The 58,582-nt window shown below is 40.4% G+C and overlaps 2 protein-coding genes across 2 annotated transcripts; one reads left to right on the top strand and one right to left on the bottom strand.

Annotated features, from left to right (window-relative positions):
• The first annotated feature begins 3,122 nt into the window (after positions 1-3,122).
• Positions 3,123-32,973, top strand: LOC140264578 (atrial natriuretic peptide receptor 1-like). The gene is made up of 22 exons (XM_072360433.1): positions 3,123-3,165; positions 5,560-5,692; positions 9,539-9,662; positions 10,461-10,565; positions 11,176-11,278; positions 12,523-12,668; positions 14,514-14,586; positions 16,114-16,261; positions 17,044-17,130; positions 17,546-17,689; positions 18,495-18,616; positions 20,188-20,320; positions 23,703-23,751; positions 24,650-24,754; positions 25,697-25,816; positions 26,775-26,868; positions 27,652-27,739; positions 28,712-28,851; positions 29,659-29,811; positions 30,673-30,771; positions 31,960-32,051; positions 32,647-32,973. Exons 1-22 carry the CDS (start codon positions 3,150-3,152, stop codon positions 32,809-32,811), a joined length of 2,439 nt encoding a protein of 812 aa, XP_072216534.1. The 5' UTR covers positions 3,123-3,149; the 3' UTR covers positions 32,812-32,973.
• A 7,989-nt stretch (positions 32,974-40,962) lies between these two features.
• TMEM215 (transmembrane protein 215) lies at positions 40,963-43,447 on the bottom strand. The gene has a single exon (XM_072359846.1). The coding sequence runs from the start codon at positions 43,014-43,016 to the stop codon at positions 42,297-42,299; it is 720 nt and encodes a 239-aa protein (XP_072215947.1). The 5' UTR covers positions 43,017-43,447; the 3' UTR covers positions 40,963-42,296.
• Positions 43,448-58,582: the final 15,135 nt, after the last annotated feature.

The raw sequence follows: 58,582 nt of genomic DNA, 5'->3' as shown, positions 1-58,582 counted from the left end.
TATTTATTTATTTATTCAGTATGTTGCTGGAAAATAACATTTTCTAAAATACTTCAAAGCATACATTTAACAAGTTTTATTCAGCAGTACTTTAACCACTGTTATTTTCTACAAATGCTGCACATGTATGTTTAAGTTAAAGAAGTATTCTTCATTTTTACAAACATTAATGAAAATGTATGACTTCAGCAAAATCAAAGGTGTTATTTCTCACAGAACTTTGAAATATCCTTTTTGCCCCTCTCTTTGATATTAGAAATTGTAAGTTAAAGAATGAAATGAAAACCATGTTTCTGAAATGACCATCTGAGCATAACGAACAGAAATAAGTATGTAAAAAACTAACTAAATAAATAAAAATTAAAAACAAGTTTTAGATAAACTTTGTTTTAAGCAGCAGAAATTACTTTTGACTTTTGTTTTTAGTTGCAGAAATTCAAGGAAGGGAGGGACTTGAAGAGCTTTGTTATTGCACGCAGTGAGCCAATCAAGTGGCAATAGGTGGAATAATCTATATTTTAGTCAGACTGTGTCTGAAATAAAACTCATACTATAATGCAGTACTGAGAAACTGATACAAATTATATGCAGGTAATTTGCAAAGAGAAAAAGAAGGGAGTCGGAAAATTATTTAGCTTCAGATGACCATCTCGCTTTATTCAAACCTCTTTCTGACTTCCCTTGCATACACAGAGCTGTATAAAGACATGACTCATGTACTGCTTGGATAGACTGTTAAGTCAGATATTCACCAGCCACTGACTTCCACCCATCTTTAATTCAGATTCCTGGACCAGCTTCTTGTACATGGCCACCTTTCAGGACTTCTGAACTTAGTGACAGAAAAGTAGCTATAAAGGTAAGGTATTATTCTTGCAGGCCTTGAATCATGATAATAGTGTCCTGTGAATATTTGACAGCCCTTTTAAATAAAATAGGATAAGTTTGTTAATCTGTTGGCTGCGGTAGGATCTAGCAAACTGTAATCCATAGCTCTCCCACCAGCAAATTCCTCATTAAGCACAAAATAACCTGAAACAAATCACTAAGAAAACCTCTCCCAGTGCAAGGAGATGTAGAGTTCTTCTAACCAGATAAATCTAGCCAAAAATTGCATTCTTATTTCTTCTCCCTTTCTACCACTTAGCCAAGTTGAAATAGTCTGTGTTTCTGTATATTTAAACCTATGATTTGGGTGAAATGCTCACAGCAAAGTACAGGGAGATACATATTTTTAAATTGACCTACAACCACTTTCAAGATGAACAGGGCATATATTGCATTAAAACAACTTTTAATTCAATAGATTGTGAAGTCCAAGCCTTTTGACTATGATTCTTGGAGTCATTTTGGGTTGAGAGCCAGAATTCCAGACAAGTTACTCAAAAGAGCCAAATCACTACTGACATCCAGTGTTATCAGTGACTTCAGAAAACAGAAAGTCCTAGAAACATCTTTTCAGTATTACTAGGCAGAATTCTTTTTCACCCGTGTAGCAGATTACATATAGAAGTTGTCCTGCACTTCCAGGTTTGAGTAATTGGAGTCATGGGATCTAAAATAATTCAGATTGGAAGAAACACTGTCTTGACATGAAGTTTGTACATGTCTCTTCACCCAGGTCCAACTTGTCTCTGTGATTATTTCCACATTATCAATTTATCACCTGCCTGATAAGGGAGACCATCTAAGGGCCAGATGCTATCCAAACTTAACCAGGCAGTGAAATAAAATCCTCCCATTTCTCTTCAATCTTTGAGCTAACAGGAACTCAAATGGCACCAGTCTGAAAGTAGGGCTGCCCCTAAGACAAGTACTGGTTTTTCAGAGAGGTTTGGCCGAGGTGTGGCAGGGTGCTTCCAACATGCACCAAGAAGCAGGGTAGGGTGGAAGAGGGAAGGAGGAGGCAGAACATCTGCAGCAGCTGGAGTTGTCAGGATCAGCTTGCCTAGCAACCCCCCTTCTTAGACAGGGGCATCTAATTCAGCAGCAACAGCAGTGTCAGAAGCAGCCTCATCACTTGATGAGCTGGATGCACATTAGTGAACATGAGAGCTACCAAAACACTTGCCTTCAAGCTCCAAAACCTCCTCCTCAGTTTGTTGGTAGGTAAGCCTTGTAGATCCTCTTACTGTCACATATTTGTGTGGTCTGTGCACACCGAAGGAACAGTAGGTGGCTTATTGCAGGGAGATGGCTATTAATTTCAGGTAATTGTTGAATACTATTTTAGTAATGTAAAAAAACAAGAATGATAGCAGAATGCATTGTAAAAATCAATTATATAAATCTTACTCCTCGAATAATGGGATAAGTAATTGCATAAACCAGCAGATTATTAATCTCCAATAATATGTGCAGAAAAAAATAGATTGTATGAATAGAACTTAATAACCTTTACTAATTGTGGATTAAGACCAAAATGTATCATCATAATATTTTCTTTTCATCTACAGCCTACAATGTATATTCTATTACTTGATTAGTATAAATACATTTGTAGTGTATAACTTACATGTATATAGGTATATTATAAATTTTGCAACCCCGCAAATTCACTCTGTATGCTATTATATTGCTGTATTCTGCATGTAATAGGCATATGTAATGTTGTCTATAATTGCCTATTGTAATATTTATATAATTAATTACACTTTGCTATTAGAGCTTTAATGAAAAATAGTCACTGAAATAATTTAGGTGTAAAAGATTAAAAGAAATATAGTTTGGAGCACGAGTAAGTCATTTTAAACACAAAGAAAAATAGCCTTTAAATAGTATGTCTCTCTGCATATGGACCTAGAACTGCCCATTTTTTACACAGGAAAACTTCTGGAAGAGAAGTTTTGGTTAAGTCACCTAATGGTGTTATGACTAATTACTAGGTAGATCAAAATAATATACTGATCCCTAGGAAACAATCACTTTTGTCTCCAGAACTTGAAGAGACAAAATAAAATATGCCAGGTAATGTTTTTATCTTTGCTTTAGATAGAAAGATCAACTGCAGATGGAAAGCATCCTTCCATTGTTTCTATACAGTGTTTTATGAGGTCTGTTTCTGGCAGGTGATATTAGTGGAGGGATGGCATGATTTAGACAACAAAGACTATGACTGTTGGCCCCTGGAAAAACCAGATGAATATAACATGATGGACTGTGGAGGTGAGTTCTGAAGCTGCTCAAGGAATATAATTTCTTGCTCAGGGGATGGCTGAGGACCTAAAATTGAAGTGCTCAGACTGACACCTAACTCATAACAAATGCTTCACATGGTGGAAGGCATCAGAGTTGGTGATGACATTCTTTCTTGAGAAAAAGGTGAAAGAAAACAGACAAAAGATACTTCCAAGCAATTATTTGCTCAGTATTCACTGATTCCAGATGAAAAAGTAATCACAACAGCTGAACCCCTTCTCCTAAAATAAGAATTGAAAACATTTTATTTCTCATTAGAAAACTGAATGCAACATAATCCAAACAAATCAGATAGTCTGCTCAGTATTGTTGCAATTCTATTCCTGGAGTTCTGTGGCATCATTTCAAAAGTGAGTGATTTAAACCCTCTAGCCAGTAAGTAAAAGCAACTTTTCTACATTTCATGCTTTTCTCTCCTTGCTCAAAATTATGTTCCATGAGTACTTAAAATTTGAGATCTTTAACCACTTATTGCAGTTTGAAAACTGAATTTACATGATGACATAACAAAAAAAAACCAAAACAAAACAAAACAAATAAGTTTCTTTTTGTTTAATCTCACAAATTGATTGAGATGGAATAACAAAGTGGAACACTTCTTATTTTAGAAAAGACTGGACTGGAGATAGTTCTTTCTTGATGGGGTTTTTAGAGAAAAACAAGTACAGCTGAGAAACTGTAATACTGGTAAAAATACTCCAGGAAATAAACTGCAGCGTGATGCTCTGAACTCCATGCTGTAGTTAAATATTTTGTGAAGAGTTTGGATTGAACAAAGAAATTGAAATACTGTCTAGCTAACTGACAAGTAAATTGACAAGCTGTTAGAACTTACTATTGCTTTAACATTGAAACTACTATTTACCAGGAAAAAAAAAAAAAAAAAAAGAAAAGAAAAAAAAAAAAAAAGAAGAAAAAAAAAAGGCTTGTTTGAAGCACACTCTTAGTAATAAATCACTGTGAACTTAGGACAAGGGAAACTAATATGAGTAGGCAGCTTCATTTACATAAACCCTTCACAAACAGTTATAGAACAAACTCCAGTTTTTACCCTGCCTTTCTCTATGATTCTTTGGTGCACTGCTAAATGCAAAGCAATAGGCATCTGCTGTATTTCTGTGAATTTAACTTGTAATGCAAGATCTTCAAATCATTTAGATGTGGAAGTATTTATCACTGAAATAAGAGTTTTATTTGCTTTTGTGAGACCTTTAAGGAGAAGAATAAATACATTTTTCTGAAATTTATGCTGACCTTCTACCTTTGTTCTCTCACTTTTCCTGAAGCTTAGCTCTCATTCCTTTTAATGCAATTCACATTAGCATTTTATGTAAATCTTTGTTTTGTAGTTTCTCACATAATGCTGGCTCCCATAATGAGTGTTTACTTTCTAAGGGAGAGGTGATATCTTTAGGTTAGTTTTCAATTTGCTTCTTCATATCTGAAAGGGATTTGTGTTTAAAGGGAAAAATAGTGTTTTATTTCACTAACAGTGCAACTGTTTAATACACTTGTTAAAACAACTCTGGAGTGATGTGTGTGTGTCTATAACTGAACAACAACTGAACAGCAGGCTCACCCATCCTCTGGGGAAAGGATTTTATATTTCCTGACAAACTCAGGTCTATGTGTCTGCATAATGTTAGTAATTTGACATGTCAGAAATTAAAACCTTCATCTAACAACAGGGGAGAAGATTGGTGAAAGGAATGGAAAGATTTTGATAGTATTGTTTGAGAATAATCTCACTTCATTTCTAGGTTTAGAGTTGGTGATAAGGTGTCCCAAGAGTGATGGAAATGAGTGGGATTTTCCTTATAAGGGTATAGAAATTGAAAAAGACAAATGTCTGAGTAGCAGTACTCCCACTGTCCTCTGCTCTAGGCATCAAATGGTTTTACAAGAAGATAATACTTTCTTAAGTGTCTAATTAGTACACATAATTTACATCTTGTGAGGTTAGCAGTTATTACTGTATTTCATGGATGCTAGAGTTGTCTGTGCTTCCAGGAGGTAGGGCTCAGTGAAAGCAGCCAAGAATTGCAAACAATGATTATTACCTGATAAAGTGTAGCACTCCATTATACTGAGAGTAAATTTACTATAGATCAGATGATCAGATTTTCTGTCCTATTTCTCCAATTGTGTGGAGAATGTGCATGTCAGAATTGTTATATATATGTGCATTTGCACTTACCTGTGCAGCCACTAAGATGAATATTTGGGGTTTGTAAAAAGCAGTAGGAAAAATAGCTGAAAATCTACTAATGTTTCACTACACTGTGTTCCCTACTGCAGAAGAAACTTTTTTTTTTTTTACAATTGTCAAGTATAACAGGCTTAAAATGTTATTGTTTCTAGGTCTGGAGATGGCATGGGTACAAAAACCCCCAGAAATGGCAGTAAGTGGGGAATTCTTCAATGTGACCTATGCAGTCTTTGCTTCAGATGGCTTTTATCAGTATGCAGTACAAAACGGAATCCTTTCTCACAGGTATTACCTCCTGTCATATGTTTTCACGGTCATGAGTATGTGGTGATTCTGTAGATACACACATGTTTTGTAACACAGTCAGAAAACGGGATCTTGTGCTCCTTAGTAATTTCTTGCATCTCTCTAGTTCTCTTCCTGCAGCATTTACACTGTCATTGGCCCCTCAGAAATGGTTTTGCGATCATAACGACATACTTACCTGCATGCCAGTCACAATGCTTGTCATCCTGCATCTGTACTACTCTACACAAGGAACTTACAACTGAAATTCTAGTGTGATTCTCAAACTCACTGTGGTCTGAATCAGTTGTAATAATACGTGTTCAAAGTGCACAACATAAATGACAGAGATAGAATCTCCAGAACTCACTGAAGAGATTATTTTGATTTCTATAGAGTTGAAATCTGTCCAAAAGCTTATATATCTCCTCACAAACTGTAGACAGTGTAGGTTAGGTACAGCTTTATTACCTGTATAACTTTGTCAATAAAAGCCTAATATACTGTGATCTTACATCTATGAACTGTACACAGCATACTCCAACCACAGAAAAAAAAAAGTTAGTGCTAGAGACAGCAGCCATAATTTCCCACTCTCTATGCCTTTTTTGACTACTAAAAGAGATGCTTATGGAAAAAACCTCACATACTTTCTTTGTCAGTATGAGTGTTTCCTTTGCAAAGTTTAGATTGTAAAAGTTTTTGTAGAGAGTGATTTTATTTAAGATTGAAAGATTATTTATAATCCATTCGCAATATCAAAAAAGAAAAAAAAAAATGTATTGATGTATTTTGATGACCTGTATAATAGTTTTTCATCAATTTATTTGAGATTTCTGGCTAGTGATATTTCCAAGAACTTGACCAAAAACATTTATCTTCACTTTTCGAATTAATCTGTTTTTCTGGTCTTCCTAATGTGACCCATTCCCTTATATTAGTAAGAAATTTAGAAAATTTTTCTTTTTGAGTCCTTACACAAAGAGACAGGCTGTAAATGTTAAAAAGAGAATCATCAGTGCTGTGGTTTTACAGAGGCATCAAACTTGTACCTCAGTAACTATGAACTATCTGGTTGCCTCTCAGAATGCCTGACTCAAATATGACTGCAGATGGCAAGTCATTGTATGAGCTTCAAAAGGATTGGTTAAGGCACTGATGAACTACAGAATGCAGTATTGAATGCAGGGTAAATTCTAAAAAGCATTTACAAAGACCTAACAGCATCAGGGAGTAATTATCTTAAGGTTTTGGGTGTGGCTTTCTTTTCTTTTCTTTTCTTTTCTTTTCTTTTCTTTTCTTTTCTTTTCTTTTCTTTTCTTTTCTTTTCTTTTCTTTTCTTTTCTTTTCTTTTCTTTTCTTTTCTTTTCTTTTCTTTTCTTCTCTTCTCTTCTCTTCTCTTCTCTTCTCTTCTCTTCTCTTCTCTTCTCTTCTCTTCTCTTCTCTTCTCTTCTCTTCTCTTCTCTTCTCTTCTCTTCTCTTCTCTTCTCTTTTTTCATCTTGAGCTTTATATCTTTTATTTTTAAATATTTAAATATTTTAGTTATCTAGGTGTCAGATTGACAGATTTGCTTATTTCAGATATTGGGTATATATTTCAGATATTAGGTCTATACCTTTGTAAATCTGGTCCTTAGTATGACCTATGTTAATCTTTTCCCCTGTGTTTGCTTTTATTTCTTATAATACAGTCTTCTTTCTTAAATCTGCTATATTCTGGCTACTTGATCTTGGTGCTCTGAAGGTAATGCCTCCTTTTTTTAATTATGTTGGTCCACCATGTAAGAGGCAGATGTTGGTTGTATGGTAGCAGAGATTGAGCCACTGATATTCCATTCCATTTTGTTGCATGTGACAGATGGCAGCAGAGGGCCAGTCTGACAAAACAGCATCTGACGTGGAAGTACAGATGAAAAAAGAAAAGAAAGAAGTGTTTCACTGAAATCCTCTATGCAAAAAATATTGTACTCATTGACAGTCATTGATACGTGCTGAATATTTATGGAGACCGAGCAGTGAATGTGAGCACAGTGAGAGGTGGGTGGGTGGTGCATTTCAGCAGTGGTGGCAGTAACAGTCATTTCCACTGATGCCGACTGCTACAAGCATGACATGCAGGCTTTTATTCATTCCTGACAAAAAAATTGCATGGCTAATGATGGTGACTCCACTGAAAAATAGATTTTGTAGCTGAGAATTTGCTCTATCAAATAGTGTCGTTGTGTTCTTTGCATTTGCTGTAGTTTCCATGGAGATAAGTAGGAGGGATTACTTTCAGAGCAGCCTGTATATATACATATTTCCTGGAGTGCTGGCATTGCTTTCAATTTAGAGAACTATCATGTGTAACTTTCAAACTAAACCATAGAACTACTTCTGGCTATCTCCTGAGTCAACCATATTTGGAGAAATTTCTTCTCACAAAGAGTGGTGATGCACTGGAGTAGGCTGCCCAGGAGATGATGAATTCATCCACCATTCCTGGATGCGTTCAAGAAACATGTGGATGATGCTCTGAAGAAGGTGGCTCCGTGGGCCTGGTGGGGATGGGCTGATGCTTGGACTTGGTGATCTTAGTGGTCTTTTCCAAACTTAATGATTCTGTGATTCTAAAAAATTATTTTATTTCAAAGCAAAATAAGTTTATTAGGGCGATAACCAACTTCAAAGTAGTAGTTGTTTTTCTGAAAGTGTAACTCAGCAAATAGACTGAAAAAAGTGTGAAACGTTTCAAGAGAACTACATTCATCTTCCAGTGATGAACTGTCCAAAGCTCTACCTTATGTTTATTTCATATAATACTGTCTTCTCTTTTAAGCTTACTCTCTACCAGACAGTTTTTCTCAGTACTTGTCAGGCTGTCCATGGAGTACTGTGTCCAGTTCTGGTCCCCATAACTCAAAAAAGCAGCAGACAGACTCTACAGCATCCAAAGAAGAGCCACAAAGATGATCAAAAGGCAGAAAAACCTGCCCTGTGAAGACAAGCTTTAAAACTTTTCAGCATGCATAAGTGAAGGTTTATGGAGGACCACATCACAGTACTCCAAGTGTGGCTACTGAAAGGATGGGGGATGCTTCACAAGCAGCCACGTGTAGAAGGAACAGTGGGGGAAAAAAAGTTGCACTGGCAGAGGCCTCATCTTGATTCAAGAAAGACTTATTTTTACAAGAGAACCAGTAACCAGAACACCGGAACAATCTCCACAGGGTGTTGTGGTGAAGTCACTGGAAGTTTTAAGTTGTGACTGGACAGGGTGCTAGATAATCTCACAGAGGCTCCCTTTTCTCATGAGAGTTTGCATCTGATGATCATTTGAAGTCCATTCCACCCTGAGCTATTCTATGATTCTGTGGCTATTTTGAAGAATATTGTTGTCCAGTATGCTAGCTATCCTTGTCTGTTTGGATTGTGGAGAAAATACTAAAGTCAAATAGGAATCATGTGCAGAGATGCACGTATACAACTGACAATACTAAGAATGGAAGTAGCCAGGGACACAGATGTTTGATAGTGGAAGTATAGTAATGGTAATTCTTCTGAGCCATATGGTTATGCAGTCACTGTGGAGACATGAATGAAGGTTGGTAGCTGTTTAAGCTATACTGTCTGCCAGAATTCCCTACTAATTGACATAGATGGTGATCTAGTTGAAAGCACTCTTTGTTATAGGATTGCTTCAACTAGAAATAGAACAAGAGAGAAAGAAATGATATAACAATATTTCTACCACTGCATATGTTTATGCTAGTTATTTTTCTATGAAAGTTTTTCTGTTCTTTTTACAATATTTGAGGAAGAAAGAATTAATATAAAATTATCACTCTTTTTCTGCTCCTTGGCTAGCAATGCTAGTGCTGCAAAGGAATTTTGTGAGGAGCATGAGTGCCCTGCCAGCTGGAAAGATGCAAATGGCGAGAACTGCTGTGTCCATCATGCCAATATTCACTCCTGTCCTTTGGCCTTCATGGTTAGTATGACAGTATGAGTTAATGTGTTCTGCTGCTGATCATGGAAAAGACATTCATTGCAGTGATCATGTCTGTGAAGTTTTTTCTGTGATTACAATTAGACCAAATCAATAGATCGCTGAAGCAGTTGTGGGGATTAAAGTCAATTTCAGGAAGTTTTGTACTGTATTTGACGCTCCAAAGCAAATCCCTCTATTTTTGGACAAGGTAGTATTCAGAATTGCTCATTATGCTTAATGGAACCAGTTTCAACTCTTAAAAATTACTTGACTCATATTCACCCTTTCTGTACAGTCAGTAGGCAAAGAAAGAGTGAATTGTCATTTGCAGGTATCATTATCTCCCTTTACTTTTTGACAGCTTCAGTGAGATATGCTCTGCAAACTGGCATTGACTCATAAAAGATCCTTTCCCTTTTAAAGAAAATAAACTATAATATCAAAAGTCAAGTTGCAATAAAACTCCTTTAGAAAAATCTAAGATGTGGGATACAATTATTTTTCTTGTTCTTGTGCAGCAAAAACTGAAAAAAAGTATATTAGCTTCATAAAATTACTGCAGCTAAATATATGATCAGATTTTGGTTCATGTATTCAAACAGTAGCGAGATTTGTGAGATATTTTAACTCAGTGTATGATTATTATTTGAGTTTTGTCATTTTAAGATTTTGCAAGATTTGTCATTTAAGATTTGGTTATTTCTTGAGAAGAGCATAAGTAGTTCTAAAAAGGCAAAAGATGGAGACCTAGGATTTTTATTGTCATTGTTAGTGACACAACCAATTTCTCTGATAAAGGGAAGAGGAGGAATATGTGGTCCGTGGATTCCTGATGATGGCCAGATATTTACTCACACTTTGTCGACAGCTGGCAAAATGAGCCAGAGAAACTGGACTGCCAAGGTAAAGTTTGTTTTTGAATACAACAAATGGTTTGCTATTCTCGGAACTTACTTCCTAGTTGGTAGTTACGGATCACACACATGTTTCCTGTCTCTCATTTACTTATGTCAGGATTATGTATGTAAGTGGTACATATGGCTGAGTACCATCAATTCCCAGATGACCTGATTGGAAGCACCAGTTTTTTATACTACTACTTCCTATCCAGTCAGTAGAAAAAACGGGGATGGGAAAGAAGAACTCAGTCTAATTTGTCTGTTTAAAGCCTACACTAAGAAAATACTGCATTACTGACTGGACTGTGTTACAGGTTAGCACACTCTTTGTGAGTTTTCTTCTAAGCAGAAATAATGGGAAGGCAAATGTGACAGATGCATAGGTGAAAGCCATGCCTAGCTGGAAGAAAACATACCAGAATCAGAGCCTTTCCCAAAAAGCTTGTCTTTCTTGTTGCTGTTTACTTCACGAGCCAAGCACTCCTTTCCTTCCTGATAATGAAAAATGCACACCTTCTTTTTGAGAACTACACAACTGGATGATCCTTGTTAAAATTACTTATTGTATGCAAGTAAAGTTTTGATCCTTGCAGTTTTGTTCACTTGTTTGGCAGGTAGTTTTGGTTCATGTGGGTGTGACTTCTCTCATCGCACACATCAGAGTTGGGAGAATGCAAGTTGCTTTGGAAGCGAAGACCACAGTCCTTCCTGCAGTAGGTATGATACAGAGCGAAGATGTGAGGGAACTGCACATTGACTGCAAATCTCAGTGTTTTTAACATTCATGCATGGATACCAAGAGCAAGAGCTTGCCCTCTCTACCACTGAAGCCACTCTTGCCAAAGAGGTAAACTTAAAACAAGACCAACAGCTTCAGCTGAAAATACCTTGAAAACACTTTTCCAGTCATGACGTGGTGAGGATCTGGACATTCTTCATCTGAAGGGATGCAAACTAGCCCTAACACTGTCAGAAGGGTAGAAACCCAAACTGGTTCCATTGTTCACATTAAAATCCTGTTGCTTCCAAACGCTTCAGGCTCCTGTGCACATTAGTTTAGCTGTATGCAGGAAATAGTAATAAAATTATATTAGCAAAATGAAAAAAATAATTTAAAAAAAACCCTTATTTGACAAATTAAACAGGCAACTTGAAGAAAAATATTGGGTTAAGCAAACATCACAGTGTTCTTGTTAGCTACACTTCTGAAAGTCTGAGAATATATTTCTCAGTGTTATGAAAAAAGCAGAGCCAAAGCAATTCCAAAGTGGATGGAAGGAATGGATTTTGTTTTGCTGAGTATTTTTTTAAAATGTATTACACAGTGACTGAATAATATCTTTAGCTTGTCTCAGGAGGCTGGAGTGCAGAACTTTATTAGTTTAGGCACAGAGGTAAAACTGAAACAGAACTCAAGACACAGGAGACAGAGTTTTGTCCTCTAGGGCTTTTGTTTTTGCTTTCTGATAATTTTCTTAAAACCTGGGAGAAAAATAAATCCTTGAAGCATAAACGGCAGGGTTTCACTCTGAAGTACCTGGAATCATATACTTCTAGAGATGCCATGGGTTGGATTAAGTACAAAGAACACAAAAGACAGTGTCCACCCTGAGAAACTTACTGCCTCAGAAAAAAACAAAAACAAAACACAAAAAACCAAATAGATGGACAATGAGTTACAACTCCAAAAAAGTTGTAGATTCCCATCATTAGCAGTTTCATCTAATCCAGTAGAACCTGCATCACTTTCAAATATATAAAAAACAAACAAACAAGCAAATGAAAAAACAACACCAATTATTTCAGCTTCTTGGGTGTAATCTCTGGATTCCTCAGGATGTAATCTTTCAGGCACTCTGAGGTTTCCCCACCCAAGAACATGTGTTTAAATCTGAATTTAGCGATGTTGATTAATGAAACTACCTTGAAATAACCAAATTGTCATTTCTTTTTCTTATCAGTCTGTGGAGATGGCTCTTGCGAGGAAGAAGAAAGCTGCTCTATCTGTCCAGCAGATTGTGGAGAATGCCCTCTGTCTGCTTATGCTAGGGTAGCAATTGCCTTACCCATATGTTTAGTCTGCACTGGCTTCATTATGACAGTCATTGTACGTATTCTTTCTTTCATTACCCTTGCCTCTGTTATTTCATTATTTTGAATGGAGTGTTCTCCTAGTAGAGAGTAAGTTTTCTTCTGCATCCTGAAACTGTGTGGTAGAAAAGAAAGCATTAATGGCTTCTCTAGATGGAAGGCTGGTTGTGATTGGAAATATCATCCCCTGAGGCTTAAGACCGAAGGGGAATTTAACAGAAGGATATGTAATGGTGGAATAAGAACACCTTGTTACTAAGTCTTTCACAACATGAGATAGGGGTTGCCAGTGAGGTGAGAGTGCTTTTGACTCAATAAAATCCTATTATGAAATTAACTGCTCCAAAGCCCTGTGGAGGTGAGAGGTATGCATAAATTCTAAAACAAATTAGATAAATTCATAAAGGGATTAGATCCACCAGAGTTCATTAAGTCTGAATATCTGAATACATCTTATTATAGAATATATTCAACTTGGGATATTTTAAGATTATTGATCACTGGACATCCAAAGGAATAATTAGCAGATATTTCTTTTTTTTCTGTTGATCTTGTATGTGTGTGTATCTGTATGTGCTCTTTTTTTTAAAAAAAGCTTATTTTCTTAACATAGCAAGAAGTAATTTAGTGATTATCTGTGTTACTGATTATTATAAAAGACTTGTGAAGGAAAAGCAAAAGAATAACATGAGAGGAACATAGCGTGTCAATAATTTGGAATAAATTTCTGACTGATACAGAGCTCACTCAAAGTTGGCCCATTTATTTCAAGAATTTTCTGAGAAAAACAATCTATAGTTTGTTTTGTAAAAGTATGATTGAACAAGGGTAAATACACCTGAAGTGACCACTAGTCTTGTGCATTCATTTGATTGTAAATTTATTTTGCTATTTTATTATTATTTTATTTTTTACTCCTGCTAAATTCTGCAATAGCATCTTCTTTTCTTTATTATTTAGGTGATGAATAAACAAGTTAGGGAAGATCCTTTTATCCAATTCAGTAATTAATACTTTGTAGGAAGAACCATCTCAGAATATAATATCTTCTTAATGATTCAAGCTGAAGAGAGGGTCCTTCTGATCTCAGTGTCTGCAGCAAAACTAGTGGTCACTTCTAGCTAATATATCTTTGTTTGGTCATATCTTTACAAAATAAAATGCAAATACCTTTTTTCAGAAATCCTTTGAAATAAATGGGACGATATCATTTTGATTCAGCAACCTCTATGTCAGTCATAATTTTTTTCCAAAACACGGACACAGTTTCTACTTCTGTGTTTTGTAAATATCCTAAGACATCTATTTATGAGAGCATCTTTGTCTTCTTTATATAATAGCCACAAGATCTATATCTGACATTCTTTATACTAAAGTACTGGACTTAATGTGGTCTTGTTTGTAAATCTGGTTATAATTTTGGCACAATATGCAGTGCTCCTTTTCTTGGGGTTAGAGAGCAATATATTCTTGTCACACAATTAGGCAGCACTGGTGGGACATTTCCATATTATGAGGTGATGCAAACAACTGTTTGGATGTCCAGGCTGAGGTCTAATTATATTGTATTAAAATTACTGACAATAATGGAAAGAGTTCATAGCCAATGCAAAATATTACGTGTCAATAGATCCTAGAATATAAAATATACGGTTCCAAAGATCTTTGTTAGATTCTGTTTTCTTCTAGGTCTGTTCCTTCTAATGCTGCTGATATGACATAGACTGGATACTTAATCATCAGATTTTTGGGGGATACTTAAACATTTTCATATTAAAAAAAAAAAATAAAAAAAATCTGGATTTGTTCCTTCAAAGTTGCCAGAGTTCAATTCAAGAATGAATTTGATTTATTTTTGTAGTGGTTTCAGTATCAGAAACAAAAGATGCTTTGGGATGAAAGCTGGATTATAGAGTTCACCAGCATCAAACAAGGTTAGTAATATTTCATTTTGCTGCTGTTACCACTTTCATTAATAATTTTATGAAACAATCTCAATCATAAGTACATCTTGTTTTCTGGGTCTTGCAGAAGATGAGCCAGTTTGGGAAATATATATCTGGAGTTTATTCCTTGTATTCCCTGTGAGCTCATATTTGATATTATGATTTATTGAAACCTTAACTATTAAAGTTATTTAAATAGTTTCCTTCTTATTTAAGGAAATTTTTCAGTTCAGAAAGACAGATCTATCCCCAGATAAGCAGATAACTTCTAGACCTGGAAAAAATAAATTATATTTGCTTCAGTGGATGTATGGTTCTGTATAATTGGCCTCGCTCACTTACCCTGGCTTTACATAAATAAAATGAAAGATACAATGAGATCTTAATTTCTCTCAGTGTATACTGTCTTTGGCAGTTTTGCTGCAAAAATTAATCCATTGTGACCTGACTTCTCTTTCATTTTACCTTCAGGATATAGAATGTGATTTTAATTGGCTGTAACTAAATATGTTAAGAATAAAATCAGATGTTATTAAGTCCTGTACAGTGCTGCACTCGATTCACTTTCCTGTCCAGTGCTTTAGCACTCAGAAGCAAAAAAAAACCACACAGACTCTCAGAAAAGGCAAATTTGTAGAAACTGACTGAAGTTGATAAGCCTGTGCTGATATGAACTCTCTGATTTTCTATTTCCTCAAGGAATTGCTAGACAGATCTGTTTTAGCTATGTTATGTCATTGTGTTTCTAGTAGTGTAAAGATGTTCATGTGCTAAGGTTATGGTGATACTTTCATCTTTGGACATGAATGTTAATTTCTGTGTAGTTAGCTTTAGTATGCTAAGGATTTTAGCATGCAAGGATTTAGTATCCTTGTTGCAGTAAAGGACAGAAACTGGCATAGAAATTAATTTGAGTACAGAATGCAAACCTTGTCAGTTTTGCCAGTGCGCAGAGTAACTGGCCAAACCTGGTGGAGATGGTGAAACAATATGTAATTCATTAAGAATCTTCTTTGAAATCATTCTGTAACCTAAAGCTGATCAACATACATTAAAAAACATACATTGACATCACTTTTTTCCCCGTTTAACTTTATTATTGCTCTTCTTTGACTTTCCTCTGATGTCAGAGTCACATCCCACATCTCTGTACTCTGCAGTCTTCTAGGAGCTCCAAACAGACTTGTTAAAATATGATCCAGAGCTTGCTCTGCTTCCCTGAGTTCTGTCTTCTGCACTTCACTAGCAGCAAGGACCTGTCATCCTGGAATCAGGAAGACTTGCACTGAATCCTGAGGTTTAGTGGGAAAGATCTGTGGCAATTCATCACCTCTTGGATTGTTTTTATGCAGCATTCACACCCTAAAAAAAATAGCTCTCTGTCTTACATGTTAACAAGAGCAATCCTGCATGTAAAGATTTGGTGAATTTCTTAAATTTGCCTGCCTCCGGAGTACATACCTTTGTAATAATATGCGTTTTCAGGTGCTTTTTCTAATCCCACATCCCATTTAGATCACATGCTCTGGACAACAACAGGAAGCGTGATGAGTGCTCCCCCAGCACCAAGTGAATCCAATGCCAGCTGTACCACTGTTCTAAGCTCCTTCACTGCAGCTGCTAATGTGTCCAAGAAACAGCACTTCACCCTTACTGGGAGATAGTAAGTCAATATAGTACTAATTTTCTTCAGTATCCACTATCCTATACTTTCATTGTGCTTTATGTCTCTTGCAACTCTGCTGTTAATAGGTAGTCCAAAAGCTTGAAATTCTCTTGTTACACCCAATCTATTAAGTTAGCAGCATCATTTGACTTCTGTACCTCTTACTGGCTGTAGAATGTGAAACATGATGTCTTCTGTTTTGGTTATCATTTCTCCGTTTCTCTTTGGGACATCTTGCAAGGGTGACTGCATAATGTGACCTGGAGCTGTCAATGAATGACACCTAGTGATCAAATACATCCCCACTGGATTCTTTCATGGAAAACTGTTTTGCTGTCTGTCAAATCCAGCTGCTTCACCACTGAGAATGCTTCCATGGAAGCAGAAGGATGTTAAATAGCAGTGGTGGCTCTCTGTAACAGTAGACAGAGAAATAATGAATAGATACTGTTGTGTTTCACTACCTCTGATATTCCCATTGCTGCTACACAATCATCCAGCTGCCTAAATTTACTGTAACAATCTCATATTTCAAGTGGCATGCACACAGCAAGAATGCTTGACTCTAAGTACTAATACTTGCCTTATCATAGAAGCAGGATCTTGTCAAATACTCATGTTCAGCTTCACACCTAAATATGGACATGCTCAAACTTTATGCTTCATCTCTAAAGATATGAATGCTCTCATAGCAGAAAAAACATCTGTCCATTTTCCTATCCTTATGAAATTATATAGTTGGCCTAATATTCTCTGAACAGCATTTAATTCTGTTTCAGTGATGGTAGAACAGTGGCCATAAAAAAAATAATGAAGAAGGCATTTACCCTATCCAAATCCATACGTAAGGAAGTAAAGCAAGTAAGGTAAGAAGTGAAACCTGAAAAGTGCATGCTGTTCTATGTGTGCATTGGTTCTTTAAAGGCTATAACGTGTCCAAACATTACAATACACCTGCATTCTTCTTTTCTTCAAACTTTGTTTTGACACAAGATGAAAATCTTTTTACAGCTGCTTTACCTTTCTCTTCACTTTTTGAGACAGGACTTCTAGTTTTCCAGTATGTCGGGTAAAGGTCATTGTATTGCTAATGAGTGGTGAAGCTCAACAATAACTTGAGCCAGAAGTAAAGAGCTTCTGTTCTGCACCAGCAAAGGAGTCCACACCTCTTTTGCCACACCTGCTAGGGAGCTTGATGCCCTCCTGCAACAACTGTACAGAAAGTAGGAAGGAGATTCATGAAAATTATTCATGTGATGTGATTTCTGCTAATTTTTACAGGGAACTTGACCATCCAAATCTCTGCAAATTCATTGGTGGTTGTATAGAAATACCAAATGTTGCCATAGTGACCGAGTACTGCCCAAAAGGCAGCCTTCATGATGTTCTGCTCAATGAAGAAATCCCTTTGAACTGGGGATTCAGGTAAAGACAAGACAAAACAAAACAAAACAAAAACACCTAAAAGATGTAAAACTGCTGAGAGATGCTACGTGCCATTTGGGACAAAATAATAATTACAGATAGGTAGTTGGAATGAGGCTTATACTGTGATCTGGAGATAATGAAGAAGGAAGTGAATTGAAATATCCAGCCTGGATTTTTGATCAATCATACATTAAGCACTGGTTACACTAAGATTATGACTTTCCAACCCACCCTTGTTTATACTGCTAATGTTTTCAAACCTTTATTTCTATGTGATTTCGTCTATTTCTCAAATATCTTGGGCATCTTCATTTAATTAAAGTCGCAAAGATTAAATGATTAACATATCTACACATGCTTTGTTATATTTACTGATACAGAAAATGAGCTAATGGTCCCAATCCACAGAGGCACTTTCATTATTTTTTGAGACTAATCTTCTTGTCACGCTCTTTTTACTTCTGCCTGTTGTTTTCCCTCAACAAAGAAAAAGAGTGTAAGGAAGGAAAATGTTTCTCTTCTAAACATTTGAAAAGCACTTCAGATAATACAACCATACCGGGAAGTTTTAAAGGATCTGAACTGTCTTAATAGAAGCTAATGACCCCAACAACTGAATGAGAGTTAAGAATCTTTATCAACCTACTTTATGTGTTTTGGACAAATGAGTGAGTGGAATGACAGACTTCAAAGCTATTCCAATCACTAGAGCCTTTCTGTTAGCTCCAGTAGGTTTCAAACCCACTTTTGAGTGAAGGTCTGGTTTAGTGGACGTGCTAGCTTATTGATTTTTGTCTTTCAGGTTTTCTTTTGCTACTGATATTGCCCAAGGAATGGCCTATCTTCACCACCACAAAATGTACCATGGGCGGTTGAAGTCTAATAATTGTGTGATAGATGACCGATGGGTTTGTAAAATTGCAGGTAAAGAGAAGATAAATGAAAATTCAAAACTCTCAAGGTAGCCTACCAGTATGTGTAGGTTTCACACTTGACACTGCTCCAAAGCACCTTCATTTTGACATCTTTGGTGAAAACACTGGTGTTACTTTAAAATGGGTCACTGCTGCATGCATCAGATTCCGTAAGTGATGAAGTCTGTCAACATCAGGCTGAATATAAATTCTGTTGCATTCTCAGCTATGATGCAGAGAGAAAACCTTAGCAGTGGACACAGCTGTAAAGTCACGGAATAATGATGACTGGAAACAGAAGTTGGTTCATAGAGAAAAGCAGTCTCAAGTCAGTTTTTCAATCCTGTACACAAAACTGAATTATCTTCTACAGATGGAGCTATAGTCACCCTGCTTCTGCTACAGGAAGACTGTAAGTGGGGAGATGACCACCACTACAGAGCCTAGATTATTCTACAACTGCCAAAGGAACAGAAATATTTTTCATCTCTCCCCAGACTAGTTATTTCACCGTGTAATCTGCAGGCATCTCAAAAACAACTGCTACAGGTTTATCTTTTAAAGATAAAGATAAGGCCTCTACAAAGTGCTACGGCTGCTTCTCTACCAGCTTTAGTATCCTGCTTGCAAGAATATGCTTTGCTTAGAGCCTTTTCTAAGGAAAAACACACACACAAAAAATTGAAATGACTACATCAGCTACATCACATTTGCACAACACCTCTGCTTTAAATGAGGTTCCCATGAAATAACTGAGAATTTAAATGGGAAACACTGCAGGGACTTTGCATAATTTTGGTTTATGTGGTTTTTATAATCCCAAGATGCTCAAAGGTAACCAGTGTGGGACCTAATTGGAAAACTCCAGTGAGATTGAATATGGAGAATGAAATTTAAGGACTTCTTAATTAGAGGTCATTCCATAAAAAAGAAAAAAAAAAAAATCACACAGGGATCTACCTCCTGCCACCCCATACACTCAGCAGCTTGCTGTTTATATCTAACAAAACAGACATCTGTTGTTTTTTTCCTCCAATTCCTAGTCAGACACTGAGAGCCTCTTCTGTGTTAAGCTGAAAGTATAGCTGTAAAGATGTTTTACATTTATCTGCCTTTGTTGTCATGCTAGTGGTGTGCATGTAAAGCCCACTCTGATTTATAGCAGCTCTAGTCTGTCCAACTTGTAATTACTCTAACAATCTGTTAGAGATGAGGATCAGTGAGTAAGTAGAAATCTTCATTTGCATATTAATTCTTGCACTGAAGTGAACATACTGTCTCTGAATACAGTTATATGAAATCATGGAATAATTCCACTTAGAAGGGGCCATTTAGTTCAACTGGCCCTCTCAAAAGACTGTTACGCAATCTCACCCAAGTATTTATTCTTCAGATTCTAAATTTCCAGTATTTTTACAAGAGATAAGACTACCAGGCACACATCACGGTTGGACAGAGATTTGTATTTTGAAGAGAGAAAACTAATTCCCTTAGATGTGTTTTGTCACTATGTACTAATAATACCTGCGTTTCAGAGAAATACAGACTGAACGGTTTGTTTTCTATTTTCTTCCATGGTAGATTATGGCTTGCAGTTGTACAGAAAAGAAGATTCTGCTGAAGGGTACCAGCAGCACGTGATACAGATTGACACAGCTCCTGAAATCCATTCCCTTTCGGAATCTGAACCCAATTCCATGACAGATGTATACAGGTAACTTTCTGTCTCTTTGACTTAATAATTACATCTCAAGTCAAGTATCCTTTCTTCACTTTTTAGACTCAGAATATCATTGCCATCCCATGCATATGCTTGAATGCATTTAAAAAAAAATAAAAAAAAATCAATAATGGCAGTAACTTAGAGTTAATAGCATCAGTTTTCCAGGATAGGATATCTGTGCATCCCATGGTTCTGTAATTATTGTCAACACATCATTTTGACAGTGATAATATTCAGTTTGCAGATAACAATTAGAGCTAGGAAGACAGTGAATAATAATAAGCACTAGTGAATTGCTCTATCCCCTTTCTCCTGAAATCCATTATGGGAGATCATTGCAAGGGTTTATCTGGTTATTAAGGCTTGCATTGTCAGTGACGGACAGCTGGCAACACTAAACTTGATAGCTAAAGAAAGCCATTGCAAAGTGGTTTCCTATAAAGAAGTTCCAATTAATTTTCAAGTAAAGGGGATTACCATTGAATTTTTAGAGAATAACAATAACAAAATCATCAAACTGAGTTGAAAAATACTATGTCAATATTTGTTGAATTTCCCACCAATCTTCTATATTAAGTAGGAAATAACTGCTCTTGGTGTATCCTAGTTTATAATAATGATACTTCCTCTGTGCTTAAGTAATCAGTTAGTTAAAAGTAGTTGACAGAGAAAATTGCAGGATGGTAAAGCAAGAGTTTTGTGGCTTTTCTCTCTCTCTTTTTTTTTTTTTCCTTTTTCTCAGAACAGCAGAAGACTCCTGTTTTCTGAGGAATTTAGTATCTAGCAGAGCATAAAGTACTGGAATTTAAATGGAGCTTGAAATGCTGATTGTTGAGCAGATGAGGGCATTGTCATTAGCACTGTTTGTTGAAAACATTTATGTAGATCTTTTTTTTTACCAAAAGCTCTGAGTTTTACTCTGGGCTGTACTGGGCTATGATAATACACTGCCTCAAATGAGCCTTACAGGGCTTTCATTGAAAATTTAGCTGCAGAAACAGAACATGTTTAAATCTCTCCCTCTCTCTCTTTTTTCTCTCTCTTTTTTAATTCAGTTGGGAAATATTAAAGTCGGAAGGCAAGTCTGAGGCTTGATTTTGTAAATCACAAGATTTACTGGATTCATTCACATTATTCCCTTGTACGCTTATAAAATACCTGTACCTGCCAAACAAGTTGTTATTTTTAATTCATTCTATGAGGTCAGATTATGGAAATAAGAGTTTGAGGTCTCTGTAGTATTTTTATCTATGGGCCCAAATAGATGTTTTTAATTTGCTTCAGAATAGCTCATCTAAAAGCATCTTGTCATCATGTTGATGTCTCTGGCTATTGTAAATCTGTCCTGTCTCAATCTTGACATTGTGAGTATAGACTGGCTTTAATGTGCTTTAAGTAAGCAGTAATTTGGAGTTATGTTATACATTGCACTTTATAATTGCTCCACATTCAAAATTCATTCTCTTTTCCAGAAATGTTATTTCTTTACTGCCTGCTTGCTTTACATGTTGCCTTTATTCAGCCTAGATGCCAATACTTGTCTTTGCAGACGACCTGGCCTCCTGAAGCCATTTCTTGCCAAAAACTCCCCTTAAAATAGTGCTAACAGATGATTTTCTTATATTTTAAATGGCTACACAATGCAGTTTTGACAGATTTATTGAATGCTTGCTGAATTTATTTTGCTGTCAGTTCCTTTGTCTGCAAGATCCAGGTTTCCTTTTGTCATTCTGCAGATAATCCTTGCTTGATACAAAATAAAAAAAACAGTAAGAGCTGAAATGTCCAGTCATGGAAGAAAGATGGAGAAAAAGAGACATGTCCTGTAGTATTACCCAGCTTTTCTCTTTAAGAGAGTTAGTATTCAGAAACTGCATTTTAGCAAAGTTTGTGTTCAGTCATGTAAGCATGTATAAGCCTTCCTGATACCTATGGGGGCTCACTGGCCAGCAAGCAGTGGACTTGAACTGAAATCCTCAATTTTCAAAATTTCTGAGTAAAAAAAATACACTAATGGTCTTGAAGATCTGGCCCAAATAAAGAAAGAGTAGAGCCTACAGGAGAGGGACTTATAATTCTGTGTGCTTTTGCAGATGAATCATTCGCTTTTAAAGTTCTCTGGGGTGTGTGTTGGTCAGATGGGAAAGCTAAAATGAAAATGAGAATGGGAACATGAAAGCACCTCTTAATTGAGCTGAAGAGGCTGTTTCCCATTACAGTTTCTCCTAGATTGACTTCTCTTGATTTGTAACGGTTATGTGAATCTGACTTGCCACTCTACTAGGACTTCTCCTGTGCAGTGCTGCTAAAGCTGAATAAAATCAATCCTGCTTTCTAATTACTCGCCTTGAAAATCTGAGCTTTGCGCTCTCCCTAGGAATGCTAATCCTTTCTGCAACCAAATCACCACAAAATTAGCATTAAAGCTTCAACAGATTAGTTTCTATATTATTTAGTATTGTTGATGTGCATTATTCTGTTTGCTAGCGATATCACACCAGTAGTTCAAAAGACTGGTTGCCATGTCCCACTGTGTGGCCAGAGTGCCATACTTAGCAGGGCAATCATTACCAATACAACAGATTGTAAAGCTGGTTTACTTATTTAAAAAAAAAAAAAAAAAAAAAAAAAAAAGTTATCAATAAGAGATACCTGTTTTGAGGTGAGTATTACACAGTTTGAATATTTACAGAGGCAACTGTACTGCAGGAGTTGCTGGCTTCTCAGAGATCACAGTTTTGAAAGTGGTTTCTTGTGAGTTCAGTAAAGAGACTGAATATGAAGTTGTTAACACTTCTGTTCCATTCTTCACCCTTGATGAGTGTATTTAACCTTGGTTCAACTAAGGAGAATGATGATGATGATGGAGATATCGTGCAGAAAGAAGCAGCAAAAGTGCTTACTATGTAAGACCTACTCTGGATACTGTCTTATCATTAACTTCATGGAGATTTTCCAGAACAGTGACCTATAATGAAAAAAAGACTACTAATCCCTATTATGATTTTGGTTAATCTGAACCTACCTTTTTGATTACAGCACTGACCTGTCTTGTATGATAATTGATAGGTATCATGTAATCCTTGCACATATTCCCTATGGATTCCATTAAATTTCAGAGAAAATTGCTTTGCTGTCTATCAGACTCAAATGTTTGATCTCTGAGGCTAATCTGTGAGTAGACTGATGCTAAGTAGTCAGTGATAGGTCTCTAAAAACACAGAGAAGTAACAGATAACAGAAAAGTTGCTAGCCTTCCTTATGGGACATGGCTTTCTTTCTAGAAATAAGTAGAATGAGAAATCCTGGAAAGCTGAAATCACTGACTCCATTAACTATTACTCCATTAAGATCTGTTTTTTTTACCCCACAGTTATGCCATCATTTTACTAGAAATTGCCACAAGAAGTGACCCTATGCCAGTAAGTGAAGATGAACATTGAAGTTTGTTTGGTAATTTTGATTCTGTTTTGGTTGAAGATGTATTGCAAACTCTGAATAACTGTACTTTTTCTTTAAAGGAGGGGGGAGAGACACACATTTTCCTCTTTACTTTCTGGGTGCAAATTCAGTTCCAATGGAAAGTGCAACTACAGCTTCATAAACATTTCTGCCTACCCTCCAGGTCTTTTTAAAGCTTTAAAGAAGAGTGCCTGAAGAAAATAACTGTAGCTTTAAAACTGCTTTTGTGCTAGCTCTTTGACATTTAATGAGAGGGTGTATGCATACCCTAGCCATCTTTCTTCTGCTGCATAGTTTCTCCTCCTTCCTTATGTTCCCAGTCCTGTCAGTGGAGACTTGCACTAGTAAGAACACTCTAGAAGGGCAACTGAGCTGCTTACTGTAAGAAAAATGTCTTTGCATGGCCAGTGCTAAATGGCAAATGCAAGAACTGCTCCTTGAAATTGAAATGAGATGGTCTGAGTATATAATTATATAAGCACTGAAATTATTTACTAATTCTAACAACTAAAACCTGAAGCCAACATTCTTGCACTTCTTAGAGTTCATGATAATAGACTAATGTGGGCCTAGAGGTTTCTCAAAAGTCAGCAGATATCTTGCCAGATACTCATTTCAAAATTTGTTTACCTAGTATAAACACTGGGATTAAAGCCATAAATGAAAAGCCCTATTAAAAAGGCCACTCAAATTAGACTGATTTATATATATATATATATACTACATATATATATATAAATGTAAAAAAAGTAAAGGGAAGCTGTCATAAAAATAGTGATTGTCATAGTAATGTATTTTTCATAAGCTGTCTAAAAAAACATTCCACTATTTCAACACTATTATTCCCTTTTTCTCTAGAAAGATGATGTGCCTTCAGCAGAATGTTCCTGGTGTCTACCTTTAACAGAATTAATTTCAGGAAACGCAGAGGATTCCTGTCCATGTCCCACAGATTACACAGAGGTGAGATACAATATTGCATACAAAAATTCTTTATTGAAATGAATCTAAGGAACATAACAGAAGTTTCATGGCAATATTACTGACGGATGTAATGAACTGAGAAATTAAGATGCACATCTCAAACAAGGAACAACGAAATTGATTTCACATCTTTAGTAGAAGAGCAGTCATCCTCCCAAATAGAAATTTGAGTTATCCCCTCAAATTGTCAGTGTAATAAAATCTGTTTTTAAATTCAGTCATTGATTTTTGTGCATTTTCACTTTATTGGAAAGTGCTGAGTTCCATAAGTATTAGTAATATGTGTTTAGCTTAAAAACAAAATGCTTTCAAGTTACTGAAGTATATGTCTCAGGCAAAGCGTGAGTTCAATTTGATTCTCATGCAAAAGTTTGACTTGTTCAGTAGCCTCAAAGAAGAAGCTGCACACCCTGACTATTCAGTTAAATTAGAATGAGGTTTTATGGCATCCTTATTTCAGCTTAAGAGCTAAATAATTCACCTTTAATGACTTGTAGCAGCCTAGATGTGACAAGCTTCTCATAAACAGTATTGCATTTCAATGAGCAGTTAACATTATTGAGACACAATCGAGTTTTTAAGTATTTATGAATTTTTTTGGATGGTCATTTGATTCAGCAACATAACAATATCTTAAAGCACAAGATAAGATCGTATGCACAGTTTGGTAGGAGGATTGTGAGCATCTACTTGATTTTCCTCAGCTAAATTTCCCTGAACTAACACCCTTCTTTCAATTACACAGCACTGATCTGTATAAGACCAGAGGCCTTGATGTAGCCCTGCCATTTTTCACCACTGCAGATAAGGCTTCACCTTAACAGTGAGCACCAAGAAAACAACAGTACTAATTAGAAACATTACATGTGCTTGGAATGACAAAAGGCTGTTTGTGTCTCTCATTCTCTTTCCATACCACAGCTAATCAGAAAGTGCAGAAAAAATAATCCATTCCAAAGGCCTACATTTGAACAAATCAAGAAGATGTTGAACAAGATGAATCCTAATAAAGTTAACCCTGTTGACACAATGATGACTCTGGTAATTTTAGATTTTCAATCCAATCTAGATTTATCTGCTTGCAATAGCATCTACCTCTATACATCCAGGTGTTTGTGGGTGTTTATTTTATATTTTGTTTTATTTTATTCTATTTTATTTTATTTGTTTTTCAATCTTTCGTGTTCAGTGGGAATGCTCAGTCAATTATTCACTTCTGACAGATAAACTGTAACTTGAGCTACAAAAACAAAGCTGCAGTTCTCCTTGAGACCTGTTTTCCTTCTCATCCTCTTTCTGTCAGTTGTTCTTAACATTCTCAACTGCTTTACAGCTGAACACTTTGTTTTTTTTCAGTCAAGTACTGCTGTTGTTTTTTCTTCCCCTCCCCTATGGCTAGGTGGTGATTTTACAGTGCTGGAGATATAGAAACCCTGCATGACACAAATATGTTTACACACACATTTTGAGCAGTGTGTCTTAAGCCCATAAGCAGAAAGAAAAGAGTTCTGCCTTCACATCTTGTTCCCTCCTACAGAGCAAGGGCACAAAAAACATAGCATAGCAGGAAAGCTTATGAAACAGCAATGTGAGTTTTTGACAAAAAACAAAAAACAAACAAACAAAAAAAACCACCCACCCAACCAACCAACCGAACAAAAAATTTACACATCTCTTCAGTCTTGGTAATGTATTTTTAAAACATTGGAAACTTGGTCTCTGTTTTGGATTTGACCCCTACTGTTCATACAGGCCTTGAAAACACCAGGACTTACTTCTCTCTTTTTAGCTGTAACAATCTAAAACACTGAATCATGAATTTACCTCAGGAGAAAGCTGGCCTCTGCATTCTGCAAGAAAAGCAACAAGCTATCTCAAACCTAACGCTTTGCTCATCTGAATATTTTCAAAGCATAATAATTCAAATGCTTATATCCTGTCCAACCATGAACCTGTTTCCATATGTGGATTATTTTGTTCAACCTTCCATGCTATTTAGATGGAGAAATACAGCAAACACCTGGAGACGCTGGTTTCCGAGAGAACCCAGGACTTAATGCTTGAAAAACAGAAGACCGATCGTCTGTTGTATAGTAAGTTATGTAGGAAAAAGAGCTGGATAGTTTCAAAATAACTTGATGCTAACTGTCTAATTACCAACAGAAGATTTCTGTAATAAGTTTAGTTGTAGGTGAATGGATGGACATGTTCCTTGCAAAGTTTAAAAGACTACTACTCCATTAAAAGCTACTTTTCACATCCCCTTCCTAGAAGTCAGTGCACTAATCTCATAGCTTTGACTGGGTACTCTGTAGTGCTCTAGTTTGTTTTGACCTTGTTTGTCTGTCTTTCTATATAGTTACAAATATTGGGGAATTGCTTTTGGACTGAGGTTACTGTTGCTATCAGCATGTCTTCTGGAATTCCTCAAGTAGAGGGACGATGAAATAGTCATAACTTATAGGAGAGAAAAAGGAACAGGCTGTGAAAGTACAAGATGGCAGACATAAGGATGATAAAGAAAAAGAGACAGTAAACCAACACAGGAGGAAAACACTCACAAAAAGTTGACAAAATGAGTTAGTAATATCCCAAGTCACCCTATTAGAATTTGGTGTTTCTTGGAATGTATAGGTACTGGTTTCCTATAGCTAAAAAATATGAGTCATCTGAAAAATCTGAACTTGCTACCAGTGAGATTTACTGTGAATTCTCACATTATCTGCAGAACAGATTTTGATGCTTAAGACTGCTTTCACCTTCAGAATGTTTCACCTTTACAGACATTGCTCTTATATCATTAAACAAACATGTCATTATTACTGTGTTCTTTTACCTATGTCAAAGTATTAAAAATGCTTTACCTTCTGAAACAGGTATGTTGCCAAAGCAAGTAGCAGACGATCTCAGACAGGGAAAACGTGCAGAAGCTCAAAGTTACTTAAGTGCCACCATCTTTTTCAGGTAAATAAAAGTGAACAATAGGAATAGAACTGATTCTTTCTCTAGTAGCGTCTAGGCTCCTACCACAGGTGCAGTTTCTAGCTGAGTACGAAACTTATATCTAAACTACCACTGCTGGTATCAGGTGGCAACACCTGACTTCAAATAAGTGTCTTTCAAAATGGTCACATTCTAAGGCTGTGCCCCAGAGGGTGATGGGCATGGCACAGCTCCCCAGGGCAACAGGCATGGCCCCAAGCTGCCAGAGCTCAGGGAGCATTTGGGCACTGCTCTTACATACAGGCTTTGGGTTTGTGTGGTACTTTGTGGAGCTGGAGGTTGGATCCTGTGGTCATTGGGGGCCCCTTCCAACTCTGAATGTTCTATGTTTCTATCATTCAGTTTTTTTCATTAGAGTTATTTAAATGAAAAATGAGACTATTGCAGAACTATAATACACAGCAGCACATCACTGTACGTGTTACACACACTCATATTTACACACATTCATATCCATTTCACAGGACAAGCCTAAATACAGGTTCCATCATTTAACTACATAAAGGAAACATATCCATCCTTTGTGTCTTTGCAGTTTTTGACACATGGTGTCATTACATGTGCTTGAAGAATCATCTAAATTAAATCTTCTCTTTAAAATATGGATAGATACTATGTGTTTTTGTTTGTTTGTTTTTCATTTGTAGGTAAACTAGAGACTAATTAGACTGACAGATTAAAGTCTAGTTGTAAAAAAAAAAACAACGGTTTATTCCATTAGTAACCAGGAACACTTTATGTTAGTCCATCCCTTGGCAAACTAGAGGGCTGTTTTTTTACTGTAAACATTTTAAGATATAACTGTTCTGTAAGATTGCCAGCCAATGACAAAGTGAAAAAGTGAAGTTCAAGCTAATTGTTATTGTATGTCTAGAATTACCAGACTGCTATGGTTAAGACAGTACATATGTTCTTTTCGTTGTGTTTTAACAGTGACATTGTTGGCTTCACTCAGCTGTCCAGCAGCAGCACACCTTACCAAGTGGTAGATCTCTTGAACAAGCTTTATACCACTTTTGATGAAATCATAGATAACTATGATGTCTACAAGGTGGAGACGATAGGAGATGCCTGTAAGTTCCTTGAACTGTGGAAAATGCTGGGACATCAAGATAAAGACTGATGACAAGGAAGGGTGGGTGAAGGAGATTTAGAAAGCTTATCACCACCAGGAAGACACACAGAATAAATGGGAAAGAATTCCTAGCACAGACTTTTGGAACATCTCTGTGCATGTGTTTCATCATTTCTACAGTTGGTGAATGTTGTGGAGAGGGCATTAGGGTGCAGCAAACAACCCTTGTTCTTTATTTGGTTTCTGTGATTTGCAAGGTCTGAATTTAAATCTTGGAAACTGACTAATTACAGTTGGCATTTTTTGTTTCACAGGAAACAAAACTGAAAAAATATTACTTTCTGCACAGGAACCTAAATGGCATTTCATAAGCTATACTATCTCTGTGCTTTTTTGCTTTTTGTTTTATTTTTCCCCCAAAGACTCTGACGGCCTTCTCTCCCTTTACACTCTACATGAGCTTGTCTGCTTTGTAGAGCATGGAATTCATGAAGAAATACATCCAAAAGGTCCCAAAAAGACCTGTCTCCAACACAGTGGGAGTCACTGCTAGTAGGCATAAGAGAGGGCCTTGTGGGAATCCCACTATCAGTCCCATTACAGAGATCCTCAAGAGAGGGAGGGAAAGGGAGGAAATGTAGGAAAACTAAGAATGAAATCCCACATTTTTTTTCAGTGGATGACTGTAGTAGACACAGCTGTGCCTCAGTATACAAAGGAACAGGACTTCTTTTGTATTGTGTTGGCACTTGGATAAGTGTGTGTACAATGTCACACGTTAACATAGTTGCATTGTTGTGTTAAGATATGGTAGTGTCTGGAGTACCCAAAGAGAATGGGATCCTTCACGCTGGTGAGATTGCAAGCATGGCTTTAGACCTTGTGAATGTCTGCAAGACTTTTAGGATCCCACACAAGCCCAACACCCTCCTAAAGATAAGAGCTGGAATACATTCAGGTATGTTGGGAGAGCTATAAACAAACTGCTTTCTGTTTTGACAGATGTTTCCTTAGATGTGTTTCCAATAAAAATGAAGTAAATTTCCCAACATGGGATGAAGCACCTCACAGAGGTCATCTCAACAGAATAGATTACTGGGTACACTGGGTACATAAAGGTGGCTCCAATGCTCTCCTTCTCAGTTGTTCTCCTCTCAAAAGTGTTGCTTTCTGAGTCTTCAACCTAGCCTTCATTCAGACTCTCATCTCCCTGATCTAAACCGATAAGTGACTGCAGCTCCTTCCTTCTGTCCTTCTGACAGGCAGAGCTGGGTATGTGCTATGCAATCCAGTGTCTGCAAGTTGAGCAGCTTATATTGTCTCTGCAAGAGATCAAATTTTACATAAATCCCCTGGGGCTGACATGAAGAAACCAAAACTAATATTTGATGGACACAGATATTTTCTGCCTTTAGCAAGATCAGGTTATTTCCTACTCCCAGTTTTCCAAGTGACATGAGGTTGCTGTGTGTGTAGCTCCTACTGGGAGGATTCCTCTCTCTTTCTCCCTCAAAATATTATTTTGTGGTGCTGAAATACAGTTTCTGCAGCTGCTTTAATTCATGCACTGTACCTTTATCTCATCCTCACTCCCTCCACCATTCTCTTTTGAGGCCTTTTTGCACATTCTTTCATGGTGTCTGGAAGCCATCTGTAAACCTGTTGTATAACCTATATGAGGCAGTACTGACACTTAGTCCTTATTTATCAATAAATGAGAAATAAGGTAATGTAAGCAATGGCTAGGAGGTTATACAGTTAAATATATGATTTATAAACACTAAATATCTTTTTTTCTTTTTTTTTTTTTTTTTAACAGGGGCCGTTGTAGCTGGGGTTGTTGGGACCAAAATGCCACGATATTGTTTATTTGGAGATACTGTGAACACAGCTTCCAGGATGGAATCTACCAGTGAAGGTAATGAGGAGCAAGTCCTAAATGAGTACTGAAGAAATGTTACACTGTGTAACTCTGAGTTCTGTCCTCTTTAAATTACTGCAATTTCTGTAAGAAAGGTTTTGATTCCTGGATCCATAGCCCATGGGGGAATTTGTTAGTGCTATTCTCTAAAACCTTTGTAACAACATCCCCTCAGTTCCTCAAATCTTAAAGTGGCATATTCATGGCTTTGAAGTTCTCTACAATAGAAAACACTATGCAAGAAACAGTCCTTAGAGAAGATCAGAAAAAGGTATATGGGTATGTTCACTGTTTTGATTCTTCTCTGGAACCCAGCTGAATTTATAGAAAAAAATATGTATTTTTTTTTACTAGTAACTTTCTTCTAATGGAGAACACAGGCAATAGCAAGACACGGTATGTTACAGAATGTTACATCTCAGCAAAGAGATGAGAGCAAAATCTCTGTAGAATAAAATATGGAGATAACTTTGATTTCACTTCTTCCCAGGGGATAACAGAGCTCCATGTTTAGTTAACAAACTTTATATTTAGCCAGTATGAGTATCTAAATCTCAGCTTCTGAAATATTTTAGCCTGAACTACTGAAAAACAAATAAATTAATTTTAAAAATGAGGGAATTATTCAATACCAGGCATCCTTGATAGCTTGTTTTTGTTTCTTTCATTCATGCAATGAAGCCAAGTAGTTTTATTGCTCATGCTGCAGTGCTTTCTAAAAGGACTTGAATTAGGCAGAATCCAAGGTGTTTTTAAGTTTCAGGATAAGAAAGTATCCTTTATGGTTATACTTTGCTGTAAACACTTTGTGTAAAGAAGACACTGGCTTTTTATAAACCATGAGGTAGAACTATGCATTCATGGTTTTCTTTACTGGACAAAAGGGCTGCTTGCTTGTAATTTCAGCCAGGAAGCTATGAAGAGTAGAAAAATGATATTAGAAGCAGGATGTGAGGAGTAGAGTTTGCTGACAGCCACTTATTTGTCCTGAGATGCCCTCACAAAGAGGCTGGGCCATTGCAGCATGTGTGTATGAACATTCAAGTAACAACGGAATGACTGCAAAAACATGAAAAAAATAAGGGAATGTTCATTAATGAGTCTCGAAGTCTTTGGTACACAGAAGGTATAATGCTGTCCTGAATGGTTAAATCATCATAATAAGACAATTGTCTCTTTTTCCAGCTCTTAAAATACAGTGCAGTTCAAATGCTTACCAGCTGTTGGAGCAGATTGGCGACTATGTGTTAATATGTCGTGGGAATTTACAAGTCAAGGTGTGTACACAACATTTACACTCAGCTTTTCAGAGGGGAGAGTGAGAAAGTACTCCGGAGTTCTGGAATTGTAACCCATGCAGTCCTCTGTTAAACTCCATGGATTAGCCTGTTTCCTGCTCTTTAAAAGAGGCACCTCAGGCAAACAAGGATAACTCTGGTAATTCAGAGAGTGATGGGCTGAGCCCAACTTGTAAGCACTACTTGACAAGCAATTCTAACAGAACTTCTTGAAATAAAAGAATTCACTGAGAAACATCATAAATAACAACATTTCTATTATGCAATTAGTGTATTTCTAGTATATATTATATATACTATACTAGTATATATTTATTATATTACGATTCTATGATCCCATGATTCTATTTCTGGATGCAGCTTTGGAGGGAACTTCAAAGAATTGTTTTAATCCATGCTGCTGCCACTAGCACACTATTTTTTAAGGCGAGATTTTGTGTCTGAATCTTCTTATATATAAAATGTGTGACAGACACATCAGTCTCCTTTTGGGACCTAATTTGAGATGTAATTAAAAGCTGATTACACAAATGATGAGTAGTATTGCAGCCTTACGACTCATTTTCTTCCTTAGGGGAAAGGAGACATGATAACTTACTGGCTTGAAGGTAAGCAAGCGTTTGCCACTCAGAAGACAGTCCCCAACCCAGCTGTGACTCTTCAAGATCCCAACAGAGCTCCACTTAGTTTGATACCAGGTGTCCTTCAGAGCGATCCTGTCTCAAGTCCTGCTTACTAGCCACTCACTGACTCCAGTATCCAATCTGCTCTCAGTCTGTTAGTTGATTATTCTGATTCAGGAAGTAAGAAAATAGAATGCTCTTTTTGCCTTGTGGATGTTTCTGTTGCCACTGTTGCACTAGTGACAAGAAAAGTACAAAAAAAAAAAAGCAAAAAATCATCCTCAGATCTGCAGTGGAATTGCCAGGTCACAGCCTGAACCACTAAGTGAGCACCGGAGCATCCAGAATGGGGGAGTCCTGATCCATCCTTCTTTTCTCTCCCCCCTCTGTGCTTCTTCAGAGTTGATCTGCCAAGAATGGGGGATATCCAACTGCCATTCCTAATGGCACCAATCCACTGCCTTCTTGCAACCCTTGCTGAATTATTTCAGGTGCCAGGTATTCTGGAGTCCCACATAACGTCCAAGTTCTTCTGTAAAGCCAGAGTCCATGGTCTGGATGCATCCTTGCTGATCACTTAAAAGATTTTCAGGCTTTATATCCCTGTAGATGGTGTCTAATGAATGGAGGGAATGTTAGCACTGTCTGAGCTGCATAAAACTGAACCTTCACTGAACCTTCCGATTCTTCTTAGCTGTGAGAATGTTTCACTAGAAGGAACATACTCCATCACCGTGTATAAATTAGAACCATCCCTAAATGAACACTCCAGTTTTACAGGGAAGGGGAAATTGACTGCCTGTGATGTTCTTTCATTCAGTGTGTGTTCTGTTTGCTTCAGTTGGACTGCCTTCTGCTTGTCCAGCATTTTCATGGCATAATACTGCTCTGTGGCTTTATGATATTATTTTATTGAGTTAACGTGTTTTAAGCTTTTAAAAAAGCCATATCTAAGGTATGCTTTTTTAATCAAATATAAAATGTTCTTTATGTCCGTTGGTTAGTACCACTGCAGTTTTAACTCAGTTTTCATCTGCTTTGTATTGCTTTTAGAATTAAAAGCTTAAAAATTAATGTGTTCACAGTCTAATGTTTTCTGAATATAAACAAGTGCTAAGTCATCATGAGCACTGTTGAACTGACAGCTGTCATTACAGATCTTTGGGTAGTATTCAAATTCTGCTAAATATCATGCAGGGATTCATGTTGACTTCAAGAGGTTTAGAGTCTGTATGGTTACCCGAAAAAGAGGTGAAGCTCAAGGAGAGGCCAACTGTGTTTTCTCAACCTCTTGATTCTCTCCTTGAAAAAAAGCATTTCCAGAATGAGTACTATGGAATCTGTGGCATCTCTCCTGATACTTCAAACAGCAGTCCCCATTAATGGCAGTTTGTTCACTTACTGAGATTGGCCTGTTCATCTTCCAGAATACAGAAGCAGTGACAGTTATAGATGCAAACTGAAGTGTCCTCACTCAGTTGGTAAGTCTTTAAGATTTATTTCAGGCATTTTGAAAGCTATTGTCAGTGACTCTGGATGAGTACTAGGAAAAGTTTCTCTTCAGAAGGAGTGATTAGGCATTGAAAGGGATTTCCCAGGGAGGTGCAGATTCATCATCCTTGGAGGTGTACAAGAGACATGTAGATGTGACACTGAGGAACACGGTTAGAGGGCATGGTGGGGATGGGCGATGGTTGGACATGATGTTCTTAGAGGTCTTTCCCAACCTTAATGATACTGTGATTCTATGATTTAGTGACTACAGCCATGTTTCAGAGCCACCTACCAATAGGCAAGTTACAGGGACGTGAATGCTAAACAGCTACGCAGGTTTTTAACAGTCATCAAATACAAGCAACAATCATCAGATGTTGTACTACACATCTTGTTCAGCAAAGGTGGCTGCAGCATAAAGGCTGGGAGGTGTGCCTTTCTTTTACTTCCTGGGGATGACATAGCTTCACAGGCTCATTTTTTTGTGTTGTTGTAGGCAAACATGCATGCATGTAGATCTAAGAATATATATATATGAATATCTATATATAACTATATAGATTAAGGAAGACTATAAATATCGAATATGTCTGGTTTTAAATATATCTCACAGAATCACAGAATCACAGAATTTTCAGGTTGGAAAAGACCTAGAAGATCATCTAGTCCAACCATTACCAATACTTCCCAACTAAACCATATTCTTCAACACAACATCCAAACGTTTCTTGAAAACTCCCATGGTCGGTGTATGAAGAGATCCAGTATAATGTCACAGTGTTTTTGACAACTGTATTAGAAGTTTCTCATGTTTGAACATTGCAGACATCTCAGGTTTTGATTGCACTGAGAGAACAAAGAATGGTTGCCAACATAAACTTCAAATACAGGGACCGGTGGTCTTTATAATGTCTGCAAATTTAAATGCTCCCATTCTCTTGCTCTAAATTACTGTCGTTGTGTGGGGCTGTACCTGTGACTAAGGCTACTGCAAGCTCAGATCTCCAGATAGTTGTGCTACAGCTCCTGGTATTTAGGAATAAAGCAAGGTCTTGCAGCTACTCCAGGAGCTGCTGCCTAAAGACCTGGCAGCCTTGGCAGTATGGAAAATTCTGCTTCGTGACTGCCATTGGGTCAATGTGAAGTCTGACAACCATGTCATGCTCCTCTGTAAGATACTTTAGATTTGCAGAGATTGACATCCCAGACGTGGACTCTGTTGGCTAGTCTAGCAGGTATACTTTTCTGAAAAGGGATTTTATATACAGATAAATATGTGACTGTTCCTCCTTCCATGGGAGATTATGTACTTGTTAGAAAATGTGACAGCTGTGGTAATAGCACTTAAGATCTGAAGGTGATGCATACTGTCTGGATCCTTTCAGTTTTTCACTGAGTCTTTCAGTGTATATACTGGTGGAAAACAATACAGTGAATACTAATACTGTGTTCATTATGTGCTGATTTTATGGAAAGATTACATGTTTCACTATTTACAATTAATGTGATCATTCACTGCAGCTCCAGCTACATGAAGGTGAAGACACAAGCAGGTTGCTTAAATAAACCACATAACGCAAAGGCTGACTTATGAAAGTCTTTAATTAGATTGATGAACCATCGCTCTATTGTTCTAGTTTGGATTTTGAGGAATAGGTTGAATAACCACAATATTTTAAAAAGTCCCAACAAGTTTTTAAAAAAATGGTCAATGTATTTCCAGGTGTAAAACTTCCTAGATTGTTTTTCATACCATTAGCAGTGGAAGGACACTGTTTTGCCACTAAAAAGTTAGACTTTATCCCCAGCAAATATATTTTATTCAGCTCATTACTGATATTTACGTGTATCTCCAGTTCCATGCTCCTTATTGAGTAAACAGAAAAGATGTCTGCTTCTTTCTACAGCTATGAAGTGAAATCAGAATTGTCTGTTTGTTTAAAGAAAATGCAATCAGGCATTCTCTGCAAGCAGTGTGAATGCTGGGCCTGACTATGGAGTCAGAGGATGTCTGGTGTCTCGATTATGTCTGAGAAGAGATTGGCACATGGTTCCCCAGGATGCAGAGCAGGCAGGCACCTCTCTCCCACACCACCCAGATCCCCAACTGTTATGAGTAGCCCTTCTGCCCGAATTGAACTCAACAGTAAGAGTCTTTGGTTTTTTAAACCTATCTTTCTAGGGCTGCCATTTTAGACCAGTATTTTTACAATATTATATTGTATTTTATTTTTACAAGGCTATGCAAGATTATCCTCGTTCTTCAACTGGCCAACATACCTGCTTCTCAGATAATAAATACTCTGTTCTCCTAATTCCTGTCTGGATTCTCCTCTACCTCACTCCAGGCAGCACAAAACACTGGATTATACATTATTACACATTCTAACATAGTACGCAAAGGTAAAATTTTGCAACGCAATGTTCTCTTGAAGGAAAGTGGGGGAAAATTCCATTTCTTACCAATGTAAAATCTGCTAAAATGCACTTTCTGATGTACAGATACAAAACAACCAGTTCGAAACGCGTGTTTTGTGCAGCTTGTTGGTGCAGAAACCCCGATGAATGAAATATTCAGAAGAGCACAGATGAAGTTGCATGATGCTATTTAATGTCCCATGACATGTTAACCCCAGTCCTCTTATTTAGGAGGAAACAAGGCTGTCCCACCTGTACTTGTCCCTCTTCTTTTGCACTGACCCAGGTTTTATACGCATACGCATCCTTTTTAGGAACTGACTTCTAGTGCTGGATTTTCACACAGCACTAAGATTGACCTTGAAACTCCACATTAAATTTTTACTTTTTACCCCTTTGGGAATTTTGCCTTGAATTTCAATGGCTTTAAAACAGAGAAAAGAAAAAAGAAAAAAAAAAAGAAAGAAAGAAAGAAAGAAAGGAAGCTACTGTAGTGGCATTTGTTGGCACAAATGTAATGATTATCACCGCATTCCACAGTAAAATAGTGATGTGTAAATAAGGGTTTTGATGAAATCTGCCTGGCAGCAGACCCCTACTACATACGTTTTGTTTTTCTTCTTTCTTTTTTCTTTTTTTTCCCCTGTAACTCCTGTGTTCTGCCTCCAGGTAGGACGTTGCTCCTGGTCCCTACTTGTGGAGTCCCTTCAGGCTAAGCTACCAAAGCAAAGTCACACACACTAAGCAGTACACTCAACATACTGCTTACGTGACCAGAATATAACTCAGCCATACAGTGCTGTCTACAAAGCCTTTTTGGTCTTTTTCACTTTCATGAATAGCTTCAGTATCGCTTTTTTTTCTCTTCTTGCCTTCCTAGCACAAGGTATAGAATCAGATTTTCAAAGTATTTTCAAAGTATTTTTCACTCCCTAAGTAAAGAAACTGCATGTTGAAATGACATTGTATGTACTGAATCTACCAGAACTGACAAAGGTTCCGAGATTTTCCCAAGGGTCTGGGGAATTGCTCAGTGCAAAGAAGGGGGAAATTTGAGTTCACTGTTAGTGATGGAGCCTGGATTTCACAGGGGCTACGATGAAACACAGACTTCAGACATACAAACTCTCTGTAGCCTGGTGGAAGAACTCTGTCCTTATGGAACAATAATAGTTTTCCTTTGAAAGATTCTCTTACTTTAAAGGACATAAGGAATTTTAAGCTTTTAGGATAGCAGCGATAGGGTTGAGGCCGAAGATTTACGTGATGTGTCTGCAGGACAGAGTGGTTCCTTGAGTAGATCTCATATGAATTTTTATTGCTGTGCTTTTGTGTTCTGTTGCCCGCTCTTCAAAACAAATTTTTACTTATTTATTTTAAATCTCTATAGATATATGCATCTATGTGTGATGGGATGTTTTTAAGCAATAGGAATAAACCTTTCTGTGGGCATCTGACAATGGGATAGTAAGGGAAGATCCTTGCAGCTGTTCTGAACAGAATGATTTAAAAGCCAGTGGTGGCTGGACCTTCAATGCTTGGTCAATAAATGCAGAACTTGGAATTCCTCCACTGAGAGGACAGAAAGGTAGTGTTTAGTGATGCTAGAAAGCATTGAAAATGAGTTCTAGGTCTGGTCTCTCTGTTGTTTCTAAACACAAGATATCACAGAGCCCTCAGCACCAGACAAGGAACAAACCCACCTACAGTGTCCCATCAGGACATCACATGACTGACAGTAACACATCTCTAACCCACCTCTATAGCTCTTTTGATTTGAATGGTAATTCACAGAGATGCAAAGTCTCAGGCCTGGGCTGCAAGAGCTGACAATGAAGTTGGATGCCTTTCACATCAGATGCATGACATGCAGTCAACTTGTGCCACCGTGGTCAAGAGCAGGAACCCTCCCTGCAAGCAGCCTCAGTATGTAAAAGGAGAACTGCTGGAAAGGCATCACAGCAGCTGTTACTCTGCTCATCACAGTGGGATAACTGCTCGTTGGAACTGAGCCTGCAGTAAGTTTGGATCGGATGGAGAGAAACATCTGCCTGTGGAGGAACACCACATTTCTGCAGAACTAAGATCATGAATGCAATACAGATCCCAAGAGATGCTCACCTGCCATTCATCTGGATCCATTCCAGCAGAAGCAGCTATTGCTGACTGCTTGAGAGAGACAAAGCACGCTGATTAAACTCTTGATTTTCTGTGCAAGGCTTTGCGATGGCCAGTCTGTATAACTATAAAAATGCTAGTTAAGAGAACAGAAATCTAAGGAAAGCACGACAAAATTCTTCTGAATGCAACTGAGCTGTGTCGTATTGTTGAATATTGGTGAACTCTGCTACAGCACTATTACACATCCTAGTCTAAAAATGATTTTTATGTATCTTAGGAACCTCCTCTGAGTGTCCACATCAATATGCCCTACCACCCATAACACAGCACCAAGCAGTGTGCGGACAATGCCTTCAGCAAGACCAGGGTTTAGCCTCACAGACAAGACCTGCTTTATTCAATAGCACTGGGAAGGAGAATATTAACCCAGAGAGAAAATAAAGTAAGGGTAAAAAGAAGCTCTTATCTCCAGGCTGTGGCTTGGAATCACCCAAAATTGCGGTATCCCAAAGCCAAAGTCAAACTCAGGACAAGGAGCAGCTTTCTCTGAAAAGCAATGTAATTATTGGTGCCTGTTCCAAGATCAGGCCATATGAGTTCCAGCAGCCATCAGAAGAGACCACATGAGCTGAATGAAAATACAGCCTCAGTAATTCTCTGGCCTGACCAGGCTATCTGCATAAAAAGCCTGAGGCTGCTGTCATGCTGTCTTTGATCAAATAAGCACTGGATTTTTTCCTGGCAAAATAATAGTGGATGAAAAAAGCTCACCTCATTAAAAATAATAATAATAATAATAATAATAATAATAATAAACACTTCATTTTTAAAAATGGCCAAATTCATGTTTTTTATATTGCCAGACTCATAAATGTCCATTTCATCCCCTGCATAGCCAGCAGAAGGGAACAGGCAAAAATAAATAAACAAATCATAGAGAAAGAGACGTGAGAAGCAATACAGGCACTTACAAAAACCCTGCCATGGATTATGATGGACTGGCTGGGACATACTGCCTAGAGTCACATTTTGCTGCAAAAGCTCAGTTAACCTGATGAAGGAAAGATATTGCCTGGAAATATCATGTTTTAAATGTACATTTTTATGCCTCTTCCTATACTGTGGGAAAATTTCACTGCCATTAAACTCTGTCGTAATAAAAATACTCTCTAGGTTTAATGTAGGAATGGAATAAAGCACGTGCCTTAGATCCTCATATCTCAAGTTATGTATTTACCATTCCATTTGTCACTGGAGTTTGCCGCCTCGCCTTCTTAAAACCCCTTATAACTTTTGACAGGGAACATCTAATCCTAGACAAAATGGAAAAACTTGACCTCTTCCTATATATATTTGCAGAACTGTACAAATCTAGGTTCCCAGCAGGCTGGCGCTGCGCTGCCTTATGCAAGGCAGAAGATCGCTCACAGCCTGGGCAGAGACAGCACTCAGGACCCAACAGCCTGTTCTCCATAGGTGGTCTGACCTCAGGGATGCAAGGCACCCACAGGCACATGCTGAGACCCTCACCTCAGTCCCTTGGGAACTGAGTGCAATGCAGAACCCTGCTCCTCGCCAGGCACCTCGGCAGCAGTTCAGCTGTTGACTCCAGGAGGTTATGAAATCAGATTTCCCAGTGCCATCAAAGAACTGCTTCTGTGCACTGCAGGATAAGGTCCCATGGTGGCTGAGCCTGCAGACCTGTCTGACAGTGTCAGAGTGCTTTCTGTGGACATGAGAGCTGAGTGGTTCAGGTAGAGGTCTGTTCCTGTGAAATTTCTTTGCTCGGTGGATGACACTTGGATCGTACAGCACCGATTTATTCCCACAGTACTGTAACCATCCATGAAGAGGCTTTTATTGACTCAGACCAGCCAGCATCGTTTCTTCATTTTTCCTAATAGTATCCGAATGTCCCACCATCAGCTGTATTAAGCATGAACATCTCTTTTGGCCTGACAGAAAGAAACCCTTCCCAAACCCAGACCTCTTCAGAGACTGTTAGTCCGTGACAACCAGACATGCCTTTCCAAACAAGCACATGAGGGGATGCATAAAGTTGCCCTCCACTTTCCAAACCCTTCCATGGTCAGCAAAGCTGACAAACACCTTCTTTCAGTGGGAAATTCTTCGCCACTTTCTACACGGTGTCTCAGGGTGTGACAAGAGAAAGGCTGCTTTTCTTCCTTCCTACATGGATAATTCAATTTCTTTTTATGATTATTATTATTATTTCTGGTGCAAGTTACAGCGGATTCAGAATTGCTGAAATGAGAGCACTGTGAGGACTGCCATCACAGAGGAACTTTTTGCAGTAGTTATGATGAATTACAGGAGCCAGGACACTGAGAGCTGCTTGCAAATGACTCCATGCTTTAGTAACCCTTACGCGAGAGGCTCAGCCCTTGGAGTAGCTGTTCAGCATACATATCACACAATATCACGTCTCTGTGGTATCTACATGGCTGCTAGATAAAATTTCATACACCACATGGAACATGCAATCTTCTGTGGGAGAGAACAGGCAGGATTTGCATTTCTGTGTGTAAGCCACAGGTTTCGAATGGTTAATTCTATTACCCTGTATTTCTTGTGCTATATATCCATACATAGTGAACGAAACCAGGTCCTCAGATCCCTCCACCCCTGTATGAACTGTGATCATTCTTCAGCCATGGCACGGTAGAAAAGGCACATAAAAAATGACATTTTCTGAAGAGTCAAATCCAGCTCTGAGCAAAACCCACGTTAAGTCTATTCCCTAAGAGCTACTAAGAGTATATTTTTAAGATCTCGACTCCACTGACATCTGCTCCTATTCCATGCAAGAACTGTGCCATGATCACATTGCAATCCCCTTGTCAAGTATGCCTACAAAACCCAACAGTGTTAGAAACGTTCGAGTGAACTCAGTATCACTAAGCAATGGAGCTAAAACCTGCACCTTTCACGCAATGGATAATGCATTATCCATCCGAAAGCTCCCCTGAGCCTACGTAGCTCCTGAAGACTTTCAGAAGAGCCCACAGAGTCAGCACATCAGTTTCTTGAAACAAGAAGATAAAATTCTGCCAGGAAGAAGAGACAAACTGCTTCCACACTCCCAACATCAGCCAGTGGTCGTAAGGCATGCTGACATCTCTCCATCCCTCCCCACACAAAGCAGCACCACTGCTGAGACTTCTTCAGCCCCTTTCTATAGACAGCTCCAGAATCCTCGCTCAGCTCCTGATCCCTGCTGACCTCCTGCTCTGTGTCTGTGGGTCTGTGTACAACAAGCAGCATGAGATCATAAGGAAGGGAAGGGCAGAAAGGAAAACTGAAATGGGTTGGGTTCCTTTTTTCTTTTTTTTTCCAAAATGAAAAATTGAATTCTTTAACCTTTAAACATGCTCGTTTACTTACAGAAAGTATTTCAGGCACAAAAGGTTTTGAGTATCAGTCACATACCAGGTTAAATTGTAATAGTATCAGGATTGTCCCATGCAGTGCAGTCAGCTATATTATCCCCTATCAAGAAGTTGTAGTTTTTGTATAAATACATACATATATATAAAGTATGCACTGTTCACACTATGGTCTCCTGGTCCGAGGCGACTCCAGTTGGGTTGATGTAACAACAGTATTTGTCGTAAGGGCTGTTCTCCTTGTAAGAGCAGACAATGATACTGTCTTTGGGAGCAACAAAAATGTTGTCTTCAACATCCGGGCAAGCAGCACTGTCCCTGCTGGGAGAAGAGCTCTTCTTCTCTAAGGCACTGTACATGGAGCCATCTCCCACAAACACGTTCCCCGGCATCTCTGGGTAGCAGGTCTCCAGGTACCTCAGCATCTCCTCCTGGTCCACCTTTCTGATGAGGCTCTTGCACTCTCCTGTGGTGGTGGTGGTGGTGGTGGTGCAGATGGACACAGAGTCCTCACCCTGCAACACTCTCCGGTCCTTCTGGTACACCTTCTTGGCCAGCTCATCGCAGCTTCCCTTGCCAGACTCCAGGTCTGAAGGAGTTCTCAGCAGCTCTATCACATCCCGGTCCCTGATCTCCTTGCAGCACGGACACTTGTTCTTGGGCCACTTGGTGCAGCCATCAGTCTTTCTGGTGAGGGCGATGGCAGCAATGCCTGGCAAGCAGATGGCCGGCCCGATGGCCAGCAGTGGGATGTCCCCCAGCGTCTCCCCCTTGATGCCGGACACGGTGAACATGAAGCCAAACACCAGGAAGACGCTGACCAGAGCCACCACCAGCCCTGTCCGGGGGTTGATGTCGTCGGGTCTCATAGTACGCGCCATCCCGACGGTGTGCGCTGACCTTCCCCTTCGCCGCTGCGGACCCTCCCCAGCCGTGGGTGAAGCTTCCCGGCGGTGAGGCACCGACGGCCGGCACCGCTCGGCTCCCCCTCGGCTTCCGCGGAGGACGGCGGGGCCGGGAGCCTGCTGCCTGCTGCTGCTGCCTGCTGCTGCTGCCTGCTGCCTGCTGCTGCCTGCCTCCTGCCGCCCCCGAGCCGCTCTGCGCCGCGCTCCGCCGGCCACTCGGCTATGGCAAGAAGTAGCCCCCCCCCGCCGGCAGCACCGCCGCTCCCTCCCACGCGTAACGGCGGGCACGCGTGGGCCCGGCCCCGCAGCCTGTGCGAGGAGCGGGGGGGCTCAGGGCTTGAGAAAACGCGGGCAGAGGGGAGGAGGACCCTGGCTGCAAGGGACACCTGCTCTTCCTCCTCCTCCCGTTTCTCCTCCTCCTCGCAGCCGTGAGTACACGCACCGCCCACGGGGGCCGCCGCCGGGTCGGGGGGCTGGCTTTAGAAACAGGTTCGGTCTGGGGGTGATGACGGCTGCCGCGGCTCTGCTGGCAGCTGCCGGCAGTGGGGCTGCCGAGCCCCGTCGGATCGCTCCCCCGACGTGCAGCGCGGCCCGGGGCACTTTGGTTTTGCGGGGCTGGGACTTTCTTTACCGGACGGGGCAGCGCCGGCACGGGGAGCACAGCCTTGGCAGACGCTGCAGTACCGCCGGAGCGTGCCCTGAGGCAAAGCCTCTCCGTTGGTCAACCCCTCCTCTTTACCATCCCGGCTGTCGGGATGTGCCTTGAGGTCCCACGGTGCTTGCGCTGTTGTCTGTGCTGGGACTGTGCCGTGTTGCGGTGCCCATGGGCGGTGGTAGCGCACAGCATCGGACTGAGCGCAGGAAGGGATAGAAACGTGTGGGAATGTGACGGGAGGGAGGAGCCTCGTGAGCAGGATGCTTCAGGACTGACTGCCAGAGGCACCGGGGTAATGCTTTCACTTGGAGCAGAGGTGCTGGGAGGTAGGAAAGTCGCAGTCTGAGACTGAGAAGGGACGCTCTGAACTCTCGACACAATAACATGACTCCTCTTTGTCAACTTACTGTTGAGACCAGGAATATGGAAAGCTCAGAGAAGCCATTAAAATCAGTAGCAACATAAATCCTCATCTTCCAGCCATATAAGTGCCTGATTTTTATTCGCTATTCCTACCGTATACAGAGAACAAAGTGGCCCTGTATGGTACATTTTCACACCACCCACGGGTGTCCCCTTCTTAAAGGTCACGGTTTCTGCCTCACTGGACTCTTGTGCTAGCTGTCAGGTGATAGCCTTCCATGCCTTAATCTGAAAGGAGGGAGCAGGAAGGAGGCATCTCGGGGACAGCTGTTGGAACTGGTGGTGGTGATCCCATTTTGAGATGGAAATTTTGCAAGGGACCATTGTCATAATTTGAACAAAGCTGCCCTGTAAAACTCACTTAGAGCCCTGGCCTGTGCTTGGAAGGGCTCAGAGAGGAGCAATTTGGTCTCTTAGAAGCAAATTAAAATCTTCCAGCTGGGTTTCAGCACACATTAACTTCTTCTGTTACTGAGCAGGATTTAGCAGGGTGAGCAATGATCAGAACTTCTTGGCTTGCACTTTCTGGAGTGAGAATCTGCTGCTTATTTCCATCTGCTGTTATTTAGATACATAGCATTTATGTCCTCACATTAGAATGAATAATGCCTTTCCTACCCCTCAGCTAAACTTGGATAAAGGGAAAGATTAACCAGATAAGGAGCTACAAAGTGATGAAGGCCCAGCAGGATCGTATTGGTAACACGACCTTTCCTCACCTCCCCCTGCACATTTGCACAGTCCTTAGGAGTTCTCGTTGCTTTGAAAACTGGTTGTGTGCAGAAAAAGAAACCATGCTTTTTGGCAATAGCCATCGTCACGGTCCAGGAGAGGGAAGGAAACTGCCTTAGAAGATGACACAGAAATGTAAATGTCATTAGTGGCATCAGCAGAGGGGAAAATATACTGTAAGTCCTGCAGTAGATGTCAGAAGATCTAACAGGAATAAAAATGGCTCTTCGGATTTAAGTGACAGGGTTACTGAGATGGAAGAGAGAACATCGACTTTGGGACAGGAAGATGTTAGCAGGCAGGAAAATACTTGCAGAAGCTGTCAGGACAAAGGTGGAACCGAGTGCTTCCAATTTGTCCTGTTGTGAATGGTTCCCAGAATGAACAGTGTGAAGATTGTGTGCTTCCTGGGGAAGGTGGAAATGATGAACCAGACACCGTGCTCCAGGAAAACACGAGACAGTTGTCAAAGTTGTCTTTCCGAACCAGAAATCAAGAGGTCATCAAGTGTCCACCTACGCAGGTCAGCAGCTGAATTTTCTCTCCCATTCAAAACTAGAGAAAGAAAAAGCTGACTTGGGTGAAGTGAAGCACATCACCGATGGGCTCTTTGTACAAAAGGTCTGGATCAGCTATCTAGCGACTGAAAATCCCAAGTACTGTTTCAGGTTAATTGAACAGATGATGGTGGTGATTAACTGTCTTCCTATGCCAGCATTCATTCAAAGCAGAACTGAAGCTGATGTTAGGGAAATTAGGGTTCTTCCCCTATGTTCTGATTTTTCCGCTTCTTTAGGATGGGTCCAATTGGGATAATCTCTATGGAAGAGAGAAATGTGGAATTTGGTGAGCACACATCGCTCACCAGGGCAGGCAGAGTGCAACTACTGGGCATGGGGCACCATGTTCCTACTTGAAGTCTCAACAGAGTTGTTAAACAGTGAGCTGATGTGTTCCAGGGATGCTAATTTCAGCTTGCTCAGCATGCACTTCCCCATTTACTTGGTTAGATTCAAAATCCTTTTCCTGTTCTACATAATAATTTAGCTTAACTGCCAATCAGATCATGTACTTCTCATTCTCTTGCTGTTTGCTATTCAAAATAATGGTCAGCATTAGGTAAATATCTGAATATTATGTATATGAAAAGCCTCTTGAGAGGTCTCACATCCCCCAGCTCCTCACAGCCATGGTGCGGAAGCTGGAAAACTGCAAATTATAGATGATCAGAGGGCTGGAGCACCTCTCCTATGAGGAACGTTTGAGGGAACTTGGCTTGTTTAGCCTGGAGAAGGCTCTGGGGAGACCTCATTGTGGCCTTCCATTTATTGAAGGGAGAACATAAACAGGATAGGGAACATCTGTTCATGAAGGTGGGTCATAATAGGACAAGGGAGAATGGTTTTAAACTGAAAGAGGGGAGGTCTAGGTTGGTAATTAGGATTAAGTTTTTTACTCAGAGGGTGGTGACAGACTGGAACAGGTTGCCCAAGGAGGTTGTGGATGCCCCCATCCTTGGAGGCATTCAAGGCCAGGCTGGATGTGTCTCTGGGCAGCCTGGTCTGGTGATTGGCAACCTTGTACACAGCAGGGGGACTGAAACTAGATGATAATTATGGTCCTTTTCAACCCACACCATTCTATGATTCCATGAAAATCAAGAGCTAATTCAAAGTTCACTTGCTATTGTAGCCTTAGTCATATTAAATGTATTGGTTAGCCTGAAATGTACAATCTCCTTTTTTACCTTCTGGATCCATCAGATGTGAAACACATAAATTGCAATAGTGAAATGAAAGTTTAATGAATAAAACACTGTTGAGCATATGCTGGGAAGCTGGACTTTTAACGCATTAAAGACCTGAGGGTTTTCAGCAGCCCTGGCTTCATGCTGTGCTGTGAGCCTTGATGCAGTCCTTCATGCTGATGTAGGTGAAAGTCATTCTTCTGAATGCTTGAGCCCTCAGACTGTGGTGACCTCGACTTCTCTAACATCCCAGACATACCACACTGAGAGTCCAGAAGAGCAATCAGTAACATCACAGGTAAAATGAACCTTCCGAGTTCTACAGCTCTGCTAAAACTTGACACAACTTGATACCACTTCTGAGTGTGGGGTCATGTAAGTCCTAGCTGTAACTTGGACATGAAACATATGATTTGCTTTGCTGACAAGTTCCGTGAGGGCTGGGATGCTCAAGTTTCAAGCTTCTGTGTTGATGCTGTTGTGCACACATTTGAGCCACTCCATTAGCTTGAGTATGCTACTGTCATTCAGCTGAGGCCAGTGGCACTTCAGGCCCTTTCAGTCTGTTATCCATAGTAAGTACTGAGTGCTGGAGGTGGATGCTGAATGCCATCTGCACCTCCGAGCCTTCTTGAATGTTGTATTTTCTCAGCCTCATCAGCAAAATACTTGCTAATTTTATTTTGCTGTGCAAAAGTGTGTTGAGGTCCTTATGTCCATTAATTTATAGCTTGCTTTTTCTTAATTAGTGAGTTGCATGGCTCCCCATACCAACATAACCTTATTGTATTGCTTAGGGGACCTCTAGCAGGACCTCTCAACTCTTCCATGCCTCCTGTCCTATTTCAGAGCTGCAGGTAGTTCTCTCTGTTACAGAATCACAGAATGGCCCACCCAGCTCCAGCCCCCAGTTATGGACAGGGCTGCTCCCCACCAGATCAGGTTGCCTAGGGCCCCATCCAACCTGGCCTTGAGCACCTCTAGGAATGGGGCATCCACAGCTTCTCTGTCTTCGTGTCCTCTGTTACAAAGAGCTCAGCTGAGCAAAGATTTACAGAACCTAGCTGTTCACTGATGCTTCTGGGTCACAGTGTTTGCAGACAGTCGTTTGTGCTCGATTGCTTCTTTCTGTCCAATTGACTGTAGGTCAAATGTGGTAGGACTGCTGGTGAGAGGGTCCTCTTGGGAAGCAAGTGGCAAAAGGCATGTAGCAGATGCTTGAAGGGCTTGTGCTTTTACTGAGAGCCATCACACCAGGACTCAAAAATCCTGCTCTTGTGTCATGCATCCGTCAAGAGGCAACCTCAGGAACTTCAGTGGGGCTGCTCTGGCACAAGTATGGGCTGTTGAATGACTCACAGTGTCAGGCGGTACATTTTCACCATAGGAGCAAAACCCTGCCAACATAATTCAATGGAAATTATGCTTAGCTGTATAATTATGCCTGGTATGCTTTTTCCTTTTAACATACTTTTGATTAAATACACTTTTATTTCCTCTGTCTAAAACTTCTCAGACAAAAGATGCAATAATCTTGCATAGTCAACGACAAGTACTTCATGTTACACATAATGGTGAATAATAGGTATCCTGCTTTGTCGTAAAGGATATGGCAAACTCAGTATGTACTTCTTCAGAAGGGTCTCTAATTGAAATCTCTCATCTGTGGAGAGGGAGGGAAAATAGCTCGTGTCGGGTTGTTTTGACCTAACTGTACAAAAGAAGCTAATGATTTCAGATGTGCTGAAACACTTTAAAACAGTTTTGAGCATAATCATGTAAAACTGATCACATATTGGAGCTCTCAGGATGACTAATTCTTGATTGGAATCTTGCTGGTACCCTTCCTGTCTGCTTAGGGAATGTTAGCAATAAACTAAGGGAGCGTATCAGAAGAGTACCAGCAGTTATTGTTACTTGCAGGTGAAATCTTTCTCTTTAACAGTCCAGCTTGCGTCCTCTCTGACTGCTTTGTGCCACATTTCCATCTTTGCTGAGAAGTTCTGAAAATTCCAGGCACATGGTGATCAAGGTTAGTGAGCATGGATTCACCAAGCGGAAGTCTTGCATGGCCAAGCAAATTACAAGTGAAATTACAAGCCAAGATGAACGAGGAGAGAGAGTGGATGTTCTCTTCCTAGACTCACAGAGAAGCTGTTGAAGTATGGGCAGGGTGAGTAGACAGGGAGGTACTTCCAAAAATGGCTGGATGGCCAGGCCAAAAGGGCAGTGATCAGTAATGCAATATCTAGTTGGAGGCCAGTAACGAGCAGAGTACCCTGGGATTAAGTGCTGGTCCCAGTCCTGTTTAATGTCTTCATAACGATGGCCTCTAGTAAATTTGCAGATGACACAAAACTGGGGGACACTCCAGTACAACAGAAACATAGAGTCATTGGAGACAGACCAATGTAGGGCCATGAAGATGGTGAAGGGTCTGGAACACCTCTCCTATGAGGAAAGGCTGGAACATGAGGAAGAAGGGGCCCCAGGACGATCTCATCAACATCTCTAGATACCTGAAGGGAGGCTACAAAGAAGATGAAGCCAGACTCATTTCAGTGGTGCCCAGTGCCAGGAAAAGAGGCAAAAGGCATAAACACAAGAGGTTTCCGTTCTACCATCAGGAACTGTGATAAAGTTCGGAGAGTTCGTGGAGTCTCCTCTTTGGAGATCTTCAGAAGACTCCTAGATATGGTCCTGGGCATCCTGCTTGGAGTGTCCCTACTGGAGCAGGGTTTGAGCCAGCTGGACCCAAAGTTCTCTGCCAATCTCATCCATGTGGGGGTTCATAACATCGGAGAAGATGATGGGTGAGAGTGAGAGTGAGCATGGGTTAGGCAGCTGTGGCTGCTGTGTGCAGGGGTAGTAGATGGAGAAGGGCAAGGAGTATTTTCTTGGAGAATGGGGATGTAAGCAGATCTTGTTGGAGGGGATGAAATCTGTGGGGTGCACTGGAAGCTCTCTGCGGGGGGAGGAGTGCAATGAGACATGAATAGGGCAGCTGTGACCCCAGATAACATGAAATCTGCATTTTCAGGAGGCAGCCTGCCTAATCCTCGTCACACTCATCTCTGCTTGTTCTGCTGGGAAGAAAACTGTCTGAACCTTAGCACGGCTCTCGTCTGCCATGATTTGTCTGCAGACTAAAACTGGCTTGTGAAGGGACCATCACTGACTCAATGGTGGCTAGCTGTATGCTGGGCTGGCCTTAGTCCTGTACCAACTAATGGGGCAGGAGCGGGTCACCTGCTGTAGGATACACTCTGCCTATCCCTAAAGCTGCACCTGCAGTATCCATTAACCAAACCTGTGCAGGTGTGAGGTGATGGTGGCTGTGAGCCACCCCCCCAGCACTGTTCAGTGTTGGGGAGCAGGTTTTAGAAGCAGAGCCATTAGTGCATGGTGCTGGGTGTGCAGCTGTGCAAAAGCTTCAGAAGTGAAGAACAATGTATATTTACTTGGTGATGTGAAGCCCCAGTAGGTGAGGGATGGGGGTGGAGAAGGTCTTTGTTACACACCTTTTATTGTAGTATACAATTTCATTTTATTTATTTATTTTTTATTTAAGAGCATTCAGCGGAGGAGGCAGTGTTAAAGTTTACGCTGTGTTAAGGCTGAAGCGATTGCAAGGCTCAGAGCTGGTAAAAACCTCGCATGCTAGTATCGAAGGATATCAAATGGCTGCTGATTACAAGCGTGGGTGTAAATACAAGGCAAACTCACTCCCTTTCTGCAGAACAGACCAGTCTCTCCTAAGGCATGGAGAAGGATGCTGCACAAACAGCTACATATGTTGCAGAGGAGGAGTGGAGCAGGGGAAGGTCCCCATCCCGCTCAGGGAGCGAGGACTTGGTGCAATAGAAGAACAGATCCCTGCACAGGAGCTGATGTCCCGCTGCACAGGCTGCTGCAGCCGCTGTGAAATACCTGCCTAGAAAAGACTCCCTGGCCTGGGACCCCCAGCCCACCCCTCCATGTAGAGTGGATGCAGGCCAGTGCAGGACACTTTATGTGGTCTCTGAGAAGGAGCAGCCAGCCACCGGTGTGCGTTGAGAAGCACCTTCTGCCTTGATGGGAAGCTGCAATGTGGCAGGATGAGTAATTAATTAGCCTCATGCTGCCACGGGCATTTCCAGTCCCGGCTGACAACAGACTAATTAAGAACCTCCCTGTGGTGTCTATTTTAGATAACCATTTACTTTGGTACAAATTAACAAAGGCTTCTCTAATGGTTTGTTTCACAGGCGATGCATTAGATTAATTTATGGGACAAATAGAGGGAACCTGAACAGACATTTCAAGTTCCCAGCCACCAAAAGCCCAGACAGTTTTGCTGAATACTGCTCTAATTTTATCAAGGCAAAACACTTGCTCCCTTCTAATTCTGTGTGTCATGCCATTTGTTCTCAGACATTACCTTCGCCTCCAGAGACTCCGCAAGCTGAAAGTGACCTTGTAAGTGCTGGTGGTGCTTGGGGACAGGCTGATGGCTTGGCTGCCCTCGTGTGCAGTGGCTCCGACCAACCTGGGGTGATGGAGGACCCTGATGTCAGGCCTGGCTGGGTACTGAAGGCTGAGAACCAAACTTTGTGCTGCCCCTACAAGTCCCCTACTCAGAGCCACCTGCCCAAAGGTGTCCATATCACCTTTCTTCACTGACGACAGCAAGCATTTTCATGCTTTTCTACCTACACTCCACTCTCACGTATATTTACTTGTAGCATCTGAAAATGCTAGTGGGATTTTCAGCTGATGTGTCTCAGAATCTATTGTGTTTACTTGTTCCTTTGCTTTCCCCCAGCAGATCCACACCAGCAGAAACGGGAGCATTGCCCTGTGTTGTGGCAACAGTGTGCATGGTAGAGGCTCTGCCAAGCCCAGCATGTCTGCAGAAGTGGGGTGGCAAAGAGCTGTTCCCAAGCTCTCAGCCTCTGATGAAGCAGGGCTTCTATACCCTTTTCTAGCGAGAAGCTTGATCTAAGTGTCTGGCAGTGTGTTGGTGCAAGCTGCACTGCCATCCTCTTCTAGCTGATCCCCTGAGGACTTGTTTGGCCTCCTGAAGTCCCTCAATGTGCTTCAGTAGCCCTAGAGAGTTCCTGCCCCAGATGACTGCAGCTTGCCAGCACTGCGGATTTGTGCCCCGGGGCAGTCATTGCCTCTGCTGGGGCTGGTTTTCAGGAAGCAATCAACTCTTTTGGACTTCTGTTTAGTTGCTCTTTTGCAATTTTAAATAGCAGTTTTCAGGAACATTGGATGGATTCTAGGGATTCTGCGTGCAGGGTCCCTGGGACATAGGCTCATGTGCCCTGTGTGCCTTGGTGTGTAAGTGAATGGGATGCATAAACACTCCACAGTGCTCAGTCCCTCTGAAGTTGGTCCCACGCCTGTTATTTATGTCCCAGAACAGATCTTACTGAGAGCCTAAATCTAGTGAAGACCTGGAGTGCGAGCTATATCTACACTCTCAAGTGACCACAACCTCTATTTTACATTTTTCTCTGTAGAGTCTTGCTTAGCCTGAGCAGAGGCACTGAGAAGTGCGTTGTACCCAATGGTGCACCTTTGTCATTTTCAGACAACACCGTAGTGCTCCCAACTCCCTGCAGGTACGATATCTCCTTCCATACACTGCAAACAGACTGTTGAGTCCTGGTATTTGCACTGGAGGCCATGGCCATATTTCTGTGGTCATGTTTTTGGTACTGCCTGCCCTGAGTTCCTCCCCCTTCTGCCCCCAGGAGCCAGCAGCTGCTGCTCTGTCACACAGCTTGTTGCAGGATCACTTCCTGCAGTGGATGGGGGCATGCACAATTCCTCCCCTTTGAATGACGCCTGCTCTCACTCACAGTGCAGCATGTGTTAGAGGTGTTGCTATGGCCCTTTCTCTCATTGTAATATATTTAGCCTTAGGTCTGGAAGAAAGCTCACAGCAGGCAGAGCTGGTCTAAGGTTACCTCTGAGATTGTTGCTCTGCATTTCTGGTCCATGCAGCCACTGATGCTGCAGGACCCTGCTCTGAACTTCCACTCTTTTTTATTTCTTCTAGCAGACATTTTACAGGAAGGAACACTGAGATTATTTCCTCACCTTCCCCCAACATTTATATTTATGGAATATGTCTCCAATACAGTTAGGAAAAGGGAATTAAATTCTGTGTTTGCGACTGTGCCAGCAGAGCAAATGTTTTGCTGGTGGTAACTGTTTCTCCATTGCGCCAGCACTGAGTTTGTTCTAGCGTTCCAGAAACGCCTCCAAACACTTCACTCTGTGTTCAGAGTGTTCCAGGAGTATCCCTTGTGTGAAACAGAGCTTTGGGGAGGAAGCACTGAACCCCTACAGGAGCAAAGCTTTCAGGTGGGAAGAGCTGTTCCTGCCTTCAGCCTCAGTCCATCACCCTCCCTGGCATTTGAGCTGCTCTCTCTCTTTTTTTTTTGCCTATTGCCTTCTCATTTCCTCTGGCTGGGATCCCTGTTTCTGCTGAAATGCTTGGAGGGCAGGCGACTCCCTGACTGACTGCTGATGAAACGAGATCAGCTTTTGGTGCTGCTGAGTTGTGTAACAGCTGCCCACTGTCACTGCTGAGCCAATTTTGGGACAGTGTCATCAGCTTTGTCAATCCATATGTCCCGGGGAGATGTTTACGGGATCAAAGCTTAAGCGCACATTAACTGGATCAAATTCGTAAATGCACATCCGAGATCTGAAATGAAGAATGGCACCCAGCTCTCAGTGGCCAAACAAGGCTGTGCCTCACTGATTTGGGGTGAACATTTCTGTGAGTTACAGCTATCCAGACAGATCGTCCCTCTTTCCCTCCAGTTCTTACATGAATGTATGTGAATAAGCAAGAAAGTGTTCAGTATTCTTTTTGTAGATTTTGCCTCTTGTTTTATTTTATTTTTAATTAAGCCTGCAGTTGTCGAGTCCTGCTCTATGATTGTGAAAAACATCTCATAAAAGACCACGGCGAGTAATTCCAGGATTTTAGTTTCATAGTGCAAGTGCAAAAGGGCCTGGTGGAAGCTTGCAGAGGTAGGTTGTAGCTTTCTAATAATAAAAATGTCTTATTCACTGTGGATGTGGGACGCTGTGTACCGGCGGATGGCCTGTTATTACCTGAACAGCGGAGCCTCCTCCCATGAGGCCATGCCCTGCATTCGAACCTCTGCAGTTGGATTTGTTCCTGAGCAAGTCCTCGAGTCCCTTGTGCTGGTGGGTCAGCACTGCACAGAGAGTGCTGGATCCTGGGTAGCTTCAGCCAGTGATCTGATGCCATGCAGCTGACAGGCAGGATTTGGAGCTTGGATGGCTCCTTGTTTGCATGGGTTTGCATGGGCAGCTGGGTAACTGAAACACCATGTGCCTCAAATACCTCATCTGCAAAGACCCTGCTGTGGAAAAGCAGGTATCAGGACTGCGTTTGGGCATATTTCTCTGGATAATCACAAAAAGCAGGATCAGTTTAACTCACTAAATTTCACTGCTTTATTCTAGTTACATTACTGTACAGTATTCATCTGCCATAGTTCAGTAGTGACTTAGACTTTTCATTCTAATAGTGGCTTAACTTAATCAATTAGCTTAGTGTTTCTTTAACTGACTTAATTTAAATAAGAAATCAACATGTCTGGTGTGAAATTTGCAGAGTGATTGAGATGTGGGCCTGCTCAGATGCCACAGTCCAACAGTAGCTGTAGGTCACTTGTCAACATACTCAGATGCTGAGCATCTGCAACTTGACAGCTGCCTTCAGGGCAGCCAAAGCAATTAAAGAAATATTAATGTTTTGTTGTTGTTGTGTTATTTTATTTTATTATATTTTAACTAGCTGTCTCATGCTGTAGCAAAACTAAGAACAATACTTAGGATGAAAATACAACATTTATCAGTTAAGGTCAGTTGGTGGCATTTGATGTGTATTCTTTATTCTCCAGACTCTTCCATGATATTAACCCCTTGAAATTTTCTTGTCTTCGGAAAGTGAAGCTAGTTTTGGTTGGCTGGTTGGTTGCATTTTTGCAGTAGTACATGGGTTATAACAAGAAGTGTCAACCCAGTATTCTTGCTGCTTTCGGTCTGCAGATTTCTTTATGGAAATTGCCATACTTATTATTTTTTCCCCAAGAATGAGCTGTTTCTTTCAGGCTGGACAAATTCCAGCTTAAATAATTGCACTCTGCCTCAAAGGTCCAATTAATTCGGGCATTCATAGCATACAGTGGTTACACATGGATGGTGAACAGCTGCCCTTCGCCTCATGCACATCTCAGCAAAGCATGTGGCACTTCCCTTGTTCTGCCAGAGCTCAGCAGGCCCCAGAGGCTGTTGCCCAAATGGCTGCAGCAGGCCTAAATGGCTATGGCAGGCCCAAACGGCTGTAGTAGGCCCAAGTGGCTACAGCAGGCCCAAAATGGCTTTGGTGCCTGAAGCAAGGTACTTGCACCACAGTCCTTGTCCTGCTGGCTGCCCTGCTCATTGGGGAAGTGGAATAAGGTCCTGAGGGCTGGTGGCTTTTTGCCCTGGGCTCACACAACATGTGTTGTTCAACATGTGTGAAAGGACGATGCGACTGAAATAATTAGTTATGTGCCCTCCTCGTGATTCTGGCCTGAGCTGCTCTCCATCTGCAGGGAGGAGAGCATCTGTGAGGGCTCATCTCCCTCTACGCAGGGTCCCAGGGATGCTCAGAGCCCAGATGTGGGTCAGCAGCTCCTTTGCCCTCTGCCAGATGGGACAGACACTGTGCTTGTCTTTCTTCTGGGACGGCATTTTGGGGGTATCAATTGCGGTTTGCAGGATGAGCTCCTGCTACTGTAGTCAACAGAGATGCATCTCCCTGGGTCTCCTTTCCTCTTCCTCACCATGTCTTCTATGCAGCCTTGCTTTTCCCCATCTGCCCATCCTCTTCTCCATCCTTTGCTGTTCCTGCCTGACCCAGATCCACATGTCTTTGGCAGGCTACCATTCACCTGCAGCACTACAGAAGGCTGATGCCTCATTCAAAAGATGCCATTTCCTATTTTTACCTCCTCTAAATGACAGCAACTGCAGACCACACTGCAGAGGCCTGGCCTGCAGCTCGGCAGCATGCTTGCCCACCAGCTCTGCATAGGGTTTTCACAGACACTGCTGCAGGCATCCCTTGTGCTTCAGGTTATGCCTGACCCAATTGTGGCCTCATTAAAAAAAATCTAACCATACTTCATCTAAAAATGGCATATGTAAACTTGCGCTTGTATGAAAAAGAGAATGCCAGTATATGCAAAATACATATTTTGAATTCTCTTCTCCCCTTGCCCCCATCTACTTTTCTCCTGCTTGCAGTTGTAGTGCAAGGAGTGAGGTCACCTGCCTCGTGACACCGTGACTTTGCTGTCTGCAGCATGAGTGCGCACGTGCTTCCTTCATGGCACACTGTGAGTTTCTCTTGCTCATGCAGTTTTGTTTAAGTAAGGCTCCAATAATAGTTTGTATCATAAGAAGTCCTCCATTTTTGTCACTCTAGGGTTATTTCTTCCTTATTTAATGGCTGGATAAGCAAATATTTACTGCATTTCTTCTATGTGCTTGCTTTTCTGCTTAATGATAGTGATATCCTTGTACATAGTGCTTTAGCACATGAAGTTGGGGTGGTGGTGGTTGTTATGTTTTATCTTGAAGTCTGATTTTAAACCTTCACAGCCCTGGTGCTGGCAATGAATCTAATCACACACACACTGCAGGCACCAAAGGATGGCACTTCCAGAGAGCTTTGAAGGCATTTGCAAACTGCATCATTGTCAATGCCAGAAATTAGTTTGCCTGTCTTAAGAGGCAAATAAAAAAGGTTTAACTCTCAGGGATCCAACTGGACACCAAATTTTCAGAAGTACAGAAATTCTAAATTTAAAATTTGGGATGAGGCAAACCTCCAACTTTGAAACTTTCCTAAGTCCTCAGTTTTCATTCTGGAAGGCCTTCCTAAATGTCTGAAACACAAAAGTATGTGGACTGTACTGATGTGACCAAATTTTCCACTTGGGTGTTCAAACTCTGAAGTGAAGGAAAATAAGGAATAAAAACAGATTTGAACATTTAATGTATTGTCCAGTAAAAAGTGCTTATATAACCTGAAAGTATGCAATCGATGCAGCTCATGCATTTCAACATCCACCTGACTCTTGAGAATTTGAGCTCCCAAAATTGGACCATTCAATACTGGCTGCTTAAATGTCAAAAGCACAGTTCCTTTAATGAAAGAAATAAAAAATGGGGTCAGAGCTGCCTGAGTATGTATGAAAAAGAAGCCCTTTCACCAACATCTGAGCTCCCCCAGCAGATGCACACCCAGCTGTGCTGGCACTGGAGAAGCCCCCTGTGAGGAAGCATCTCCCTGCATTTGTAAACACAGAGGTGAGACCCAGCCCCATGGTCCACAGGATGGATTTAAAATTGATGCTACCTTCACCTGCAGGGAGCAGGAGCTTAATGGGCTGTTGGAAGGGAAAATGGCAAATCCCCCTTAGGTAGGACTCCTGCTGTCATTGTCTGTCTTCAAAAGCATGTGGTTTTAATGCCTTCCCCTTCTTGCTTTGTCCTCCTTGTCGTTCTGCTTTTATGTATGACTGCTCCTACCACTGCATCTTGTGCCTGCTCTGTACAGCTCCTGCTGTTCTCTGGTTTCTGTCTTGAGCAGAGGAGCCCCAAAAGCACAGAGCATCATAGCCACAGGCTAATATTGTATGGTGGTGCAGCTTTGAAATAACAGCCTTGGTTCCTCACTTCACTTAACAGCCTCTGTTTCTGACCTGCTTGACTCTAGGTTTCCAGGGTCGGTGAGCTCATTGCTTGCTTTACTTGGTGCCTCTCTGCTCGGTGGTTTCCGCTTGACCTTTCCAGCTCCTCTTGCTGCTTTGCCATCAGCCAGCCAAGGGGCAGGTGCTGAACAGGAGCAGGCTGTGTATGTGGGAAGTGCAGCTGGTGTGTTTGTATCCCTGCAGTAGCATGAGGTATGGCGAGAGGATGGGAAGCTTGCTGGTTGAAGGGTCTTGGAGAGCCCCAAGAACTTGCATCAGGGAGCCTATGCCAGGGAGCATTATTCCACGTCCAGAGATAAAAAGCTGCACATACAATTGTGCTAGAAGGTATTTGTTTGTGACTTCCCTTCCAGTTGTTATCCAGAGAAATCCTCAGGGCCAGCAAGTGATTTTGCAAAAAATCATTTATTTCTGAAAGTGGCTGCATGCCGTATACATCTTGTCTTTTGATTATGATGCTGGTTTAGATTCTGTATGTCCTTTCATCTCCAGGAGACGGAATGTGTAGTTTTCCTCTGAGAATAACCTCTAAATTTGAAGGATAATTCTAGTTTTAAAATACTTTAAATTTGATTATTTTTCCTTGCTTTTCTTCCTTTTCTCTTAATTATTTTTCTTTCTCAGCTAGCTTAATGGAGCAGTTATGGAAGTTAAGCTTTACAAGTCTGACTCAATTCATGTTCACATACTGGTGTGCAATGCTACCATCTGACAGCTGCCTGCAGCTCACATCAGAATGAGATGGTGGTTCATGTCCAGTGCTCGAGGCTTATGAGAAATCAAAGAAAACTAAAAAAACCTCCAATTTCACCATTGAGACCTTATGGGCACCCTTCACTGAGTGCCGAGAAGAAGGATGGGAGATGAATAAATGATGCTCTCTAACAGGGAGATGTCCTTATATCTGTGAGTAAAATCACTTCCCTTCTTGGGTCAGAATGTGACTTATGTTCCAGGATGTGCCTCAGCGACTGGGCGCTGCCAGATTTGTGGCTTAATACTGTTCTCTTATAAGTCCACTTATGTTGTCTTCAGAGATTGTCTGTAATCAGAATATTGCTGATTTTATTACTTGATTTGAAGTTTCTAAAAAGCTGGTCGCTCTAGGAGATGAGAAAGTTAGAAAGAAAAGGCTTGAATGGGCAATCCAGGAAAAATAATCAGCAATGACAGAGCTCCAGGAAAC

This window comes from Excalfactoria chinensis, chromosome Z, assembly GCF_039878825.1.
Source record: "Excalfactoria chinensis isolate bCotChi1 chromosome Z, bCotChi1.hap2, whole genome shotgun sequence".
Taxonomy (NCBI): Eukaryota; Metazoa; Chordata; class Aves; order Galliformes; family Phasianidae; genus Excalfactoria; species Excalfactoria chinensis.
This window is presented reverse-complemented; position numbering and strand designations above follow the sequence as displayed.

Coding starts and splice junctions, on each gene's coding strand:
- TMEM215 (XM_072359846.1), bottom strand. CDS start 43,016: ATGGCGCGTACTATGAGACCCGACGACATCAACCCCCGGACAGGGCTG.
- LOC140264578 (XM_072360433.1), top strand. Junction 14,587..16,113: donor GTTCACCAGCATCAAACAAG/GTTAGTAATATT, acceptor CATCCCATTTAG/ATCACATGCTCTGGACAACA. Junction 16,262..17,043: donor TTCACCCTTACTGGGAGATA/GTAAGTCAATAT, acceptor ATTCTGTTTCAG/TGATGGTAGAACAGTGGCCA.